This window comes from Vigna angularis, chromosome 2 (genome assembly GCF_016808095.1).
Source record: "Vigna angularis cultivar LongXiaoDou No.4 chromosome 2, ASM1680809v1, whole genome shotgun sequence".
Lineage (NCBI taxonomy): Eukaryota > Viridiplantae > Streptophyta > Magnoliopsida > Fabales > Fabaceae > Vigna > Vigna angularis.
Genome location: NC_068971.1, coordinates 49,069,866 through 49,121,556, shown reverse-complemented (window position 1 = coordinate 49,121,556; position 51,691 = coordinate 49,069,866). Strand labels below are relative to the sequence as shown.

Below are 51,691 nucleotides of genomic sequence, written 5' to 3'. Positions count from 1 at the left end.
AATTTTGTCTCATGTGAATCAGATATCCAGTTAGCATCATTGTACCCTTCTAGTACAGTGAGAAATCCACTATATTCAATGGCATAATCCATTGAACCTCTTAAGTATCTCATAAGCCTGGAAAGTGCATCCCAATGTTCTTGATTTGGACATTGAGTGTACCTACTCAGTCTACCTACTGCATAACAAAAGTTCATCAAGTGCAGTAACCTCCCAATTATCTGGGCATACTGAGGCTGAGATAATAATTCTCCTCTATTTTTCATTAATTTAGAATTAGCATCACAAGGAGTACTCACTGGTTAGGTCATAAAACCTAAACTTCTTAAGAAGTTTCTCAATATATTGTTCTTGGGATAATAATATACTATCTCCCTTCCTTATCATTCTAATACCTAAAATCACATTTGCTTCACCCATGTGTTTCATTTCAAATTTTGATCCTAGAAACAATTTAGTTCTAGCGACAATCTCATTACGTGTACCAAAATCATGTCATTCACACACAAACATATAATGACAATCATTTTCAAATTTAGAATACTATCAATATCATTAGGTGAAAAAGCCAATTTTATTTCTTTGAGTAATTAAGTAAAATTATCAACACTTATTCTACTTTTAAAACAAAACTGCCACTGCATTTATACAAAAAAAAAAATGCACCACCTTAAATCAATACCATGTGCCAATCTTTGAAAAATTTCTACAAACTTAACATTATAACAAATGAACCCATCATGGTCCCACAATATTTAATCCAAATTTTTATGCACCAAATCATAATATATATATGTATGAAGATATGTTCACAGTACCATAAAATTGCTTATTCAAACTAAACTAAACCAATATGTTGAAGGCAAAGCTAACATCACACTTCACGAAAAAAAAAAATAAAGCTGACTAGTAAAATAACTGTGCCTCAAATTATAGTCGAAACAACAATTCCAACAATATTATCCCGACATTCTTCTATTACTATTTTTGATAGAACAATTCAATATTACCATCACATTCTTGTTTAAGTTCTATACTCACAAAACTTGAATAAAGACAAAAAGATTCAACCATTTCATTAATCATTATTATGAAAAAAAAAATAACTTTAGTCAGTTTACCAAAACATAATTATTTCATTTAATATCAGCACCAACACAATCCAAACCAGAGATCTCATCCATATATATATATATATATATATAATACAAAGAAATTACAAAGCAAGACAACCATACAATCTCATAATTTAAGATAAGCATTGCAAATCAAGATAGTTTCCCATACCTTTTTAGTTTTGGACACTAACCGGATCATAAATCAAAGGAATAAAATTTCAGTCGCTTGTATCTATATACATATGTATAAGTCCTTAAAATTGTTGTAAAAAATGCGGACAAAATCACGAGGTGTATTGCGCAAGTCTCCCAGGATACAACAGGAACTCCTCAGAATTTCTAAAGATCTCAGAAAAAGAATAAAATCAATAAAAGACAATAAAAGCCATTAAATATTTTACCGTTGGGACACTTAATAAAATGAATTTAAATGTTATAAAGTTTTAAACGTTGCAATCTAACGTTTTTCTTTTACAATAATCTAACATTAGTAATTAATAAGAAAGGAGAATGGCAAGGAAAATTAATTCAGGATAAATAAATAAAAGTTAAAATCAATTATAGGTGTATTTTTGAGATAGTGAAATCGAATTTGGTAATGTTAGAATTGATTTTATATTTGTTTATATTGAGTTAGAATCGATTACCTATAACTAAAATATAATGAAATCGATTATGCCACCGTCACTTGAATAGATATTTTCGTTGGAATGGATTATACCACCATTATTGGAATCAATTTTGAGTTTTTGTTGACACATAGATATATAAAAAACAATTTTGATTCATACATATATATATATATATATATATATATATATATATACTATTCTTATTTTCTTATTATATATTACTAATAATAAAATTTTTATTTTTTATTATATGTATATTATTAGTAATAAAAAATAATAATATTTTTTCAATTTATAAAAATTATTTTGTTTAATTATATATATATATATATAATTATTTTAATTATAATAATAATGTTTTTGTAATTTATGAAAATGATTTTTTGCTTATATATATAAATAATTTGTTTTCTTATTTGTATTAATAGTAACAAATAATTATTATTAATAATAATTATTATATATATATATATATACTATTCTTATTTTCTTATTATATACTACTAATAATAAAATTTTTATTTTTTATTATATGTATATTATTAATAATAAAAAATAATAATATTTTTGCAATTTATAAAAATTATTTTGTTTAATTATATATATATATAATTATTTTAATTATAATAATAATGTTTTTGTAATTTATGAAAATGATTTTTTGCTTATATATACAAATAATTTGTTTTCTTATTTGTATTAATAGTAAAAAATAATTATTATTAATAATAATAATTATTATATATATATATATATTAATAATAACAATAAATAATAATTTATCATTATTAATAATAACAATAATTTATAATATAATAATATATAAATTATAAAAAATATTATTATTATTATAATTATCATAATAATAATATTTTTTGTAATTTATCAAAAATATTTTTATGCACATATAAATAATTACTTTTTATTTTTTTATTATATATATATATATATATCAATAACAATAACTATTATAATTATAATAATATTTACGTAATTTAAAATGATAATTTTAATTTTATTGTAACACATTGTTGTTATTTGTATTTAATTTTACATATTTAGTTTTTAAGAAAAAATAATAATTAATTAACTTTATATATTAAAATATATTTTTAATCTATCATATCTATTACATCATATGTAAACTTTAATAAACCTTTTTTTCAAATATCTTCTTTCGTTTTTTTCAAATCTCTTATTTCAAAAAATTTCACAATCTATTATTTATCCTCTCAAATTCATTAGTCAAATCTTCGTCTTAATCAAAACACTGTATTGAAAAACTCTATAACCAATTACTAGATAAGTTACATTGCCTTTTAAAGAATTAGTTTTTATCTTATATCTGTATTAAGGATCATAAATATATTTTTTTAAAGTAAAGTTTCTATAGAAAATTTGCTGTCATATACATTTTTGCTTTTTCTAACACAATTTTATACAAAGGGAAAATTTAAAATGAATTTATGTTTGGTGGTTAAAACATATGAAAACTTCCTATTATTCATATCTCCCTCTCCTTAGCACACATTTCAGTATTAGTAGAATAAATTTTTAGAATTAAATATGTTTTTAGATGAACTTTATTCTGATAATTATATTTTAAAAGTACATTAAAAATATGTAAATGTAATTTTTATATCAACTTTGTGATGATAAAAAATTGTCACTAAATATTAAATTTAAATATAAACATACTAAAATTACAACATATGTTTAGTCTTTTATCAGTTAATGGTAAAAATTATTAATAAATATTAAGTTTAAGTATAAAGAAGGAGTAAAATCTCGTATTTTTAAAATTTTGGAAAACTAAATTCATCAATTTCAAAAGTAAAAGAATCAAAATTAATTTTGAAAAAGAAATATAGAATAAAGAAATATTTATGATAACTCTCACTCTGTATTATTTTATTTTATTTGTATCTGTTACAAATTCACATTCACGTGAATTGTTTTTTTTTCCTATTTCAATTGTTGAGTTACTATGTGCACAGGTCTATAAAGATATTTTCATTATTCATTAGTCTGTTGTTTGGTATTATTTTTTTAATTGAATAATTGATATCTTTCGCAATTATTCTCTATTTACGCATGTATTTTTTCACAGTATATTATTATTTTTTCATAACAACCTTTAAATTTTGTTTATGATTCTGAATATTTTTTTTCCTGTTTTCAGTTTTTATCGATACTGAAATATAACATTATTTAAAAAAAAAACACCATTGTAATTGAAGAAGTAAAACAATGCATAGGTGTTTACCTCTCAACAGTATTTTGTTTCTGATTACACTTCTAATACATAGGTGTTATTCTGTATAGTTTGTAAATACCTTTTTCATATTATGGATAAAGTACCACAAACATATTACTAAATTTTTTGAAACGGAATTTGTTTTTCTTTTTAAAATATTCAAATCTCATAAATAAAGAAATATACAAATTTTGATATAAAGATTAATTATCAATAGTTATCAATACTTTGCTCAATATAAATAAATATTAACGATTTGTTTTGTTAATTATGATCCAATATTATTTTCAATAATATGATCACCCAAATTATTAGTCTTTGTTTTTTTTACCATGAATGCTTTAGTAATTAAATGATCACTGCATAATCATTTTTTTTTAAATGCTTTAAAATACGTGAAACCCATTGATATTTAAAGAAATAAGAGCGTTTATTTTCAAAATAAAAAAAGAGGTAGAAAGTGTTTTTTTAAACATCTATAAGTGAGTTTTACTCTTATTTTCAATGTATATTTACTAAATCATTATTTACTAAATAACAGATATTCTTGCATTTGTTTCGAACTTATTTATTTGCATTCAGAAGAAAAATATTTCTCAATTACTAGGTATATTAAAAAAACTCGGAATATTTATATTTTTTGATTAGTTACAAAATATCTCAACTTATATTATTAAAAAATGTTAAAAAAAAAAGAGTTCACAAAAATTATTATTTTAAATACAATAAATAATTCTTAAATATATTTCTTTTTCTCAAAATTAACTATCACTTCAAATTGTTTTTTGATGGTTGAAAATATTTGTTACTTTGGTCCCTATGGGTTTTTTTTGTTTGTTCTAAAATCCCATAAACCCTCTCGGAGCTGAGAGTGAAGTGGCTGTGGCTCCATTAAATAAATAAATACACATATTCGTATGATTCTCCAGATCTGTTCCTCTAGCTTAGGTTGAATTCATCGCCGAGCATCAGATCCGTAATGACGATCGGAGATGCTTTTCTACGCTTACTATTCATCGCAACTTGTTGGATTTCAGCTGCTTCTGCTGATTCCATCTATGGCTGCGGTGGTTTTGTCGAGGTAAAGTAATGCGCAATTCTATTAGCCTATGCAGTGAAAAACGCATTGGAAGAATTGAAACTCCGATTTAGTCATGATTTGTATTACTATCGATGCTCAGAAGCTGCGATATTGATTTTCAAGCATTTGGATTGGGAAAGCAAGTGCACGGATCTGAAATTTGTGCTTTAACTCACTATGCGTCTGTGATTTCTGTTTTTTTTCTTTCATATCTATCTCTGGTGAAATCGCATGTTTATTTTAGCATGATGTTTACTTTTTTTTCGCCTCTTTTTTGTAATATTCACTCGATGTTTATTGTTTCTTACAAAGTCTGGTCATCGCAGGCGAGCTCATCGTTGGTAAAATCGAGAAAACAATCTGATACCAAGTTGGACTATTCCGATGTCACGGTAAGTGCGTGTAATCCGCCTGACTCTTACGAAACGAATAATTTTCCCTTACAAAATGTTTGAAAAGTGGAAGGAACTCAAACTTTTATTGTAAGCAATTCCTTTCATGCCTCCTTCAATATCCAATTCCTTTCTCTTCTACCACTTTTTTCTAGGTTCAACTATCTTAGTAGCAATTTATGTTTTTCCATTGGTAATATCCACTACAAAATTGAAAAAGAAAATAGTATTACTGATAAGCTATCCTTACAATATACAACCATAGAAAGCAGAATAAGAAAAACCTCGTGATATTTGGGTATATTGACAGCGCTTGCATAAATTTCTTGTAATCTCCAAAGCTATGTTTGGCGGTGTCATCTTCTTGAAGTTGAGATATAGCTTGGCATCCCCTTGTTATGCAAACTTCTCCCAAAGATGGTTTTTGAGGTGGTCATCTTCTTCAGCGACCCTTGCATAAAGACTGGAATTTGGATACCATTTTCAAAATAATCCTTTTTGCCATGACGGCAACATGTATTCTATCAAACTTTAGTGAACTAGAGTATTTGTTCTAAACCTTGCTAAACCCTCTACAAAGGGAGTCCTCTCCTATAGTTGAGCAAGGATTGGGATCATGAAAAAGGTGTTAAGGACGCCATCATTGGTATTTATGCATTAGTGGCCAGAGGAGATGACTACACGTCGGACACCATCATTAGGAGAAGTCTGTGTAACAAGGAGGATGTCAAGACTGTAAAACAGGTTAAGAAAGAGGAAAACACAAAATATGACGGTTCAGACCATATTGAAGATTCAAAGAGTTTATGAAATCATTATCAATATAGCCAAATATCCTAAGATTTGTCTTATTCTGAAGTTCTTAGAGGAGAAAATAATAATTATATTTTTACTTCAGCTTTTGGAAAGGTTGAATTAGGCAGCTTTTATGAAAGTTGAGTGCACAAATTGATTTTAACTCATGGGAAACATTTAATTTATTTTACTTTTCCATTTTTCTTCCTGGATAAGCGTTTGCTTAGATGTTTATTCATACAAGACCTAGGTACTTGTTCACTAACATTTAAGTAAACCAGGGCTTATGGCATAGATTTGACTAGGTAGGCATTTATGCAGAAGTTTGTTTTAAACTGAGCCAAAGTGTTATTCGATTAGCTCTTATTACACAAGGTCTTATGTCATCGGATTGGCACTGAATCTTACTGGAATAAGCTATAAAAATATAAGAGAGTGTATAAGAGTCATATGCCATTTTCATAAACTCCAATAAGCTTCTCATAAATTCTTTCAAATGCCCCCTTTACTCTACCACTGATCCCATTTGATTTTAACTAATTATTTTGTTCAATAGCTGTAATGATTTTACTGTCTTCAGTTGCTTGTTATAGTAAAACAAGACATTTATAAAAAAGTCCCATCGTGTCCTTTTTGCTATAATACTACACTATTATTGGGAAAAGGATGTGGTGTTGCTCATCCAAGTATTCATTTCAATTTGTACCCAACAACATTTAATTGATCCATTTATTGTAGGTTGAGCTTCAAACTGTGGATGGACTGGTAAAGGATAGAACACAATGCGCTCCAAATGGATACTATTTTATTCCAGTATATGACAAGGTAAAATTTACTATAATTTGTACACATTTAGGCATGTTAGGGCAACTTCTGTCAACATAAAAATGACAAATCTATGCCATAGAGGCTTATTCATTATTCAGTTCTTCTCAATGCTATTATTTTCATCACAGGGTTCCTTTGTAATTAAAATTAATGGACCTCCAGGATGGACATGGGATCCGGAAAAGGTTAGTTATTTATAAGTTATTATCTGCATGCATGATCACTCTCTCTCTCTCTCTCTCTCTCTCTCTCCATCTTGCTGTAGTATGAGATTTTTTTTATGATTCTGGCAGTTACTTGTTTCCCCCCTCTTGTCCTACAGGTTCCTGTGGTGGTTGACAATAATGGTTGCAATGGAAATGAAGATATAAATTTTCGTTTCACTGGGTAGGCTATTATTCTGATTTCTTAACTTCACATGGTTATTTTTTGGAGCATATTATTAAAAATGAAAGGAGTGTCAGGTTGAATGATATCCTTGAGGATTTAGTTTTAACTCTGCCTGATGATGTCATGATCTATGTGACAATTTTCTAGTTGAATTAGGCTATGGTTATTGTTGTATGTCCTGTGCATGCCATGCTTGCTTATGCTCTAAATTTTGAAATTACCTTCAAAGTTTTGTATATTTTAGGTTCACTATATCTGGTAGAGTTGTGGGAGCTGTAGGGGGAGAAAGCTGTTCAATAAAAAATGGAGGCCCATCAAATGTAAAAGTTGACCTATTGTCCCTTTCTGGGGATCTGCTCTCGTCCGTCTTAACTTCATCATCAGGGAGTTACTTGTTTACAAACATCATTCCAGGTAGGGGAGTCTCTGTTTATGTTTACTTTGGTTGGAAAGTTATTAGCTTTCAGTTCTTTTATTATGTAGGGAGCCTTTCACTAATTGAAATTATTACTACATATATATGTATATAAGTAGTTGTCCAATATTCATCTATATAGGATTAATATTTGCGTGGCATGAACATATGGTTGTGTTAAAAATATAAACGGTTTACTGATAAGCAGAATTGGTTTCAAATTTCCACACAAAAAGTATGATTCCACTGGAGGTGGGCACCATTGGTGAAGAAGTAGTCAAGGACCAGATGAGCTGGTGGTGAATGAGATTGTCTAATCAATATTATGTGCTCAGAATTATTTTGAATCCAAAAAAGTGGAATGAAAGTTTAGTTGAGTAATTAGGTTTAATGTATAAAAATTATCTCTTTCGGCACTTTGAAATGAGTGGTGTTGGAAATGGAGCATTTAATGATTATTACTAAGTACCTTAGACATCATGTTTACGGAAGTACTTATCTTTTTGTTGCCTTAAAAGACACAAAGGAGAGGCACAAAGCTGTTGAATTTGTGTTATTATACACCATAGTTGATTTGTATAGGTTTATTACAAGAAATACTAATGAGATATAAGAGTCTTGAGATATAAGAGTCCTACGTTTTCTTTTCTATATCCTATTTTGTCCACTTCTAAAACTTCCACGACAGATCACTTTGGGTGTCTTGTTTGTCCTTGATTAAGACGGGAAAACTTGATCCTATAGCTTTAAAGGAAATAATTGGATTCTTAGTATAAGTGGGTGATACTATTGTTATCAGTGATGAGATTGGAAGGAACAAATCTTGAGTCAACATCTGGCAAAGGAGTTTAGGACATAAAAACTTGGGAGGCTAAAACATTTTCTGTGAATTGTAGTGTCTCCCTTTTGGAAGGGTATTTTCATGTCTCAACACAAATACATCACAAATTTGCTCTATAAGATAAGTAAGGCAATTTGTATTTCTAAATACTCCCATCAATTCAAACCTATATTCAAATGATTGTGCAATAATGAATAAGGAGATATATTAGCATTTAGTTGGAAATTGATTACCTGATTTGACACAAGGAGAAGTGTTACACTTGTTGCAAGTTCGGTTAGCAAATTTATGAATTGTCCGAGAGAAGCCACTTGCAATACCTTAACCTTCTGTTTGGATTGATAATTTTAAAATTTAAGGGAATTTGAAATGCATGAAATTTGAGCTGATCTGATTTAAATTCCTTATATTTTCAAAATGCTTTGTTTGGATAAATAAACTATATTTATTAAATTTCAAATGCTCAGTTTGGGTTAGGTAATTAAATTACACGGGTAATGAATTGTTAGATCATTAACAATTTTAAATAAAAAATGAATTTTTGTTGATCCAAAATTAAACAATAATAAAAGAGTGATTAATATATCCTTGGATTCTCTTGGAGCGAATTCTTAAAATAAAATTCTCTTTTCGCTCAAGTAATGGTACTGCGTGACCAGAGAGTCCAATTTACCTGTCCGTCGGTTTTGTTCTAAATCAATTGTTCTCAGTATTGTTTCATTATTTTCTATTCTTCATCTCCAAATTGTTCAAACTAATGGGCAACACTCTTGATGTGATTGCAGGAAAATATACACTACGTGCTTCAAATCCTGATATGGAAGTTGAAGTTAAAGGTTCCACACAGGTTGGATATTGTATTTGCTTTCAGTGTTTTCCTTGTGTTCATACCCATTTCTTGGGTGTCACATTTTATTCTTATGATACATTTAATGAGCTAGGATGTTGTGCTTACTATTTTTCCGATATTGTGTTTCTTACAGATTGAATTGGGCTTTGGAAATGGGGTAGTTGATGATATTTTCTTTGTCCCTGGATATAGTATCAGTGGATTTGTTGTTGCTCAGGTAATGTTTGTTGAAGGGACAAGTCATTTTCAAAATTGCACTTCCCTTTTGTAATTGTTATATAATTTTCATCGTAAAATTATGTTATAATAGTGAAAAGATTTATGTATTTCAATAACATACCATAACAATACCAACAAAGCCTTCTCCCACTTTGTGACTGCGTCTGTGACACAGAACTAAACATAAATTCTTGTTTACATCGCTTGCTTCATCTGTTCACATTTTTATGAGTGTTGAAGGATGTTTATGTTCTTAATCAGTTTTTATTTCCAAAATTGTTTGACGTGGTTTATAACTTGACAGTTTAATTGAAACCTTTCTCAATCATGTATATATGCCTTCCAATTTGGTTCTTCTGTCTCCAGGGAAATCCGATTGTTGGAGTCCATATTTTCTTATATTCAGATGATGTTTCTGAGGTAGAATGTTTGCAAGGCACTGCTACTGGCCCACGACAAGAAAGAGCTCTCTGTCATGCTGCATCAGATGCTGATGGAAAGTTCACATTCAATTCAATACCTTGTGGTAATTACACATTTCCGTTCTTATTCTGTCATATACTCCCTCTTGGTGTTTTCCATAGGGAGTGTTGTATTTATGGTGCCTATACTTTGATGAAAAGGAATATTCTTTCTTGGTGTGTTTTTGTCAGCTTGTTTGTAGGTTGTGCATTTAATTTTTAAACAAACACTGATGACTTGCAATTCTATGTATGCAACTGTGTTTTCAAAATACCTGGAACTTCACCCTTAACATACATACGACAATTAATCTCCTGGTTATTGATCATATTAAATTTCACTCCAAAATATTTCTTGTACTTATTCTACAGTTTCTATTCCTTTTTGGCGTATTATGTTCTTGCTTTGCTTGAAAATTCCTATTACATGCTGCTAGAACCTATTTTGCTTAATTTAGTGCTTGCACTTTTTTTTATCAACATACAGGGAGTTACGAACTTGTTCCATACTATAAAGGTGAAAATAAGGTATTTGATGTTTCGCCACCCAGCGTCTCAGTTAATGTCAAGCATCAGCATGTAACCGTGCCTCAAAAATTTCAGGTAGACTATATGGATAAAATGTTTAATACGCTAACCAGCACCACTTTTTCTTTCCTGCGGCATTCAGAAAAATACTAGTGCTATCAATGTGGGGTAAATAAAAAGATTGAATTATGTATTACAATTCAGTTCACGACTGCATGCCTTGTGAAATTTTCATAAATGAAATGTAAATGCTAGATTATGTTTCAGTATTTCCAAAAAATCTTTTAAAAAATAACTGCTTTTTCACTCCTCTTTCCACATAATTGTTGTGTTATTGAACATATGCCATCAGGTTCATAGGCATGCTAGCTAAGCTCTGCATATTCATCTAGTGCATATCCATTTTTTAAAATTTTGAATAAGGTCCCCCTTTCAGAACGTCCTATTATTTAAGTGAAGTACAAATGATGACGATGGTGATTATACTTTATTTTTTGAAAATTTGGCATCAAATTAACCAAGGATAGCTTAGTCCATGTTGACCGAAACAGTTAACTGTTGGGTGATGATGATCTTTTGTTAGCGGCTGCAAATGCTGATGGAAGGAAAACTTTTTGCTGCTAGTTGCATATATTTTTTGTTATCACAATTTATTAAAAATTAGAAGTAAATCTTACAGTGGAAAATAGACATAAAAATTTCCAGAAGAAATTGCAAAAATTAAGATTGGAATTGCAAAAGATCTTGGTACCAAATATAGATGCGTGTTTTGAAAAGTTATAAATATTTCCCATTTTGTATGTTGAAAAAAGTTTGGTTCAGTCATAGCAATTGCACTGTAATTTTACTGATATCGATCTATCATTGGGGTTATGTGTATGCTATTTTGCTCTCAAGTATGTGCTATAAATGTTAATTCTCTCAGGTAACTGGATTTTCTGTTGGAGGCCGTGTGGTTGATGGAAATGGCATGGGAGTGGAGGGTGTTAAAATCATAGTTGATGGTCATGAAAGGTCTATTACTGATAATCAAGGATATTACAAACTTGATCAGGTATTGGTATTAATGTGGGTAAATGATGCAGTTAGGTTGTTCATTGGCAAGAGATTCTATTTTGTTTTAGCTTAAGACACTTCTATTGTGACAAGATACACCGGGTGTATTGTCTTGTTTATTTGTTGAGTTTGTTTTTTCTATCAATTTGAGTAAGGTTTTTCAATCTACCTGGATTGTGGATATCAATTAGAGCTTAGCTCAGCGTACTTTTTCCTTCTGTTTATTTTAATCTTATTTTAGACTGTGCTGATAATATCTTTCAGTTTATTGTAGTTTCCTCTACGTTTACATTTACATTTTTGTTTAACTCTTTCTTTTCTATGTTATATTTATTAGGTTACATCCAAGCACTATACCATAGAAGCCAAAAAGGAGCATTACAAATTCAAGAATTTGGAGAATTATATGGTAAAACATATTATGACAATTTCATTAGAATTTGAGTTTATTATACTTCTCTCTTAGTAGGATGATGAAAATTCGTAGATGGTGTAAAAAGGCTGCTGTGCATGTCTCTTGTTTTAAAGTTTGTTTGCTTACGCAGGTATTGCCAAATATGGCTTCAATAGAAGACATCAATGCCATTTCATACAATCTCTGTGGTTTGGTTAGGATGGCTAATGGTGGACTGAAAGCAAAGGTATACATATTGTCTACATGTACTTTTTATAGTAACATTTTTCATGTTAAAGTTAAAGTTGATCTTTTGATAACTGTACTACTAGGTAGCTTTGACTCATGGACCTGATAATGTGAAACCACAAAAGAAGCAAACAGATGAAAATGGAAACTTCTGCTTTGAGGTATGTTAGCTTGGTGATAATAAATCAATAAGTTTTTTTCCTTTTCGAATGTTAACAGTGTCTTAATATAATATGAATACAAGTAACTTATGCAGAAAGAGAAGAGGTGGTGTATTTGGATTTTAAATAACAGATTCAACCTTATGCTCTGGAATGTTAGCTTTTTAATAAGCAGCATGTTACCATCAAATCTATCTAATTTTATTGTCCTTTTTGTTCTGTTGGTGGCAAGCATCGAGAGGAAAGTTCTAACCTTTAAACTATTAAATTTGTGACACTTTTATTTTTGGTGTTGCTAGTTCTTTTATGAATTGAATTTGGGGTCCCAAAATGCCTTAACCTTACATTAGCAAAAATTGGAACTTGTTGTAGCTTCAAAGCCTATGTTATAATTTTTCTCAGGTAGCCTTTTGTTTGAACAGCTGTAGTGTTATTAAGGGATTTGATTTAGATGTGCAGTATTTTATATTGAATATTTTTTGTTGAAATATCAAAAAAGGCCAATTTTCAGCATCTGCAGTTCATCGGAGAACTTTTGTGTTTGAAGATGGTTCATAGCTACTGTCCAGATCATGTTTTGAATTATTGTTAAAATATAATTTTATTGCTTTTTTCTTTAATGATGTTTGTAGAGCATCTGCTAAAATTTTATTGTTCATTTCTCATTAGTGATATACAGATTGTTTGCTTTATGTCTAGGTTCTTCCCGGGGAATATCGTTTGTCAGCCATTGCTGCAACTCCTGAGAATGCTGGTGGACTCATGTTTACTCCATCTTACATCGATGTTGTGGTCAAAAGTCCCCTGTTGAATATTGAATTTTCACAAGTAATTTTTCACCCCTATTAGCTATAGGTTATCTTGTATTCTTCTTAGTTCTTTCTTCTTTTTTCCTTCAGTTTTTCCTGCATTATGCATGCTGAATTCTATTGAGGGAATAAAAATTAAAGTTCTATATTGTAGTCATGGTGGTCAAAATTGAGATCTTATACAAGATCATGAAAGTAAGTAAATGTATATTTTTAATCAAGAGATTGTAACACGATTTGTAAGATCTTGCAAAATTATGAAAAGAATGGTTGGGAGCAATGGAGTATTTGTAAGATCCTACAGAATTATGAAAGAGATGAAAGCGAGTGTAATATTGAAACAAAAGGGAAAAGAGGGAGTGTTGACATGTATAAGAAGAGTATTGGAAGAGACAGTTGAAACTGAAAAAATAAAAGAGGAAAATTAAGGAGGTAATTGCCTCTATGCCCCTCCTTTAAAACATGTTTTAAAACCCTCCTGACGTGTCTCCATTTATTGGTTGCCATTTGGAATTATTTTACATATCTTTCTATTTATTTAATTATCTTTCATAATGACCTAAATGTAACTAAACAAGGGGCACAAATTAATCGTCAATTTGTTGTGGTTTGCTCAAAGGTGACTTTTGGGAAGCTATTTGGTAAGATAAAAAGAGGGACTGTAACAAGGGTTCTCAGGGATTTATCTTGGGTGGTAAAAGGGGGTTTTATGAGAGGTAACAGGTTTTTTGAATGGTAAAAGAGGGTTATATGAGAAGTGCATAGGTTTATTTTGGGTGGCAAAAGGGGGTTGTTACAGAGGTGCTTTGGGTTTAGTTTGGGTGGTAAATGAAACAAAAAAGAGGGCGCATTAAAGTTTTTTTAAAGTAAAAGGGGAGCAGTAAAAATTACTTACCCAAAAAGAAAGAAAGAATGGAGGTATTGGATTTTTTTGGGCCTAAAAGTTTGCAGATTATAATTTTTGAGAAAGTAAAAGTTAAGCCTATATTATAAGGTGAGGTTTGGAACAACTTAGATATTATCATTTGGCCTTATTCTTAGTTGATATGGGTATTTCAACACCCTCGTGTGTGAGATTAGAGGGAAACCCTATAGTGAGTGACGTGAGACCCAATAAACCTAACTAAGATAGGCTCTCATTTTAAGAATGTGGAATTTAAGTTCCAGGCAATCCTACAACACTACTGACTTGTAAGGTAAGATAACTGGACTTATCTCTAGTTGATGTGGACTCTTCGACAATAATATTAGGTTATGAACCTAACTCATTAACAGTCAAACAGGAAATACAGAAAAGCATTGTGCTACTGCAAGTTTTGATATTCACTGATGATCCCACATGATCCGTTGAATACACAATCTAGAGGTGAACCAAACTTGGAGAGGGTAAAGAATACCGTAGAAGTGCACAATCTTATGGTTCAACTCATCAACTTGGATATAGTTTATCATGAGAAGATCAATCTTATATGGTTAAGCAATATTAGTATGTTTCACATTGATGAATTTCACATGATTCTCAATGATGTTTTTTTGTGGTTAGATGTGGGTCTATGGTATTGCTGTCAATGAGGGTAGTATGATGTGTGAATGTGATGTAATGGTTGTAAAAGATTTGTAAGCAAAGAAGATAGGAGATATATTTATAAAATTGAATTTCTTGTATAATTATCCAAAATCTAGGTTTTACAGTGGATGGACATTAAACTAATTTGTTTCATGGTATATCAGAACTCTATCCAAACACAACTTAAGATTAACTTGAATTTGGGTGCCTAACTCGATCATAAGACCTAGCTCCTGAGGTGAGTGTTGTTTAAGCTTTCATAAGCTTTACATTCTCCTTAGGCTAGGTACATACACCCAGAAAGCAGCTTTATGAAAGCTGTACAATACAATAACAATCATAATTTTAACAAGCAACAAAGAATGAAATGTCATCTTAGGCCTATATTTATTACATATTGGAAAAACTGTGTCTGATTGTGTGCTGTAAATGTAAAATCAATAGAAGCAGCCAAAGGGATCCAATCATTAGTAATATCTATTGTTGATGTGAAATTTGATCACCCCGTTCATATTCTGAACCATTCATCATGAATATGGAGACTGTAGAATTTTCTTTTTAATTTATACCAAGAAAGCCATGTGGCCAGGTAGCTCTTACCTTTGAGAAGAGAATTGTCCAAGTTTTTATTATATTCTGGCCATATTGTTGATATGGAATCTCAGCATAATGGAATAGATTTTTTAACTTGGATTTTATTTATTTATGTACAGATTTTCCTTACTGTTGAGTTATTCTTTGGTTCCTCTAAATATATTTTTCTTTATTTTCTTTAGGAATCCTTTTGACCTTGTCCCCACAAAGACCAGGATAGAGGCACATATTTTATATTGTTCTATTCTGATTATGTTCCTTATGATTGTAGGCTCTGGTCAATATTCATGGTGCTGTATCCTGCAAGGAGAAATGTGGTCCATTTGTACATGTTACCCTGGTGAGACAAGTTGAGAAACATAATGGAGAGAGAAAAGCAATTAGCTTGACCACTGAGAGTAGTGAATTTCAGTTTTCAAATGTTATTCCTGGAAAATACAGGCTTGAGGTTGATATTTTTTTTGGCTTTCCCATTTTATTTTTGGTCCAATGTCAGTTTTTTCTGGAAAGTTCTGAGTTATGTGTGTTTTGGCCACTGTAATAATATTTGGTTTAGGTCAAACACAGTTCCCCTGAATCGGTCACATTGAAAGATAATTGGTGCTGGGAACAGAACTTCATAGATGTAAATGTTGGTGCTGAAGACGTAGAAGGAATCCTTTTTGTTCAAAAAGGCTACTGGGTCAATGTTATCTCGACTCACAATGTTGATGGTTACCTGACTCAACCAGATGGGTCAATTGTGAATTTGAAAATTCAGGTACAACAAATATAGCACATCCAAAGATGCCATTAAGTTGAAGCTTCATCAAAATTCATTTCTGTTCTTTTTGTCTTGTCTGCAGAAAGGTTCCCAGCATATATGTGTTGAACATCCTGGTGTACATGAATTTAGTTTTGTTAACTCGTGTATCTTCTTTGGGAGTTCATCGGTGAAAATTAATACAGCTACTCAATCAGTATGGAACATTCAAATATCCATGATTACGTTGTTCAGTTTTTTATGTATTATTATATTTGTTTCTTTTGAGGATTTTCTTCCAAAATTTTCTTTTTTTGTAGCCTATTCACCTTACTGGAGAAAAGTATCTTCTCAAAGGACAGATAAATGTGCAGTCTGGCTCACTTGATGCATTGCCTGAGAAAATAGTTGTTGATATTAAACATGAGGGAGCTGGTGTTATTGATTATACCACAGCCACACTGAAGTCCCATGGGAAAGATCAAACAGAAACTGCTATATTTGAGTATTCTGTTTGGGCCAATCTAGAAGAAAAGCTTACCTTTGTTCCTTGGGACTCTAGGTACATATATATTAATCTAACTGGTTGTTCAAACAATTTCAATGAAATGTCTATTATAGTTTTAATGGCTTGTGTAGAAAGCAGATTGGATCAAGAAAGAAAATCGTGAATACATATTAGCAACTGTCTCATTACATCTTTACCTATTTATCCTGAAAGGATTTACTGTGTACTGCTTGTAAAATAATACATTAAAATGGATTTATACCATTTTATGCTAACTGCTAATTCCTTTCAAACTATTTCAAAAGCTTTCTTTTTTACCATTTTTAATTTATGTAGTCACATCCAATATCTTGGAAAAGAAATGATAAATCTTAAAATTGTTTTGTATGTGTTCAGTTTTTCTCTAAGGTTAAACACTTAAATTAACTTACCTTTTTTTATGATTTCATGGTGTTTATTAGTGTATTGTGTATATAATGCACATAATTCTGTGATTCTGGGAAGTTGCGTCTAGTTTTCTTGTTTTTTTTAATACTTTAATTACTCATTTCATTTCTCCTTCCTATCCCTTTCCTCCTCTCTGTAGGTTTTGAAATCAAACTTATTCAAGCACTACTATCTACCCAATTGATACCATTGACTTGTTCTTTTTTGGTTACAGGAATGATGGGCAGAAGAAACTTTTATTTTATCCTAGAGAACATCAAGTAAGCATCAAATTACTTTTTCTACTGATGATTTTATGTGACTAACTGAGTTTTATTTGCAAAATTCTTGTTCGTAGGTATCAGTGACAGATGATAATTGTCAAGCTTATATTCCTACATTTTCTTGTGAAGTGGGTGCATACATTGAAGGATCAGTTTCACCTCCTCTTTCTGGCGTCCATATCAGAGTTTTTGCTGCTGGAGACAGCAGCATTACTGCACTTAAAAATGGCGAACTAGTTCTTGAAACAACCACTGGTACTGATGGTTCCTATGTGGCAGGACCTCTGCACAATGATATCGGTTACAATGTCGAGGCTTCAAAGGTAGTCTCTTTTCTCTGAACAAACTAAGTAAAATTAGTGCTTTATTTAAAAAATATACTAGAATAGATTCAGTTTCTCTTATCTGTGGTGTTTCTATTGCCTTCTTGGTTTCTTACATTGTTTGATTATTGTTTCTGTTTATACTTGCAGCCTGGATATCATTTAAAACAAGTTGCGCCTCATTCCTTTACTTGTCAGAAGCTTAGTCAAATTTTAGTACACATACATCACAAAGATGATGCTGAAGAGCCCATTCCTTCTGTTTTGTTATCTTTGAGTGGTGACAATGGTTATAGAAACAACTCGGTATCAGGGACTGGAGGGACATTCCAGTTTGATAATTTGTTTCCTGGAATGTTCTATTTACGTCCTGTTTTAAAGGTAATAATACTGTAGCTGGAGTACTGGACATAATTGTTATGTTGTTGTATTCTACTACTTGTCATGTCCTTCACATGCAACTTTTAATCAATCAACTATAGTTCACGTGTTGCTGCACTTGTAGTTAACGATATACTTGATTTTATTATGAATCCAAAATATCCCTGACTAAATTATTGCGTTTTGTTTTTGTATTCATATACCAGTTCTCTTGGATACTTCATTAATATGTATTTGTGAAATATCAAACCCTTTAAAAAAAGCTGTGGAAGTCTAATTCAGTTAGTGAGACAGATGCATACAAGATGGAACCCAGGAACCTTGTCTCATTGAACTAGAAAACAGAGCTTATCCTCTTTAAGGATAATGCTCAAGAAGGGAATGAGATTTTTGTAATAGGTAACACTTTATAATATTTTTGTAAGATCGAACAAGCATGGTCTTTGTTAAAATAAAAGAGAGAGACATAGGCTGAGTCCCTAATGTGTATAAAGCACATAGGGTCATGCATTTATAAATAGAAAAAAATCAAAGAGATGGGTCTAAGCCCATTACATCCAATATTCTTAATTTGGATTTGAAGGATGGAATTATGTTTTTGTTATGCTTCATGATTTTTTATACAGTTCTGAATCTGTATCCCACATGCATTGCTTCCTATATCACCATACTAGGCTTGTATGATATCTGATACTCACCCATTGTATCTGTGCATCATTGTCATGTTTGATAATTTTTTTGCTTATCTAGAATCTTCATGTGCTTTTTTTTTTTCAGATTGAATTGGTCACCTTGTCATACTTGTTCTAAATTATGAGTAATTTTCTGCTTGTGTGCTATTCAGCACTCTTAAGAATAAGAAGATGCAGTGTTTGTAAATATCAGGCATATTTAGAAGTTGATTAAAATTATGCTGGTCATTTCTGAAACCTACATCTTTGCCCACTTCCTTATTCAGTTTATATTACCGTCTTATTTTCTAGGAGTATGCTTTCTCACCTCCAGCACAGGCAATAGAGCTTGGGGCAGGGGAGTCCAGAGAAGTTATTTTCCAGGCCACGCGTGTAGCCTACAGGTTTCACTTTTTCATTTCACCTTAGTTACCCTTTCCTTCATTTATTGCAACAATAAGTATTTTGAGCTTTGTTTGAATAGTGGTTCCAACATTTTCTTTAAAATCAATGAAAATTTGAAACCAATTGTCCAACACTATCTTAAACTTTGAATGTCTTTTTGCTTTTATATCTTTTCCTGATTTATGTATCTGATCTCATTTGCCATTTCTCTATTGATATGATATTTTTGCAATAATTACAGGCCTAATTATACTGAAACACTAGAATAATTTTGAGACATATATATATATATATATATATATATATATATATATATATATATATATATATATATATATATGTATGTATGTATATGTATGTGGACTGTAAACTGTTTAAAACAAGGACATTATTTAAGAACTGTGGGAGGGGCCACTACTAGTTTAGGTGAGGAACTTTATTCTGAAGCCCTGGGATGCCCACTAATCAGATGCAGGTCTGTTGATTGTGGAATTTGGGTAAAGAGTTACACAAAATACGTTCTTTGACTTTGCATGTCAGGCCAGTCCCACTGAACCTATTTTAAGTAATCCGAATTTTGCACATACTTCAAGTAGCAAGCACAGTAAATGTTTTTTTTTCTTGAATGCTGAATTGTTTCGTGAATTCCATTTGATTGGTAGTTTATTTAAAAGATCTATTCCAAGTATGCATGATTTAAGTGTTATGTAGATTGAATCTTATCTATCATGTGTGTATGATTTAATTGTAAGGCTCTACGCGACATTACATTAGACTTCAGATGCAAATCAATGCAAGGTGATGTAAAACATGCAGTTTTCCTTATATGAAAGGACTTAAACAGATAAATTATGCTGGTGAGTAGGACAGACAATATAAAACTAATATCAGTGTAATCACATACAACCATAGTGCAGGGCAAGTTGTGAATCGACATGTTACTTCTTTTTTTATATATTTTATTACCAAGTAATTATATTCAATTGCAAATGCCATAGCCTTCTCTATCTTTTTCTGTGCTTTCACTTTTCTGCTTGGGCATACATTACTCTGGAAGATGCTGAAGTAAATAAACTCTTACAGTGCTACTGGTGTTGTCACTTTGTTGTCCGGACAACCCAAAGGAGAAGTTTCAGTTGAAGCCCGGTCAGAGTCAAAAGGCTATTTTGAGGAAACAGTGACAGATTCCAATGGAAATTATCGTCTGAGAGGACTACAGCCTGATACTGTCTATGTTGTCAAAGTGGCTAAAAGGGATGCTGTAGGCAGTTCTAATATAGAACGTGCATCTCCAGATTCAATTGCTGTAAAGGTTAGTTTCCGGTAGCTATCCGTTTTAGTTGTGCTGTCATTGTTGTGATCCTGTAGTAAGGTTGTTGGTTGATGTTCCCAGGTTGGAACCGAAGATATCAAGGGTTTGGATTTTATAGTTTTCGAGGAGCCGGAAATGACAATTATAAGTTGCCACGTTGAAGGAAACGGTACAGATGAACTACGTAAACATCTGATGGTAGAAATTAGGTCAGCCAGTGACCTTAACAAGATAGAATCAGTCTTCCCCCTTCCAATTTCAAACTTCTTCCAAGTGAAGGGCTTATCAAAGGGAAGACACCTTCTACAGCTTCAATCTGGTCTCCCACAAAGCTCGCTTAAGTTTGAATCTGATACCATTGAGGTCGACTTGGAAAAAAATGTTCAAATCCATGTGGGCCCTCTGGTATACAGGATCGAAGATCAACTGAAACAGGTTTTTTCTTGTCTCCTCTCTTTCTTTTGCCTGCCTTTGCTTTTCAAAGCTTGTCGTTAACTATTTTCTGTTTTTTTTTTATGTTGCTATGGTGCGGCACATATTTTTAATTTTGATTTCTTATACAATGCAGGAATTGACTCCCGCACCAGTGTTCCCTCTTATAGTTGGATTCCTAGTTATTTCACTGTTTATTAGCATGCCAAGGTAAGATTGATATTGTCCCTTTTCGCCTTAACTACAACTAGTTTTGAATTTCTATGGTCATGTATCCTTTTTTGATCTCCTTCCCCTATCACTATATGAAGATTGAAGGATTTGTATCAAGCCACGGTAGACATACCCACTCCAGGACTCAATGCGGCTTCAAGAAAAGACGTGAAGAAGCCAATGTTGCGAAAGAAGACTTATTAAAGCTCCTGTCCGATCATTGAGGCATATCGTAGTTTAACTGATATTTAGAGTCTTAGTTAGGTTACTTTAATAGCATTCACGTTCACTGATAGGTTCGGATGCTTTTCTTTATGATTCCGAAGGGGGAAATGCAAAATAGAGTGTATATTAAATTTTTTCTTTTTTTGTTAGTATAATAGTATTATTTTACTTTTTGGCTGACTGGCAAACGTCTTTTTTTGGCTGAAGCAGCTTGTATTTGTTGCTTCTGAATTTTGGTTATTTTATTTTTTTCAGCAAATGTATCGAGCTCGAATGTTTCGACCCTCGTTGGAACTGTCTAATTTGTTTATCATATGGTTCTGTTCAGTGAGTGAAGCCAAAATTATCTGCATGACTTTTCGTATTTTAGGAAAATATTTTAGTGTCAGTTAAACATAGAATGGTGTTGCAATCTAGTTCTACTTTGGTCACGATCGGGGGTGGAAACATGGATTTATGGAATGAATGGATTTAAAAGGACTAAACTTACATTCTAATATGTGAGATTGCCCGCTGAGTTTTTAAATGACGCCACTTTTACTATAAGTAATCTTTTGTGTTAATTATTTTTTTGTAAGATTATAAGTTTAAGATGAAAATAGTCTTATAAAAAAATTTATTGAAATATTTTTATACATTATAAAAAGAAAATACTTTTTGTTTTAGGAACATTAATAACCAAATAAAATATTAAAGTGGGGGGGGGGGGGGGGGGGGGGGGGGGGTAAAAAGAAAATACTTTTTGTTTTAGGAACATTAATAACCAAATAAAATATTAAAGTGGGGCGGGGGGGGGGGGGGGGGGGGGGGGGGGGGGGGGTGTGTGGGCAGGGTTTATTTTATTTTTTCTATGAAGTTAAATTGTAGGAAAATTTAGTAAATTTTATGTAAGATAAATAAAAATCTCATAATAAATGCTGTAACGAGTATTGATTATTTTAGTTCTTTAATAATAATATTTTATTTGAGTATGTGATTTAATGAAAAGAAGCAATTTATTTCTATCTATCAAATTGTACAATCTATTATTAATTTTTTAATGAAACATTTTTATTTTTAAATAACTACCTTGGAAATAGAAGAGATGCAAAAATAATTTAAACTTATAATGAGAGTATAACTTGAACACTCCCTAATTCACCTAGCCCATTTTATTTTCTTAAATAAGATGGAATCTATTCACTCTGTTCACAAAATCTATAATGAGAACATGTTTTTTACACTCCACTTGTCTAATCAATTTCATTGCTTTGAAGAAGCAACATGTAGTCATTTTCTGGTCAAAATTAAAAAGATAAATATCTTATTTTAAAGTTTTTTTTGTGTGGAAAAAACTAAAAATATAATATCAAATTTAATAACTAAAAATGTATATATTTGTTATATAAATAAACTAATCAAACCATACACAATTACGTACACTGCAAACATGAGTCTCTATTCCGAACTTAATTAGGCATGTCCACTCTGATAATAAACAATAAAATCGACAATACATTTTGTATTGAAGTGAAAAATAGGTCTTGCTCCTAACTTACTTTTACAAAGCTTTTAACTATTTTCTTTTATTGTTAAGGTCAATGTTGACACTTGTTTTTCATTGCATTTTGTTGGTTTGCAGGTGTCGAGAGTAGGGTTGATATACCAGTTGGAGGTGGTCCTAGAACCTTCCAGTTCCGTGCCTACAATGCTTATTCCAGTATCGTATAAGACGAAGTGGACGATATAGTCCCAACCAAAGTATAAAACAATCATTACGTCAATAGTTGATTCGTTATTTGTACCACAATTTTATTTCTGTAACCTTTTCATAATAAAAACATGAATAAAGTAAAATACAATAAAATAAGGTAATAAAAAAATTATTTAAGAAGTGTACTAGAAATGCAGTAAATTAGCATTTTATATCTTGACTAATTAATTTACCTGTGTAATGATATGTTTGCATAGTAAATAGATGAAATAAACATGTTTTGATCAATGGTTTTAAAGATGATATCATATATGGAAATTTACAATAAAATTTATGATACAGTAGAAAGAGAATTAACGTAAAACTGATATATAGTGGAGAATTTGCTGACGTTTAATTTGGCAATTTGCTGAAGCTTATAGTGGAGAAATAAGGGCATGAAAGAATGAGTTAAAAATTTATGCAGAGATAAAGGAGAAGCAACTATACGTGCATAGATAAGGGCGTAATGACACGTACTTTTTGGTGTGGCGGCAGATGCACTAAGTCTGGTTGAGAATCTTTGTGCAATGAGAGATACCACGCGTGGCCATCAATTATATTCATAAAGGTAAGAAGAAATTTCGGGCACCTTTAGTGGTAATAGCCACATCATTAACGTCTTATTCCAAACTCATGCTATAAATACCCTGAAACTTACCCCTCCAACTACAACCTTTAATCAAACTTCATATTTTCTTTTCTAACAAACACAATCACTCTCATATTCCCATATTTTCACGTAAAGTTATAATGCATATAATTTTACTCGTTTTAATAATCACTGGGACAGTCGATGGGCGAAAAGTTCAACATTTTGGTGGTGTTGGAAATGGTCGAGCAGCAGATGGAGGTTTTGGAAGTGCAAGAACCGGCACGGGAAGCAATATAGGCATCGGGGGAGGAGCCAAAATTGGTGAAGGAGGCAGCATAAGTGTCGGTGGAGGAGGAAATGTAGGTGATGGTGTAGGAGTTGGTGATAGTGCAAGTGGAGGAGGTAATGTAGGTGGTGGTGTTGGAGGAGGTGGAAGTGTTGGCATAGGTGGAAGAGATAACATGGGTGGTGGTGTTGTTGGAGGTGGAAATGTTGGTGCAAGTGGAGGTGGAGGAGGTAGCATAGGTGGTGGTGTAGGAGGTGGTATTGGTGGAGGTGGAGGTGGAAGCGGTAATGTTGGAGGAGGAGGCAACATAGGTGGTGGTGCGGGAGGAGGTGAAAATGTCGGAGTAGGTGGAAGAGGTAGCATAGGTGCTGGTATAGGTGTTGGTGGTGGTACTAGTGGAGGAGGTAATGTAGGTGGTGGTGTTGGAGGAGGTGGAAGTGTTGCCGTAGGTGGAGGAGGTAACACAGTTGGTGGTGCCGCTGGAGGTGGAAATGTTGGTGCAGGTGGAAGATGTAACATACGTGGCGGTGGTGTTGGAGGTGGAAGCGGTAATGTTGGGGGAGGAAGCAACATTGGTGGTGGGGCAGGAGGAGGTGGAAATGTTGGTGTAGGTGGAGGGGGTGGTGTAGGTGTTGGTGGTAGTGCAAGTGGAAGAGGTAATGTAGGTGGTGGTGTTGGAGGAGGTAACACAAGTGGTAGTGGTGCCGGAGGTGGAAATGTTGCTGCAGGTGGAAGAGGTAACATAGGTGGTGGTGGTGTTGGAGGTGGAAGCGGTAATGTCGAGGGAGGAGGCAACATTGGTGCTGGTGCAGCAGGAGGTGGAAATGTTGGTGTAGGTGGAGGAGGTAGTATAGATGGTGGTGCCGCTGGAGCTGGAAATGTTGGTGCAGGTGCAAGAGGTAACATAGGTGTCGGTGTCGGGGGTGGTGTTATTGGAGGTGGAAGTGGTAATGTAAGGGGAGGGGGCAACATAGGTGGTGGTGCAAGAGGGGGTGGAAATGTTGGTGTAGGTGGAGGAGGTGGTGTAGGTGTTAGTGGTAGTGCAAGTGGAGGAGGTAATGTAGTTGGTGATTTTGGAGGAGGTGAAAGAGGAAACATAGGTGGTGGTGCTACTGGAGGTGGAAATGTTGGTGCAGGTGGAAGAGGTGGCATAAATGGTGGTGCAGGAGGTAGTGTTGGTGGAGGTGCAGGTGGAAGCGGTAATGTTGGGGGAGGAGGCAACACAGGTGATGGTGCAGGAGGAGGTGGAAATGTTGGAGTAGGTGGAGGAGGTAATATAGGTACTGATGTAAGAAGTGGTGTAGGTGTTGGTGGTGATGCTAGCGGAGGTGGTAATGTAGGCGGTGCTGTTGGAGGAAGTGAAAGCATTAGTGCAAGTGAAGGAGATAACATAAGTAATGGAACAAGTGGAGGTGGAAATGTTGATACAAGTGGAAGCAGTAGCAGCAATGGTGGTGTTGATGATGGTGGAAGTAAGTAGAGGAAGTATCATAAATAGTGATGGAAGAGATAATGAAGCATTGGTGAAAGTAATAATGTTGATAGAATAAGAAACATAAGTAATGATGCTAAACAGGGAGGTAGTATAAGTAATGGTTCAATAGAAAAATATTACAATAAGAGTATTGGTATTATAATTCTAGTAATTGAAAGAAGAATAATAGATGTTCTATAACTATTCATATATATATAATAATAATAATAATAATGATGATAGTTAATTATAGTTTTCAATATTAAGGTTTTAGTATTTATGTACAAGAGAAATAAAATCATGTTGTGATGTTGTGATATGTTAGACAAAAATGTTATGTATATTGTATCGATCTATCTGGATCATAAAAATAAACTCAGTGTAATTTTATATTTACCAGAGATCATATTGCTTATATATATATATAAAGATCCACTACATAATGGGAAACTGAGCCACCTATCGAAATAGGTTATTGGTCCCACACGTTGCATATTTTCATTAAATTCCATAATTGTTCTTTTTGGCAAATTTACAAAACTAAGCAAATTTGAAACCTAAATTATGAAACTAGACAAATTTAAAAAGCTTACATAAATAGGTAAGTTGTGCAGGGTTCTCATGATATGGTACAAAGAAATCATGTTCTTTGCAGACAATTTCCTCCAAATCAATTGGTCAAAGCAGAAGTCGTGAGGACCTAGATGACTTTCAAGTTGAAGATGTGGGGGTGCACATATTACCAATTTTAGTTTAAAGTAATACCAGATGAAATGACTTCTATTTGGAGTGATGGTTAGGGGTAAACGATTTCCAATTCTCATAATAATATTGATTGATTACAAAAATCTTTTATTTCTTAAATGCACAATTGTAATTGATTAAAATATGAATGCATATTAATAATAATCTTTTAATACATATTAATGATAATCTTTTAATAAAAAATGATATACAAGTAAATTAGTAATAGAAAACAATAAAAACTATAGAGAAGTAAAAGTTATTGACCAAATGGATATGTTCTCCTATAGTAAGAACATTTTTTAGTTTATCCCTTTTTTTATAAATTCAAGTAATAGTTGGTAACGAAAACAAAGAAGCAAAACTGTGAAAAACAAAATTTAGGACAAGGTGAAGAAGAGCATAAGAGAGAAAGTGAAACGCAAAAGTAAATTGAGGGCAAAATAACAAAACTATCTAGCCAATATATAAAAAAGTTCTCCAACATGACATTTCTGTCACTATGCTACTTCTATAACTATTGTAGGTACAATCAATATAAAAAAACGATTTTTATACATGTCTGAGTATTATAAACATATAAATATTTATTATTTATTATATTTCTGTCACCAGTATCAATTCTAACTACAATAGATATTGATTGGTCAAAGAACCGCTTTCTATATCTAATTAATTTTAAGAAATCTAAACTATCGCATATAGTTTGCACTACTGCATAATTAACAACTTCTATTACCAAAACTAATCTTCTCACTCAATTTTCTTATAAAAAAACTCCCATTACAACAAATTTACTCTATATATTTACTGATTCACATGTGTTATTAATGTGTTATTTATATCATGAATAATGTAATTTATAAACTCGCGATAATATTCCAAACCCGACAATAAGAAGTAGATGCAGGTGTACTAAATAATTCGGTGTTAAAAAACATCTTCCAAGATAAATAGTGTTACGAATGAAAGAGGTTATTCGGTTGAGAAAATGAGTCATTGGAAGAAGGAAACAAAAGGGATGAGAGATTAGACAAGAAGTTTGAAGTCACACTCCACCACTGCCAACGACCCCACTTACAGCTACTATTCTCTGCCTCTACCTGTTTTTGCTTAATGCAATCCAAGTTTTGGAACTCCCTCTTTCGGTGCCACACTTCAAATCAAATGTTGCTTACTGTACTCTATATACTAACCATGAGACACTCTACGTTCATCAACTTGCCTTAATCACTCATGTTCTTCATATCTTCATCTAAAAGTTTTAAGTCTCTTTCTCTTCTTTTCATAACCCTCCACTCTTCCATTTTTTCCCTGTCCTACCATAAATATAACCGATAAAATGAATGAGTGTCTGTAATCTCCCATCCATTGCTTATAATTTCACTTTTTCATTCCTTTCATAGTGGTAATAGTCACCAAATTGGTATACATATCCCACTAGTTAGCTAGTTTTCTTCTCTAATTCTCAAAGTAAGGTTTATTGTCTTTGTCTTTATAGTTTTGAATCGTTTTGTCCTCTGTTCTTCTTTGTTCTTGTTGTTCGTTGTTTATTCTCCATGGCTCCTCCGAACGATCCAGTGAATGCCACGTTAGGACTGGAGCCATCGGAAAAGGTTTTCGACTTATCTGACGGGAAACTCACCGTGAAAGGTGTGGTATTACTCTCTCACGTACCCGAGAACGTCACTTTCAGTTCCTTCTCCTCAATCTGTGTACCTCGTGATGCCCCATCTTCCATCCTTCAACGTGTCACTGCCGCGTCGCACAAAGGTGGCTTCCTCGGATTCTCCCATGTTTCACCCTCCGACAGATTGATAAACTCCTTGGGAAGTTTCAGAGGTAGAAACTTCCTCAGCATCTTCAGGTTCAAAACATGGTGGTCGACCCAGTGGGTCGGAAATTCCGGTTCAGACTTACAAATGGAAACTCAGTGGATCCTCATAGAAGTCCCCGAAACAGAATCCTATGTCGTAATCATTCCCATAATAGAAAAAAGCTTCAGGTCGGCGCTTCACCCTGGCTCTGATGATCATGTTAAGATTTGCGCGGAGAGTGGTTCTACTCAAGTGAGAGCATCGAGTTTCGGTGCAATTGCATACGTCCACGTGGCTGAAAACCCTTACAACCTGATGAGAGAGGCCTACAGTGCTCTCAGGGTTCACCTTGACTCGTTTAGGTTGTTGGAGGAGAAAACGGTGCCAAGAATTGTTGACAAATTCGGGTGGTGCACTTGGGATGCGTTTTACTTAACCGTGAACCCCGTTGGTGTTTGGCATGGGCTTAAGGATTTCAGTGAGGGTGGCGTGGCTCCGAGGTTTGTTGTCATCGATGACGGTTGGCAAAGTGTGAATTTTGATGATGAGGACCCCAACGAGGATGCTAAGAATCTTGTTCTTGGTGGGGAACAAATGACTGCGAGGCTTCATAGGTTTGAGGAAGGTGACAAGTTTAGAAAATACCAAAAGGGTCTTCTCTTGGGTCCTAATGCTCCTTCTTTCAACCCGGAGACGATAAAGGAGTTGATTTCGAAGGGGATTGAAGCTGAGCATTTGGGGAAGCAAGCTGCAGCTATTTCAGCTGGGGGTTCGGATTTGGCCGAGATAGAGTTGATGATTGTGAAGGTGAGAGAGGAAATTGATGATCTCTTTGGGGGAAAGGGAAAGGAGAGCAACGAAAGTGGAGGGTGTTGTTGCAAAGCAGCGGAGTGTGGTGGGATGAAGGACTTCACAACGGATTTGAGGACTGAATTCAAAGGTTTGGATGATGTTTATGTGTGGCATGCGCTCTGTGGCGGATGGGGTGGTGTGAGGCCAGGAACTACACATCTTGATTCGAAAATAATACCATGCAAACTCTCTCCTGGTCTTGTTGGGACCATGAAGGATCTTGCAGTGGATAAAATAGTGGAAGGTTCCATAGGGCTTGTTCATCCTCATCAAGCTAATGATCTCTACGATTCCATGCACTCTTATCTTGCCCAAACCGGTGTTACTGGAGTCAAAATTGACGTCATTCACGTGAGCTTTATTTTACTTTATTTTTCCTATTTTTAGTCTATTTTAACTTTGACTCTCTAGCATGACTCTTTAATCAATTACTCATTAACTTTGACTGTACATGCAGAGTCTTGAATACGTATGCGAGGAATATGGAGGCAGAGTGGAGATTGCCAAGGCTTATTACGATGGGTTGACAAACTCCATAATCAAGAATTTCAATGGAAGTGGAATCATCGCTAGCATGCAACAGTGCAACGATTTCTTCTTCCTTGGAACCAAACAAATTCCCTTTGGAAGAGTTGGTAAGCATTATTCTATTTACTTTTGATGAATTTTATTGCTATATTCATAAGATATGCAAGGAAAATGAAATTAAACGAATTTTAAGAAAACAAAATTGGCTACAGGGGATGACTTTTGGTTCCAAGATCCGAATGGGGACCCAATGGGAGTGTTCTGGTTACAGGGGGTGCACATGATTCACTGTTCCTACAACAGCTTGTGGATGGGACAGATAATTCAACCCGATTGGGACATGTTTCAATCGGATCATGAGTGTGCAAAATTTCATGCTGGTTCAAGGGCTATTTGTGGTGGTCCTGTCTATGTGAGTGATAGTGTTGGCTCTCATGATTTTGATCTCATTAAGAAGCTTGTCTTCCCTGATGGTACCGTGCCCAAATGCATATATTTTCCCCTTCCAACAAGAGACTGCCTTTTCAGGAACCCTCTCTTTGACCAAAAAACCGTTCTCAAAATTTGGAACTTCAATAAGGTATTTGTGTCATTGTGCATTTTTTACATACAATAAGGTATTTCTAACAACAATTTTGTTCATTTAATAGTATGGAGGAGTTATTGGTGCTTTCAACTGTCAAGGGGCTGGTTGGGACCCAAAGGGGAAGAAATTTAAGGGTTTCCCAGAGTGTTACAAAGCAATATCATGCACTGTTCATGTAACTGAGGTTGAATGGGATCAAAAGAAAGAAGCAGAACATATGGGTAAGGCAGAGGAGTATGTTGTGTACCTCAATCAGGCTGAGGTACTGCATTTGATGACCCCCGTGTCTGAACCACTGCAATTAACTATTCAACCATCCACTTTTGAACTTTATAACTTTGTCCCAGTTGAAAAGCTAGGTAGTAGCAACATAAAATTTGCACCCATTGGGCTAACAAACATGTTCAACAGTGGAGGCACAATTCAAGAATTGGAGTATATTGAGAAGGATGTTAAAGTTAAGGTTAAGGGTGGTGGGAGATTCCTTGCTTACTCGACTCAATCTCCAAAGAAGTTCCAACTGAATGGTTCTGATGCTGCTTTCCAGTGGCTGCCTGATGGCAAACTCACTCTCAACCTTGCTTGGATTGAAGAGAATGACGGGGTTTCTGATTTGGCAATTTTTTTCTAGGTTTAATTTTGTGTTTCTTATGTTCATAGGCTTCAATGTTGTGTAACATAAAGTGGTTGCCCTTAAAATGTTGTTGTAAAGAGTGAACAAGTTTGTTTTAATGTAATAATAGTTCTGTTGTTCGTATTACAAACTTGAATTGATGAAATCTCCTCACTACAACAAAAGCTTTAATTATCAGACTTAAAAGCAATATAAATTTGATTCCGTTAGTCTTCAATATTTTCTGTCTGCCCTGTTTTCCATCATCTCAGTTTACTACTGTATTTAAAGGTGTGATTGTAATTTTAGCAGAGAAAATGTTTCATAAATGTGTAAATACACTTGAGCGCATTGATTTTTAAAATAATGAGTTTATGATTCACATAATTGAATCTGTCGAACTGTACATAGTGGTCTGGTTTAATTTTCCACACTAGCATGAAAGTTAAAACTGAGATTTCCGTGATTTCACATGCCAATACTTTCCGTCAGAATCTTATTTAGCATTAAATGATCCAAGTGATTCCCATCTCAAGTATTCCAACTTTGAATGAGAGTGACCGTACAACTACAATATATTTATTATATTTTTAAGACCAAAATCAATGGAGATAGAAAACAAAGTACTAGGATAAATGGGACAGTTTCATTGATCTGTTGCCAATTGTCATGGTGATTGGAATACGTGTTCCAGTGAGAGCAGATATAAGTGTCACGCAAGTTCGAGAGTAATTGAAGCAAACAACACCTGTGACTCTTATGTAGTAATGTGGACAATAATAGGTGTGTGGATGGACCGTTTTTGAATAAAGTTTTATATTATTCTGTGCATTCGTCTCCAATGTTGCCGAGAAGAAGCAACCAGAAGGCCTTATGTAAGACTTGTTGTTCTAAAGTTGCAATTATGTTATAAAAGTATCTGTAACTCTGATTTCCATTCCCAACTCCTACCACCAACTACTAATCCGCAACTAATTTGTTTAATACATTTTTAATTGCAATTTTATATTAAAAATATGTTTGTTTATGTAAAATTGAATATATATATATATATATATATATATATGATAATAATATTAAAAGATAAAAAATAAATAAATTAAAATATTGGGAACGATAATTAAAGAGAATTAAATATTATGCATTATAACAAGTTAACTAGAATAACTTATAACTAAAAACTGATTTTTTTTAAGTTTAAATCCTCGAATGGTCCTCGTATTTATATGGGAATCTCAAATGGGTAATCGTTTTTTGTTCGGTCTCAATTAGGTCATATTTTTTGTAAAAATGAGTCAATTTTACCCTAACCGTTAAGTGCTTTTAACGGCGTTAAGTTTAACTGAGCTGTATTTTATATTTTGATGGCATGGTACAACTGCAAAAGTTGGAGAGAAGAAAGAAGAAAAAGCGAGATGCAGAAGGATGAAGGAGGTTAGCTCATCTGGCATTGGAATGGCCAGAAGGGAAGCTTATTCGCAAAGCCCCAAAAAGAAAGTTCTTCTCTTTCCTCTTCTCTCTCTTCTCTGCTTCACTTCCATCTTCCTCCTTCTCTCCCAATTCAGAACCACCTCCTCCCCTTCCATAGCCCACTCTCTTCCTACCTTCCACAAACACATCCAAGATTCCTTCAATTTCTCCGACGGAAAATGGATCACTCATCCTCCCAGAATTCCAACTTACGACCACACCTGCAAGGAGATCTTCAAGGACTGGAACTGCCTCTCCGCCAACAAATCCAACGCCCCTCTTCTCCCACCTCATCATCCTGTCAATAATATTAAGCACCATAAATAAAATCAAACATGGAGCCCCAAACTATATCCAGACCCAAAGGAAAAATTGATATAATTGTAACTTTAAAGTAACATTAATTTAATGTTTGTAGATGATCCGTGAATAATTCCCTTATTTCTCTCTCTCTTCTGGTCTCACTTTCAAATGCAACATGAACACATCAATGTTTGTGAAATGTAATGGTGAAGCATCGGTGCCGTGGAAGGTGATTTAAAACATACACCGTCTGAGAGCACTTAACGGTTAGGATAAAATTGGCTCATTTTTACAAAAAATATGACCCAATTGAGACCGAAAAAAAAATACGAGGACCATCCGAGGGTTTAAACTTTTTTTTAAATAAATTATTTTAAGCTATCTTAATTAACATTTTTATAAATATCAAACTAATTGAATAAATTAGTAATAATAAACACATTTCAGATAATTGTTTTGAAACAGTTTAATTCATAAATTGTCTGTAATAGGTGCTGCAATTGGATGAGGAAACAAGACAGCACTTGAGCCTATCGAATAAGGGCTAGGCCTGATCTAAGTTCTGGACCTGGATTTTCAGGTAACAGAGAACTTGAGATTTGGAGCTTTTCTTCTTACACCTCCAAATTTTACAATGATGCTAAATATTGTGATGCTAAATATGTCCCTTCGAAATATGTATAAAATATTATATAAATAAAATAAATAGTATTTAGAGCTTACCAAATGTATTTATTATGCAGAATGATATATTTACTAAGACCTTGCACCACCAAGTCATTTTCGAAACAATAAGGTTTTCTCTCTTCTTTCGTCGTGTTCTTCTTTTAATGGGATTCAACTTCTTCTGATTTGATTTCCTTTATTTTTGTTCATCTCCTTTGAAATTCCATTTATTTTCATTCGTCTTTGTTCATATACACGTATTTTATTCGTTTTTGTTGGTTTTACTTTTCATTCATGTGGACTTGAAATTTGATTTTTATTTTTATTATATTTTGTATATATTGAATTTTGAAATTTGATTTGCAAACATATTCAGCTAATTTCGAAATACATAGGATGAATAGATTTACTAATTACTGAATTTTGAAAGAACAAAAGAAAAAATTGTCTTTTTAACAACTTTATTTTGACAATTTTTTTACAAAAACTAACGTGTGTGATTGATTTGTTTCAAATATAAAGACCAATAAAATAGTGACATGTTGTCAAAAAATTGTTAAAAAAAGTTATTAAAATATAGTGATTAAGAAGTAACAAATTTTGAAATATGATTTATAAGAAAACATTGGATTTTAAAATACAGTTCAAGAATCTACCAAATACTAAAATTCGATTTAGAATCTCACTAAATTTTAAAATTCAGTTTAAGAAACTCATAGGATCTTGAAATCTGAACTCACAAAATTTCAAAATCTTGTTAAGTTTTTTTTTTCAATTAAAAAAAATAATAATTCTTTCTAATTCAAATTTAAATAAATTTTACTATAATATTAAATTTTAAAAACAATTTAAAATAAAAAAATATATAATATAAACAAAATACAATCCAAAAATATCTTAAATTCCAAACATAAAACAAAATTACTTAAATTCCAAACATAAAACAAAATTAGATAAATTAACGAGTGAAGTCAAATCAATATAAATTCAACTCAAATAAATCAAATTTTTAAGAAATCAATCTCAAAATTAAATCTATCAAAATTTCAATTTATTTTTTCAATATATAATGAGACAAATTAGCTTATTTGACAACTCTACTTAAACTATTATTTGTAAATAATTTATAGGAAATGTAATTATGTTAAAAATGATTAGAACAAAATCAAGAATAACACAAGTGTAATGGAATCATCAGATTATAAAATGGACTGAATGCATTTGCAGCAGAGTGAGTGAGCTAGGGAGAGGGCAGGGTCAACCACTTCGTATGGTAACGACACGCGGCCATTCGAAGTCGAGCAATGCCACTTCGAGCTCGCACAGTAACTGCAAGCTTGCGGCGGTCTCTTCGTTGTCTCCACCTTAGCTTCTGTTCTTTCTCTCTGTCAAAACCTCAGGTTCACTTCAAATTCCTCTTTCTGTATTAAATTAATAAATCATTTTCATTATTTTCTCAATCCTTTTCCCCTCACCCGAACACTAGTTTTCTGCCAATTGTCACGAATTTTTGCCGTGGTTGGAGCGGAAAGCTGAATCTGCAGTTTCTTCCTCACTTTTCATCGGCAAATCTTCTTATGGAAGGTTCGTCTTCCTCGTTCAATTGTAGACTATTATTGTTACAAAATTCAAATGACATTGGCAATTATTTTGGGGTCACTTGTTCCAGGATAAGATTCTTCACAACTCAAAATGAAATGTCGAAGCATTTTTTTTTTCACTATATTATAGTTTATTATAACATTTTTTGACTCTCTTGTCGTGTCCCTTGATAGGTCTCTGTTTGCTTCCAAGACAATACAAACTGGAGATTGCATTTTAAAGGTTCCTTACAGAGTGGTATGCTTCGCATTCTAAGTTGTGCTCGAATGTTATGTTATGCCACTACTTACACATGTCGCAATGACCGCTTGCTCTTGACGGTATTCATAATTGGTTTTGCAGCAAATTACTGCTGATAATCTTCCTCCTGAAATCAAATCTTTGATCGGTGAGGAAGTGGGAAATATTGCGAAACTTGCTATTGTTATTCTCGTTGAGAAGAAAATGGGTCAGGTAAACCTTATTACTTTGCTTCGATATGATTTTCATCTGAATTTTAGGAGCTTTTGAGCTCAATTTTTGTAAAATAAGATATAATTTTGTATAGCTATATTTAGCTTAGAGTTCTTTTAATTTAATACGAAATACATCAAGACAGGGTAAACTATAAAAGTATGAAACTGAAAAACAATGTGTTAAAGAGAAAATCTATAGAAGCCAGCTAACCAATTTATTCTTTGAGACTTGTGACATAGTTAGCTTAGAGCAAACTAAATCTATAACATCTTTGTCTGAATGATAGGGTTCTGAATGGTATCCTTATATCAGCCATCTTCCGCAGCAAGGGGAGCAACACAATACGGTAAGTTTTTTGAAAAAAAGTCTCTTCTAATTTATGGTATTTCTGTAGAATCTATTTCTCTTTTCTGGAATTAAAGGCCACTTTGCTCATGTACCAATTTTAGGGTTTGAAATAGTTCTTACTATTAGTTTGTTTCCGCAATTATTCTTTTGAAATAGTTAATACCTACTTTGTATACAGTTTTTAGACTTGGAGAATAGTCATAAAGGTCTTTACTTACTGTGGGTTGATTTTTGAGCCTTTTTGTTTTGACCAGGTATTTTGGAATGAAAGTGAGTTGGAGTTGATTCATCCAAGTTCAGTTTATCAAGAAACTATTGACCATAAATCTCAAATTGAAAAGGATTTTTTGACAATCAAGCGTGTAAGTACTTTTTATCATTATCTACTTTTAAATGTTTAAGTTGTGACTCAATCTATTATTGTTAGAAATTTTAGGCTATTGTGTTTGCAACACTAGGTTTCTGCCATTTGTTGGAAATAAAACATATTTTTACCTAGGTTAGTGTTAGAGAATGGAGGGTTTATGAGAGAAAAAAGGGAAACAGAAGATGTAACGGGAGAGGCCGTTAAGGGAGTGGACTTAACTGTGAGACAGTTAAGTCAGTTGGGAATTAACTGCAAGACAGTTAAGGGGTTTTGGGGGGAAAGAGGCCTATATAAGGACCTCTTTGTTGTATCAGACGGGGGGTTAGACATTTGTTGAATTGTGACCGGTCTTAGCACTGATGAAGGAGGTTATGCTCCTGGAATGCTTTGTATAATAGTTTCCTTTCTGGTGAATACATACTCTTTTCTCATTCCTTATTCGGTGACTGGGGTTTTCGTGAGAGTAAGACTGCGCGTGTGTTAGAATTCCTACCAAAATCCCTAACAAAGTGGTCCGACCTGCCGGATCGCAATCGGAGAGAGAACGCGATGGAGGGAAAGTTACATGCTCTGGAGAACAGAATGGAAGGAAAAATGAACGTAGTTGAAGGACGTATGGAACACTTGGAGATGACAGTTGACGGGTTGAAGGCGGAGTCGGCGGCAAACCGGCAAGACTCGATAGCGATGCGTAAAGATATCCAAGAACTGTTACGGCTGATGGGTGTGCGAAGCAAGCCAAACGGGGAGAGCTCTGACGGGAGCAATGGTTCAGTCAATGATAATGGGGGTGGCCGGCGCGATGGAGCCGAAGGAGAAAGAGAAGGAGAACGATCAGAGAACCCACCGAATTGGAGGCGACGGGTGGAGTTACCAGCGTTTGAAGGAGCCGATCCGTTGAATTGGATCACTCGAGCCGAAAAATTCTTTGAGATACAGAAGGTGGCGGAGGCGGAGAAGATCGAACTGGCTCACATCAGTATGGAGGGAAGCGCCGGTTATTGGTTTAAATTTTGGAAGGAAAAGGCGAGCGACCGAACATGGGAGGGGCTCAAAGAAGCGTTGTTGATCAGATTCGAAAGTCGATACCGGGGCGGAATTTTTGAGAGGATGGCGGCGATCAAGCAAACAGCCACGGTGGAGGAATATGTGAAGGAATTTGAAGCTCTGGCCGGACAGACGAAAGCGTTTTCGGACGACCAGTTGTTGGGATACTTCCTGGCGGGCTTACGGGAGGAATTGCGATGCCAGGTGAGACCCCACGACCCACGAAACTTGATGACGGCTATGAAACTAGCACGAGACGTCGAAGAGGCTCTACGAGGGCTAGGTCTGATGGGGTGGACGCCATCCAGGAACCCGCCATCATGGGGACGAACGACAGGAGGTGGAACAGGGGTGGTAAGAACCGATCCGCCGAAGAGCCAGACGATGCGAACGACCCCGACCGAGAGTGTCGGGTCCGTTAGACGTGACAGCACTACGGGAGGCGGTCTGGTGAGAGGCGGAATGCACAGAGGAAGTGATGGCCGTGGAAGAAGCTCAAGAAACCTGCCCTATCCTGAGTTTCTAAAACGTCGAGAAGAAGGAAGGTGCTTCAGATGTGGGGGGCCATTTAGCCCAGGGCACCAGTGCCCGGAGAAGAGTTTAAGGGTGGTGATACTGGCCGAAGATGAAGAAGAGGATGTGGAAGGGGAAGATGTAGAGCCAGAACCTCCCGGCATGGAGTTATCAGCGTTCTCGGCTGGTGGACTGACGCAACCTAAAACATTGAAGTTGCAGGGAAAAGTGGGAGGAAAAGACGTGCTGATATTGATTGACAGTGGTGCCAGCCACAACTTTGTGAGTAGACGGTTGGTGGAGGAATTACAGTTGGCACAGGAGGACACCCCTCCCTACCAGGTGAGTCTGGGAGACGGACGTAAGAAAAGGACCAGTGGATGTTGTCCGAAGGTAGTGGTCGACATGGGGGGAGTTGCGATAGGGGAAAAATTTTACTTGTTCGACCTGGGAGGTGTCGACATGATCCTAGGCGTGGAGTGGCTAGCTAAGCTGGGGGAGATTACCCTTAACTGGCGGGAGTCCACCATGGCGTTCGACCATGCAGGAAAAAGGGTGGTTGTTAAGGGCGATCCGAAGTTGGATAAGAGGGTGGTCGAACCTGAGAAGTTAATGAAGTTGAGTGAGGTGGAGGCTTGGGCGTTCGTCTGGAGTTTGGAGGGCGAGAGGACGAGCGCGAAGGAAGTAGAGGGAGAAGAGTGGGCGGAAGAGCCGAACGGGGACTTGGAGGACATTTTAACAAGACATGCAGGGGTATTTCAGGAACCCACCGGGTTGCCACCTAATAAAAAAGAGAAGCATCGGATTACGTTAAAAGAAGGAACCGACCCCGTGAACGTACGTCCCTATCGTTACCCGCACGTCATGAAGGAAGAGATCGAGCGCCAAGTGACGGACATGCTGCATGCAGGGATTATACGACCGAGCGTAAGTCCATATTCAAGCCCGGTCATCCTCGTCAAGAAAAAGGATGGGAGTTGGCGGTTTTGTATAGATTACCGAGCGCTCAACCGCGCCACGGTTCCCAACAAGTTTCCAATTCCCGTGATAGAAGAGCTGCTGGACGAGCTCCAGGGCGCACAGTATTTTTCAAAGGTGGACCTCAAGGCTGGGTATCACCAGATTCGGATGAATAAGGAGGACGTGCAGAAAACGGCGTTCTGCACTCACTTGGGACATTATGAGTTCCTTGTGATGCCGTTCGGCCTCACAAATGCCCCCTCCACTTTCCAGAGCGCCATGAACGACCTCCTTGGACCATTCTTGCGGAGATTCGCGCTCGTCTTTTTTGACGACATACTCATCTACAGTGCAACCTGGGGGGAGCATTTACAACACGTGGAGCAAGTGTTGAGCTGCTTACAGCAAAATCACTGGGTGGCAAATCAGAAGAAGAGTGAGTTTGGGAAGAAGACGATCAGATATTTGGGGCACGTCATATCAGGAGAAGGGGTCCAGATGGATCAGGAAAAAATAGAGGGGGTAATAGCGTGGGAGGAGCCAAAAACTCTGAAGGCGTTGAGGGGATTCTTGGGTCTCACCGGATATTACCGGCGATTTATCCGAGACTATGGGAAGATAGCCAAGCCCTTGACTGAGATGTTGAAAAAGGGGAATTTTGTGTGGACGGAGGCTGCCCGGGAAGCGATGGGAAGATTAAAAATAGCGGTGACCACAGCACCGGTGTTGGCGTTGCCAGATTTCTCGCTACCTTTCCAGGTAGAATGCGACGCGTCGGGCACGGGACTTGGGGCGGTGCTCACCCAGAAAAGGAGACCAATCGCTTACTTTAGCAAAGCATTATCGGAAGCGAACTTGGGCAAGTCGATCTACGAGAAGGAGTTGATGGCGGTGGCCCTGGCGGTGCAACATTGGCGTCCATATTTGTTGGGTCACAAATTTGTGGTGTATACGGATCAGAGAAGTCTAAAGTTTTTGTTGGAACAGAGGGTGACGACACAAGCGCAGCAACACTGGATAGCCAAACTGCTCGGCTACGATTTCGACATAGTGTATAAACCGGGAGCCAGTAACCGGGTGGCGGACGCATTATCACGGAAAGGTAGAGAGGAGTTGGAGAACAAGGATGAGACTGAAGGGGATGACGGGGGTGGTGAATTGATGGGGATAATCAGACCGTATTGGAAAGATTTTCCGGATGTGATGCGAGAAGTGGAGGAAGATGATAACTTGAAAAAAATTCGAGAAGGAGTCCTCCAGGATCCCAACAAATACCCGGCATACACCCTTGAGAATGAACGATTGCACTACAAGGGGAGGCTGGTTATTCCGGCACAGTCCGAGTGGGTACAGAAATTGTTGGCGGAGTTTCACACCACCTCGACGGGGGGCCATTCGGGGGTCTATAGAACTTACCGGAGATTGGCACAGTCGCTGTACTGGGAAGGGATGAAGAAATCAGTGACGGAGTATGTCAGTCGCTGTTTGGTGTGCCAGCAACACAAATATATGACGGCGTCCCCACAGGGATTATTGCAACCACTGCCTATTCCACAAGCTATATGGGAGGACATCAGCATGGACTTTATTGTGCGACTCCCAAAATCCAAGGGCCAGGACGCTATATTGGTAGTTGTCGACCGACTGAGTAAATACGGGCACTTCATACCACTCAGACATCCCTATACTGCCCGAACGGTCGCGGAAGCTTTTGTAAAAGAGGTAGTGAAGCTTCATGGGATTCCCAAGACCATAGTGAGTGATCGTGATCCTTTATTTCTCAGTGCCTTTTGGAGCGAGATGTTTAAGATGCAGGGAACCCATCTCCGGATGAGCACAGCATACCACCCGGAGACGGACGGCCAAACAGAGGTGTTGAATAGGGTGCTGGAGGGATACTTACGATGCTTCTGTTCCGAGCAACCTAAGACATGGGCCGTGGTCCTTCCATGGGCAGAATACTGGTACAACACCAGTTATCAAGGAGCTGCCAAATGTACCCCGTTTGAAGCGGTCTATGGGAGGGCACCTCCGTCGCTGGCAAGGTTTATTCCGGGGGAAACAAGGGTAGAAGCAGTAGCTCAAGAATTACATACAAGAGATGAAGCATTACAGCAGCTGCGATACCATTTATCGAAGGCGCAAGACGCGATGGTAAAGCAAGCAAATCGTAAGAGGAGGCCGATAAACATTAAGGTAGATGATTGGGTATTTTTAAAGATAAGGCCCCACCGACAAACGTCTATGACGGTAAAATTGCATTCGAAGTTAAAGGCTAGATACTATGGGCCGTTCAAAGTGATCCAGAAGATAGGGGAGGTGGCATTCAGATTAGAATTACCAGCGACAGCCAGGATTCACCCGGTTTTCCACGTGTCCCAGTTGAAGTTGGCGATTGGGACAAAGCAGGTGGAAGCTGAGCTGCCAGCAGACTTGCAAGTCGGGGGATACACATGCTGGCCAAATAAGGTGTTGAATAGAAGGGTCCAGCAGCATGAGGAGGAACAACGTGAACAGGTTTTAGTTGAATGGCAAGATGGAGGGGCAGACAGTGCAACATGGGAGGATCGGAGTTTGATGCAGGAACAATTTCCCGAGTTTGACCTTGGGGACAAGGTCGGTTTTCAGGAGGGGAGTAATGTTAGAGAATGGAGGGTTTATGAGAGAAAAAAGGGGAAACAGAAGATGTAACGGGAGAGGCCGTTAAGGGAGTGGACTTAACTGTGAGACAGTTAAGTCAGTTGGGAATTAACTGCAAGACAGTTAAGGGGTTTTGGGGGGAAAGAGGCCTATATAAGGACCTCTTTGTTGTATCAGACGGGGGGTTAGACATTTGTTGAATTGTGACCGGTCTTAGCACTGGTGAAGGAGGTTATGCTCCTGGAATGCTTTGTATAATAGTTTCCTTTCTGGTGAATACATACTCTTTTCTCATTCCTTATTCGGTGACTGGGGTTTTCGTGAGAGTAAGACTGCGCGTGTGTTAGAATTCCTACCAAAATCCCTAACAGTTAGTATGTCATTTCATTTTTAATTTTAAGTATGCAGTTGACTCCAGTTTTTATTTTTTATTTTTTATTTATTATTATTATCATCTATCTTGGGATAAAGCAAAACATATTTTGCTTTGGAGAAAATGTTATAGGACAAGAAACCTTGTTACAAAATAGAGGGGAATTAAAATCCCAAAAACTATACAGAAGAACATTAGCTTCTTTTGGTTTATGAGAAGTCATGAGAATAATGAAGTGAGTACTTTTATCAATAGAAACTCAAAAGCTTTTATCTGTCAGAGTAAATAAATTTATTGTTTTCTTTTACAATGCAATAGGTGTTCGGGTCAAAGTATTATTCTCATATGAGTGGCTAAATAAATTAAGTTTGCTGTTTTGGAGACTGATTATATTGAATTTGTCCTCCTAATTCAGGTTTTTGAATCTTTCGATATGAGTTTTGAAGATTTTACCTTCAAGGACTTCATGCATGCATGCACACTAGGTAGAGCAAACACTTGCAAAGTTTGTGCTTTCATTGTGTGTTCACTTCATAGGGTACAATGATTTTATATGATCTTTCATGTGTGGTAATACGAAGGAACTGCATGTAAGTTTGACTTTGGTCAATTTGAGGGTTGTTAATTCAAGTTTGTTTTTATAGCATTAGCTATAATAAGTTTGATAATTTTGATAATTAGTTTTGAAGGTGGCTGTATGGTTTACTTTTTGTTGTTAAGATTTAACCTGTTTTGTAAAACACTCTCAACTATTGATGTTTTGCTTATTGTGTATTATTATTATTTCTTCTTACTCTTTCTTGACATCTCTCATTTTGTGTTTTGACTGTCTCATTCCAGATTTATCTGATTGTTCAACAATTAAAATGAGAAAACGACCCAATATTATCCTAGTTTCTGGTTTAATTTATCTTTCGTCAAACATTTGATTATACAGTCTGATCAGAATAATTTTGAGAATTATTTTTCCATAATCTACTTAAGTTCTCGATCACCATCTATAGCGCTGTTTGGCATAAGGGGCAGGATTGTCACTGCGTGTAATATTTAGTCCATGTAGCTTCTGTTTGGGCATTTCTTTGGTTATTCCTTAGAGACTTCCTGTAATAGATGCTGGGGATTTTGAGTCTTTGTAGCTGATGGTCTTTTGATCTTTTATAAGCTGCCTGATCTTTTACTCTGATTGGATTTTGAAAGTTGTTGATAAACCTCGTTTATTATTATGTTGATTTGAATATGAAACCCATTCTTAGTTCTATTTGTGATCACTTTAATGTTGAGTTTCCAGTTGGTTCTCGAGCATGGGGAAGCACAAAGGGTTTAGCTCTGGTATTGCTACTGTATGTAGACTTCTATTATATTTTATGGTTGGTCCGTAATTAGTTTTTTAATATTTTTATAGATTCCATTTGCAGATTTCTTAAACCATGATGGACTTTCAGAAGCAATTGTAATGAGTGATGACGACAAACAATGCTCAGAAGTTTGATCTCTCTCTCTCTCTCTCAGACACACACGCACACATTCCTGCCTTGTATCTAGTCTATCATTGGTTATTGGAGCTTGATTAAAATGGTTACTGTATCTAGTCTACCACTAGTTATTGCCTTGTATCTAAGACAAACAATGCTCAGAAGTTTGATATCTCTCTATCTCTCAGTCCATTTTTCTTTTTTATTTCCACTCTTTGTCCCATTATGTATGGTATGGAGTTATATTTTGGTGTACTTACAGAACAAATCTTTAAAAGTAACAAAAAAATAAAAATAAAATGCAAAGCATGAACTGATAATCAGGTCCAGTATTCAAGTAGCAAAGTCCTGCTGCAATAAGACTCTTTATCCAAATCAAATGAGAAAAACTACATCCAACACATGCACACACACGCTTTTAAACTCATGCACTTGAATTTTAATTTAATTTTGCAATTCTGTGCAGATTATTGCTGATCGTGACTATGCCCCTGGTGAACAGGTCATTGACTATTGTGTTACCAATTTATATTGTTAAGTTTTCGTGAGCTGGAATTTATTACAAAAAATTTAGGTTTCAGTTTTTTCCTTCTTTTATTCAATGGAATTAATCAGTGACACCATTCCTGAAAAGTTCATCTTTGACTCTTTTTGGTTCCTTGATTGTTAAACAACTAGCATTACTAGTTTGCTCTATAACATTTAAGAAAAGAGAGAAAATATTGTGAAAAATGATTTTATTATCTTAGTAAAAGGGTTACAGCAATATACTGCACATACACATATGCACATGTAGTAGATAGATTGGTAAAGATACATTTACAAAATGAGTATATGATCTATTATATATTAGCATTTCCCTTTCAAATTGGAGCTTATGAATTATAAGCCCCAAGTTTGTTAAAAATAGACTCAATTTGTGCCCCCTAAACTTGTGAAAATGTCAGATTGTGTAACTAGTCACCATACAACTAGGAAGAATTTTATCTCTAATAAAGCAATCATCCACTTTAATATGTTTGGTTTTCTCGTAAAAAGAATAGACTTAAGTAAATTTTAGTTAATGTATTAATGGCTTGAATTTAATGAGGCATATTGGTTCTCAATTGTAAAATTTTTCACATGGGTCTAGGGGTTTTCTTATTGGTTTTAGGTCCTAATAAGATATGGAAAGTTTTCAAATGCTACACTACTGCTGGACTTTGGTTTTTCAATTCCATACAACATTTACGATCAGGTATATCCTTGCAATTGGATCGGTAGTCATAGAATGTGAGCTGATATGTTTTTTTGGTCCTCTGGCTTGTTGCTTTATTTTTTTATGATTGTATCAGCTGTCCTTGATTGATAATGGTAACAATTCCCAGGTTAAGGTCCAGTTTGATGTACCTAAGCATGACCCTTTGCATGACATGAAGTTGGAACTCTTGCAACGAAACATTGTACCTCATCCTGAAGATATGGAGGACTTGACATATCCTGTGAATACCTTCAGTATCAAGTTTGTACCGATTCCTAATTTGTTATTTGTTTTTCGGAATCATTTAGATAGTAAAATCCAATTTTTGTATGATGATTCTTGGTATCGGGTTCTCTTACCGACATAATAGAATGCTTTTTGCTTTGTGGATCCAAATTGCCCTTGTTACTCATGAATACAGTGCTTACTTTCATGAATACAGTGCTTACTTTCAGCAAAGCAAAGCAATGGATATATATCATCTGCTTCTACCTTCCTTTTTAAGACCATATTGGGCACATACAATATCCCAACCTATTTATCTTCAATGGTTAATTTACAATATTATTTTGATCTATTTTCCATGTTTCACTTCACGAGTCACGGCACCGTCACTTGTACCCATTTTGAGTCGCTGCATGAAATGTGCATACAAACAGTTGAACCTTTTTCCATATATTTTTGTTTGATAATGTAGGATTTCTGGTATGGTTTCACTAAATTTTTTCTTATAATATACTTGGTAGTATTTGGCTATCTGATGGAGGCTGTAATAATGTAGGGAGGTGAAGTCGGATAGAGGAAAAGGGAAGGGTCTTCCACAGTCACTTCGTGCGCTTGCTCGTGTTCTTTCTTGTGCCACATCTCAGGGTGCGCACAAAATCTTGTTTATTTAGTTTTATTGATGCAATAATGTGTACAATTCTTCCCACCAAGAAAATGGCACACTTGTTATACAAGCTATGCCGAAACAGTATTAACTTTTATCAAAGAACGCATCTAAAATCTCGTTTATTTAGTTTTACTAATGCAATAATGGTTACATTTCTTCCCACAAAAAAACTGGTACACTTGGGAACTTTTACTGATGAAAAAAATCAGAACTTGACGATTTGGTCGAGGAAGCTGCTCAAAATGATGGAAGGCTGGCTAGGCGCCCTTTAAAGGATATCAGCAGAGAGATACAAGCACACCTGATGTTGTTATCAGTATTCATCCAATTAATTGAGGAGCGCAATGCGATTATTATGGTAAAAATTAGGACTTCATCTCTCTCTCTCTATATATATATGTGTGTGTATTCATGTTTGTATGTATATCTGTATGGTTGGTTTAAACATCCAAACATGGTGGTTACAGAATCAGTAGGAAGTTGAGAGAAAAAGTGTTTGGGTGGGCCGGGACCATTTTATAATATTTGATATTTTGAGATTGTTAAGCTAATAAAAATATAAAGAGTATGAAAATGCTTGCTTCATTTGTCATTTTTTTTTTAATTTATTCAAAGGCCTTACTGTTTTTACCGTTGATATAATATGTTTTTTTCACACTGTTGTACAGTCACTGGGTTCTTGTCATAGCCCTCTCTTTTGTGAAAGACTTCCTGTTAGAAGAATAATGGCTCAAGATCTCCTACATGGTGAGCTTCGCATTCTCAAATCTGCTTCTGCCTGGCTGGAGAACTACTGTGTCTCCTTGACTTGATAGTCATTAGTTACTGGCTGCAGCCACAGGAGTGTATTGTTGGCGCCAACGAAGTATCAGAATATTGACAATAATGCATGCAACCTTTGAAAGTATTCTTTCGATCTTGTAGTTGTCATTTTCTTACCATTAATTGATTCTCGATTGAAATGAGTTGTTACAAATTAATGAATGAGGTTGCAAATCGATAGATCAAATTTATAGTAATGAGGAAGATATTTCCAAGTGAGGAACGATTCTTTGCTAAATTAGAGATATTAATTTATGAGATTTTCTGCTTCTATTGACAAGTAATTTAACCGTTAATTCCTTAATTATGAAGTTGATTAAAAAATAAAAAGTAATGTTAAAGTGTTTCTTACGGTTTGTTCTCACGATCTTCTGCTACAGGTTTTCCATTTTTTTTTCCATTTTCTATTTTTTAAGTCGAAAAGGTCAAAAAGTTAAAGTTTCAAGCTATACATAATAGAATGATGTGGGAGGGAGAATAAGGAAAAACCTCATACAGTAACATCAGTGTGGTATGTTTTGTCCGATAATATTTACAATTTTACTTAATATATAATGTATTTAATAAAATACAAAATACGAAAATAAATTTGTAACTTTAATCAGAGAACTGCATGAAAGTTTTTTCCAATTATATACTTCCTCTGTTCTTTTAATTAGAAGCAAAGAAACAATACCGTATGTATTATTGGCAATATTGCATTAAAGTAATAAAATAGTGAAAGGAAAGTAAATTTAAGATTGAAAATTATTTACTGCATTAAAATATATAAGTGCAATGAATGTGGGAATGACAATCACGGAAAATAGTGAAAGAAAACTAAATTTAAAATTGAAAATTATTTATTGCATTAAAATTTGATTGTTTATATAATAGAATGGTGCAAGGGTGAGAATGGAGAAAAATCAGAAACAAAATGTCAAATTCAATGCATGTATCAGCTTTGGTGGTTTTTGCTGTGTTGTTGTTGAGTCCTTTTGTTAATTCTGGTATGGTTTATGAACCTGATTTCAATTATGATCCCATCCGCAAAACACTGTTGATTTGGATGGAGAAGGATATGGGAGAAGAAACAGATAGATTATCATTTGTGAGTAACTTTGAAAAGGGAGAAGTGGAACTGGTAGCAGGAGAGCCATACAAGAAGTACAAAAATTATGAACCCAAAAAAGCTTCACTGAAGAAAGGTAATGGTAAGTTTTGTGTTGACATAGATGTGTATGATCCTAAGGTAGCAGGTGGTAATAAAAGAACTTTTTGGTCAATGAGAACAGATGCCATTTATCATAGTTGGGATAATGAGATTTGGGAGAAAAAGCATGATTGGGGAAACTGTTCTTTCTGAACATATCAGATTATCCATTTATGTTTTAATAAAGTGTGACTTTGGTCTTCATGTATCACTATCAACATGTACTTTGTTTTGTGAATGAAATTTGAATACATATTTCATTCATAAATATTTTTGTCTTTCTTATTTTTTTTTCAAAGATTCGTCTATATAATTATCTTATTAGTCATTATTAAATTTGCAATTCAACTCGTAGAGTTGTTCCAGTTTACATTTCTATACTCATCTTTCTTTCGAATTAATTTGGTAGTAAACTCATTTTTGGAACGAACTAGTTAAATTCGTCGGTAAACTCGATTAAACTCACGACAAGCGAGTTGGCGAGTTCACGTGACTTTTCTTCAAATCCAAAAGACAACAGAGATTATAAACTTCTAATGTGAATCAGCTTCTCATCCCTTGTGACTCGCGATAAGGGTTCCATATTGTTGGCATTGTTACTCTTGCGACTCATAATTCGTTGATGGAGTATAGTTTTATCCTGGTAATTCTAAGTTCTCTTACTGGTAGCATGCTAAATGCTGCGTTGTGATGGGCGCCGCTATCTTACTCATGCTGCTCAAATATGGATATGATTAGAGTTTGGTGAGACTCAGGGTTTTTTTTGGCGAGGTTTAGGGTTTCCTTATTCTGTCATGGGCTTTTGGGCCTCAGTCCAGTACCATTTATCTTGTTGTTTCATATAAAGTGTAATATATGTTATATAAAATGTTGTAACTAATTAAATTTATTATAAAATAATAATTATATTAGAAAAATATTTAAAAATAATGATATAATAATGAAAAATATTTAAAAATATATTATCGTATTTAATTGATTTCAATTTTGTTGTTTTTTTGTGAAAAATTAACTCAATTTAGACCTTGCTGTTAAGTTAGCTGGATGACATTAAAAACTCTATGTCATGACTTGTTGACTGAACAATTTTTAATTAAGTGATAGAGTTTGTCATCTTAGGTGAAATTTTTTAATTTACAGTTTTAAATAAGTTAAATTTAATCAAAACACAACGTTTTAAAAATCTAGACGAGTACTTATACAAAAAAATTAACATAAAGCTACGTAAAAGAACATTTAATCAACGTAATGAAGCATAAATATTATATTACTAATCACCACAATAAAAGTTATGGTGTTGCAATCAAATGGGCAACCTCCCTCCATTTGTGACATCATTAAAGCAAAATTAACAGCACCCTACAAACGAAAATGAAAAAAAGAAAAGAAAAGAGGAGTCGTTGAGTTAGTTAGTACAACGGCTAATTTCAGTAAATTGAGATGGACAAAATAAAATAAAGTTCTAAAATTTCTATTCAGAAAACATATAATTTGATAATCAGTTATCTAACAAAGTGGCAGACAATAGAAGAAATACAAAAGAAATAACTCAATATAAATAGTGAAAATGAACTACATAGGGACTCTCGTACATGAGGATTTGTTCGGAGAATTGTTTGCAAAAGAAAGAGATAGTTATAACAGCCAATTAAGTTACTAAATATCACTTATTATTTCTAGACCACAATTTATTATTTCTAAACTAACTACAAATAATAGTAAGGAAGGAAGTGATCTATTTTAATAGCAATGGTAATTTTATATTCTTCAGTCTTTATTCAGTAGCTGCAAACCAAAATTTCGTGGAGCGAATCCAATTACCTCGATAAAAGTGAGTTTTAATATAATTAAACTTTTTTTAATACCAACATAATTAAAACAACTAATCCTGTGTTACTATGCAACAGTGGTTTACAGATAAAAAAACAAACATTATTTAAAAACACCATTAATAAAAATAAAGGAGTAATGTACAAAAGAGTTAGAATTGCATTTAATACAATTGAATACTATATAATGATATGGGTATAACTTCTTCACTGTATAATGTCAGCAATTTTGTTAGCATTTTGAAATGACCCCATCATAGAGAAGTTAAAAAGATTCGAAGAGATAATATCATTCAATTATATTGAATTTAATTTTTTTATTTTTAAATCATTTTTTGTTGTAACCATCAAAAGTGTTTGGAAAATTACATGATAGAAGTGGGGTGATTGTTTAAAAAAAAATCAGATTTGGAATGTGTTATAAAAAGTAAATTCGAGAGTGATAGGATGTTGAGATAAGATAATGATATTTTGACAATATTTTAATATTATTTATGTGTTATTTTGTGATTGGTCCATGTTGGTGTTTATGATTATTATTATTGATTGTGGAGTAATTTTGAATCAATTCATATAGATAATATTAAAATATTATCAAAAAAATATATTCGTTATATACAAGGCGGAGAAAGTAATTACCTACACTTAGATATTCTTTCAATCAAATTTAACTCATTATGAAAGTTGAAAACGAATGAATGAGTTTGGTTTTCCACTAAAAGGTTGGTATATACAGGGTGGATACGATGACCTGTGGCTAATTCCAATTTGGTTTTGGTAAGATTTTCCAAGCCACGCGGAAGAGAACAACCAACGGTGGTGGCGTGTGATCATTAATAATAAATTAAAAACAGATTGTTAGAGACAAATAACATATAATGTTGGGATGTTTGTTTTATTCTATCTGACTCCCACCAGTATGTGTGTAGGTACAAATTTGAACACGTATAACCAAAAATGCTTTCTGTGTATGTTTTTGCTGTCATCTCCATGTGCACCTAGCGTCTTCATCTCAACTTTATTATTACCTTTTGAATATTACTCATTCAAAGCCCAATGGGGTGACCAAATCTTTCTTCACAAGAAACCCTAAAAAAACATAAATTTTTCAAAATCTCAGTTTCTCTCACTCTACACAACCACGACTTTCATTTATGCTAAGTGCCGTGGTTTCTGCTACCTTAATTTGTGCCAATCTTCTAGAATCTCTTCCCACAGATTGAGACAGCACCATGGAATTGGAACACAGGATTCAAAACATTTGCTTGGTCCTTATTTTATTTAAGAACAATCTTAATAATAATATACTTTGTAATCACTTTTTATTTATTTTTTTAATTCGTGCATTAAACGGTTAGGCGGGGTAAGAAAATATCGTAGAAAAAATGTAAAATAAATAACCACTCAATAATATGGTTACTAAAAATAACATGAATATGAAATGTGTACGCTACTTTTACATACTGTGGAAGATTAACTAATGCCAGACAGTGATTTACACTGGGATTAGCTATAACTAGACCAGAAATTCTGTATTTGACAAATTCAAAATCAAGTTCAATAACGTTTATAGATGACCGAGTCAATGTTTTTCTTTTTCGAGTTTTGCTTTTTCTCAAAAAAAATGAACATAATATGTCTTTAATAAATTAAATCATAGAACAATAATGGTGATGTAGGTGTGGTTATTGACAATACGAACTTGGTTGTCCATTCTGATTTGGTTTTCGTTAATTACTTAATATTAATACACGAGTTATTGATAACGAGTGATAGGAGGGGATTTGTTTCATGATTGAGTAGGTGTCCGATTGAATCCAAATAACAATAAATAGAAGCACAATTATGTAGAACAAAGAAAATGTATTTTAAAGGGTAAAATTAAGTTTATTTGAGTAATTTTTTTTAAGTATAATTGATTTATGAAAAAAAAAAGCAATAGAGAGGAAGCGGGGATAAACTAAAGTAACTCTGAATTTTCAAATACTGGTTTCGTATTTACTTTACACTTTTTCTTCTGTTTTTTAAATTATTTTACACGATACACATAGCAAGAGATGACAAACGATGTTTCTTTTAAATAAAATAGAAAAGTATTTGAAATAAATAAATAAAATTGACCTTACGATTAGAGGCAGAAATGAATAACGGATAAGGAGCGTGTGGACTCGAGGCACGTCAATTCTTGGGGCGCGGGACCCATGTAAAGTTGGATTTGTACGCATATGACGACGACGTTTCATAGCAAGACAAAACAAACACACCTTTTTCCTTTTTTTAAGGAGAAAGCTTTGCCTAGCATGAAACTGTTATATTTTAAACTCAAAGAAAACTATTAATTTTAAAAATAACAAAAAAAATGTTTATCAAACTAAGCCGTTTTACTACGTAATTACATAATAGCAACGATTAAAACTATAATAAGCTTCGATAAAAAAAAAACTATACCAAAAATCGATTAACAGTTTAGATTTAAAATTACATATTTTTGTAAAGAGAGACTAACTTGGCTTATTGTTCTTACAGGAGATTCGTCATTTTATTTTTAAATGTCAAGTGAAGCAAAATTCGAAAGGTATCTCACTGGTAAACAGAAAACAGATTCCCCAAAACAGGATTGAAAAAAAAATAATCAAGAATCCATGATTTTAATATATATTTTTTTAAATAGGGAACATAATGTCTTCTTTTCTGGCTTTCTGCGTTTTTAATG

General features: G+C 34.4%; 4 protein-coding genes across 6 annotated transcripts; all 4 read left to right on the top strand.

Moving 5' to 3' along the window:
* The first annotated feature begins 4,837 nt into the window (after window positions 1–4,837).
* Window positions 4,838–21,911, top strand: LOC108329144 (uncharacterized). Its single transcript, XM_017563204.2, has 27 exons — window positions 4,838–5,088; window positions 5,415–5,480; window positions 7,014–7,100; window positions 7,232–7,288; window positions 7,426–7,490; window positions 7,738–7,907; window positions 9,535–9,596; window positions 9,733–9,816; window positions 10,185–10,344; window positions 10,767–10,882; window positions 11,733–11,861; window positions 12,201–12,272; window positions 12,409–12,504; window positions 12,590–12,667; window positions 13,367–13,495; window positions 15,909–16,085; window positions 16,194–16,397; window positions 16,483–16,596; window positions 16,700–16,941; window positions 17,549–17,594; window positions 17,672–17,920; window positions 18,071–18,301; window positions 19,285–19,376; window positions 20,461–20,689; window positions 20,771–21,124; window positions 21,258–21,331; window positions 21,433–21,911. Exons 1-27 carry the CDS (start codon window positions 4,987–4,989, stop codon window positions 21,536–21,538), a joined length of 3,591 nt encoding a protein of 1,196 aa, XP_017418693.2. The 5' UTR covers window positions 4,838–4,986; the 3' UTR covers window positions 21,539–21,911.
* A 2,133-nt stretch (window positions 21,912–24,044) lies between these two features.
* LOC108327627 (glycine-rich cell wall structural protein) lies at window positions 24,045–25,652 on the top strand. Its single transcript, XM_017561315.1, has one exon. It carries the CDS (start codon window positions 24,045–24,047, stop codon window positions 25,650–25,652), a length of 1,608 nt encoding a protein of 535 aa, XP_017416804.1.
* A 1,956-nt stretch (window positions 25,653–27,608) lies between these two features.
* On the top strand, window positions 27,609–30,937 carry LOC108329612 (stachyose synthase-like). The gene is given in 4 exon segments (NM_001329819.1): window positions 27,609–29,410; window positions 29,517–29,694; window positions 29,800–30,167; window positions 30,238–30,937. Coding segments are annotated over 4 exon segments (2,574 nt in total). The 5' UTR covers window positions 27,609–27,949; the 3' UTR covers window positions 30,805–30,937.
* A 3,509-nt stretch (window positions 30,938–34,446) lies between these two features.
* Window positions 34,447–46,111, top strand: LOC108329069 (ribosomal lysine N-methyltransferase 4). Of its 3 annotated transcripts, XM_017563063.2 has the most exons (15): window positions 34,448–34,625; window positions 34,712–34,809; window positions 35,001–35,064; window positions 35,170–35,280; window positions 35,570–35,629; window positions 35,886–35,993; window positions 41,947–42,016; window positions 42,820–42,860; window positions 42,934–43,014; window positions 43,470–43,505; window positions 44,157–44,240; window positions 44,371–44,504; window positions 45,025–45,113; window positions 45,345–45,493; window positions 45,804–46,111. In XM_017563063.2, the coding sequence occupies exons 1-15, from the start codon at window positions 34,530–34,532 to the stop codon at window positions 45,945–45,947; spliced, it is 1,365 nt and encodes a 454-aa protein (XP_017418552.1). In that variant the 5' UTR covers window positions 34,448–34,529; the 3' UTR covers window positions 45,948–46,111. The 3 variants fall into 3 exon arrangements, with proteins under 3 accessions (XP_017418554.1, XP_017418552.1, XP_017418555.1); XM_017563065.2 differs by lacking the exon at window positions 44,157–44,240 and having other exon boundaries at window positions 34,447–34,625; XM_017563066.2 differs by lacking the exons at window positions 41,947–42,016; window positions 42,820–42,860; window positions 42,934–43,014.
* Window positions 46,112–51,691: the final 5,580 nt, after the last annotated feature.

Excerpts from the sequence above, each read along its gene's own strand:
- LOC108329144 (XM_017563204.2), top strand. The coding sequence starts at position 4,987 with ATGACGATCGGAGATGCTTTTCTACGCTTACTATTCATCGCAACTTGT. Across the intron at positions 7,101-7,231 it reads TTATTCCAGTATATGACAAG|GGTTCCTTTGTAATTAAAAT; the intron begins GTAAAATTTACT and ends TTTTCATCACAG. Across the intron at positions 21,332-21,432 it reads CTGTTTATTAGCATGCCAAG|ATTGAAGGATTTGTATCAAG; the intron begins GTAAGATTGATA and ends CACTATATGAAG.
- LOC108327627 (XM_017561315.1), top strand. The coding sequence starts at position 24,045 with ATGCATATAATTTTACTCGTTTTAATAATCACTGGGACAGTCGATGGG.
- LOC108329069 (XM_017563063.2), top strand. The coding sequence starts at position 34,530 with ATGCCACTTCGAGCTCGCACAGTAACTGCAAGCTTGCGGCGGTCTCTT. Across the intron at positions 34,810-35,000 it reads GGCAAATCTTCTTATGGAAG|GTCTCTGTTTGCTTCCAAGA; the intron begins GTTCGTCTTCCT and ends GTCCCTTGATAG. Across the intron at positions 44,241-44,370 it reads CATACAACATTTACGATCAG|GTTAAGGTCCAGTTTGATGT; the intron begins GTATATCCTTGC and ends AACAATTCCCAG.